Here is a 71060-nt window from a genome sequence, read left to right as displayed (position 1 = left end):
GCAGCCTAAAACAGATCAGTTGAAACCCACTCCCCATTTCTGTAGTTTCAGAGTGTTTGGTAACCTATTTGTCTTCTACGTCCTCCTTTGGGACCTGATAGAAGAGTTTTCAAAGAAATAATTTTCTCTGTTATTGAGCAAGATATAGTAACTGGTATATTTGTAATTTTTGTCTGTAGCGTTATAGCAAAAAATTTTTCTTGTAGAAGATAACAACCTTTAAATAAAACTTACTAATCACTGGAGTTTCTGAGATTAGTTTCTTTGGACTAACGCAGTTGGGGCCACAAACAGGGAGATTGTGAGTGGCACAGGGTGGATTTATGAAGGAAAAGCTTGGGTTCCTGGGGGTTGACATGCACACTGTTAAAGCTTGATGCTGAGGTCAGTTTCTGGCCGATGAGCTCTCAAGTGTCGGAGGTGTGCGACAGCAATGGATGGCAGGGTTTTTGCTAACGCCAGGAGAGGGGCTCCCTCTAGGGTTGGAGTTCAATAGTAGGCCCTGCCACATGCCTGAGAAGTTGAAAACTGTTGCAGGTGGGTAAAACTGCCAGCTGGAATTTTAGTGGACACATCCACAGTTCGCATGTATTTACTGTTAAGTTTTTCCTGTAGTTCCTGAAGTTATGCTACTGGATAATGAAAGGATGTAGAGATAACACAAGAAAATTGGCTTGCTTTTGTAATAAGCTGTTTATTTTATCTCCCTTTCGTGATTTGATTATGAGAATTTAGAGTAGAGCTTGCAAATTACTTTTGGGGAAGAGAAGGGTGTTTTCTGAATCCTGACTTCCTGCTTTACTGGTGGATATGACGTTTTAAACTCATGGTGTAGCTATTTTCAGAAACATTTTTGTCTCCTTCTGAGATGCTGAGCCCTGATTTCACAGGTGTTGAAACAAGTAGTTCAGTTAAATTCTGTGCGTGTTCACTGGCAGCGCCTGGGTGAGTTGGTTGAAATGCGGTTTTCCAGCTTCACCGTTGCTGTGGTCCATTTTGCAGCGTGCTGTTCTCAAGTTTGCTGCTGCCACTGGGGCTACTCCTATTGCTGGACGTTTCACCCCCGGTACCTTCACCAATCAGATCCAAGCAGCTTTCCGTGAGCCACGACTCCTGGTTGTCACGGACCCCCGGGCTGACCATCAGCCCCTGACAGAGGCGTCTTATGTCAACATCCCCACCATCGCGCTGTGCAACACCGACTCCCCGCTGCGCTACGTGGATATTGCTATTCCCTGCAATAACAAGGTAATGGCTTTGTTGTAACATTCCAAGCAGCTTCTTCCATAGCATGCCCTGTGTTTGCAAGATGGATGCTTTCTGCAAGGGAGAGTTGGCTTGTATCTTGTGTGTCTCCCAGGGGAACAAGCTAATAATTGTCTCTCGCAAACTGGCAGGTGGATGGGGAGGAGGAGATAAACTGCACACAGTTGGAGCTTGGAGCTGAGGCTGATTTCTGGCCAAGGAACTCTCAAGTGTAGGACGTGTGCTATAGTAACCTGGCAAGATATTTCACTGATGCCATGAGGGTCTTCGTGGCCCAGTGAGTGGAGTTTGATAGTTTTTCTTGCCACAGATTATGAATATGAATGAAAGATAAAGTGAACTGATGAAGGAACTGCTCTGAAACATTACTTTGTCAGAAATCACCTGAAAGGTAAAGTCTAGGAAAATGAGAAGCTTCTTTAAACTCTATGTAGATGTCAGTCACCAAAATTAATGTAAGCTACATCTGAGCATGTGTGTAAGCTTTGCTTATTTCATCAAGTTTTCAGTTTCTTCATTCTAGCATATGTGATGAGCATAATCCCTGTCTTTTTGACGAGATTCACATGGGATAGTGACCAGCATGAAACTCCATAGCAAGAGATTTACCTTGGGCTATTGTATACAACAGACTCACATGTTGGTGACTGATGTGCACTGGAATTCCTGCTGAGACCTGAAAGTGTCACTGGGAATGTGAAAAGTTGCCCTTTTTTTTGTGTCTAAGTATACAAGTCTGGGTATGGGCAAGTAATGTCTTTCTTTTGCCACACAAGAACCTTGGATTGAGTACAAATAAGTCTTTTGCTCTTTCTTCAAAGGTTTAGCTTTACAGAAACTCTCACCTACTTTCTTCTGTTCCAGGGAGCCCACTCAGTGGGTCTGATGTGGTGGATGCTGGCTCGGGAGGTCCTGCGCATGCGTGGCACCATCTCCCGTGAGCACCCATGGGAAGTCATGCCTGATTTGTACTTCTACAGAGATCCTGAGGAGGTAGGAGCCCCATGGCAGGAAGTGTGTCTCTGAGATGTTTTGCTTGTGCTCCAACCCCATTGTCCCGTGTGCCGGCTGTTGAGGACGGCTTTTGCCAAAATAACTGCACTTCACATTTAAATGTGATGGTTGGTTAATTGTATTGCCTGTTTGTGCCTGCTGTCTGGTGTGTGATAGTAGGTGTGGTGATGTGTTCCTGGGAGACTCAGGCTGGGCTCTTCCATTGCAGATTGAAAAGGAGGAGCAAGCTGCTGCCGAAAAAGCAGTTACGAAGGAGGAGTTCCAGACCGAATGGACGGCCCCAGCACCTGAATTCACTGCTCCTCCTCAGCCTGAGGTTGCAGACTGGTCTGAGGGAGTGCAAGTCCCGTCTGTGCCCATCCAGCAGTTCCCCACAGGTCAGTTTGAGGGGTGTCTGTGGGAAGGGGGGGATGTTTTGTGAGTGGGAAGAGCTGGGGTGCATTTAAGTGGTGTTGTCTTTGTGGTTACAGAGGACTGGAGCGCCCAGCCTGCCACTGAAGATTGGTCAGCAGCTCCCACGGCCCAGGCTACTGAGTGGGTTGGCACTGCCACAGAGTGGTCTTAACTTCAGTCCCACTGTACTGTGAGAGAAATAAAGCCTGGTTTACTATACACTGTGTCTGGTACTGCTTTTGTAAACTTGTTGTCTTGTGATATGTGTGGGTAGTGTGGGGCACAGTCCTCAGCCAAGGGTGGGGTGTCTGTTGCATCCTGTTCAGTGGAGCTGGGGGTTGTGGGTTCTGTCTCTGCCTGCAGCAGTGGGCTGGGCTGCCCCTCCTGCCTGCTTGCCTGACAAAACACAGCACCAGGGCTGGGGCAGGTTTCGCATTTCCCACCTTACCTGGCTCCATGCCCCCAGTGATGAGGCAGCTCCCTATTGACCAGCAGGAGTCCAGCTAGGGTGGCTTTGCATGTGGGACCAGAGGGGAGGTGACAAGGGGTGGAGCTGGTTCTTCCACTGTTCCCTGCACCCCGGGTGGGCGAGGCTGGAATCCACCCAAGCGGAGTGTTTTCATTGTTCTACCTGAGATTTCACAAGTTCGCAGAGCAAAGAAGGTTCTGGTGACTGGGTGTGGGAGGTCTGACTGCACAGTGTGGAGAGGAGAGCCCTTGAGTGGGAGCTGCTCCCTTGCTGAAACCCCAGCTTCTAGCATCAGTATTACGAGTTCCTTCCTCAGAAATACTGCAGTAATCTTCAGGAAAAAACCTCCACATTCTTTTGTCTGCTTTAACTCTTTTTATATTGCTGTGATTAATAGCAGTAGTGGGAGGTAGACCCTTCACCAAGTGAAATGGGGGTTTTTGTTGGAGATCAAATTGGATCCTTTTTTCCATGTTGCTGTGGTCTCGGATTCTCTTTTTTGTACCTTCAGCACTGCCAATTAACCTGTAAAGAATGTTTGCTCTTAGCACATGTGCTCATTTGATTTTACTGTAATAGTGCATAGTAGCAGTAAAAAAACCTAAAGGAAGTTATGTATATTATTGCACAGCACATATCCAAAGGAGGATGATGTTTTTTCCTGTTGTCTTTACCTAGTACATGCAAGATGACTAAATAGTTAATAACAAAAAGCTTTTAGCCAAGAGGCATATAAGCACTTCACCATTTGGCCCTGAAAGGGGCCTGTTCTGTTTGTGCACTATGTTCTTCAGATGTGTGTTTGTGACACATCCTCAGGTACTTCACTTTCCAGCACCCAGCAGTGAGAGGCTCCTTCCTGTCACCTGAGGTCTGTCACCGGTGTGTTGGGGTGGGTTGAGACCTGGTCGCTTTGGGACTCTGGGTGGGCTTTGTACCTGGATTGGGGACAGTCTGTACAGCACCCGCTGATTCTCTCTCCAGATCTCAGATTGCCCCAAATAACTTTTTGCTCTTGACTTTCTTTTCACTCTTCTGCATTAACATTTCAAAACCCAGAGCATAGTCTTACCCCTCTGTACAGTGAATCGCTGCTATTACTGTTTCACCATTGTCCCTTTTCTTTATCTGTTGTAACCTCCTTCATAAGCGTAAATGTTCAAGTTAATGAGTATGTAGCAGTCATCAGACAACTCCTGTGTGGGTGAAGGTGCTGTTTTAAATAATTGAGAGCTGCATCTGAGTACTTGTTACTGTAATATTTCTGGTATGTTACTGAAACGTGGTTGATTTGCTGATGTATCCCCTTGGCTTTTATGATTGTGATTCTTCTTAGAACCAAGGACTGTCAGTGAGGTGGATCTACACATCATGGGAAAAGAGGGTCAGGAGACCTCTGCAGTGGAAGAGCTCATTTGCCTGGAGCTCTGCAGAGGGGATGAATAGCAAGCCTTTTAGAAAAAAAGGCAGCCTTGGCTGCAGCAGCAGAGGGCACATTGCAGGAAGGCTGTGTTCCTCAGCATAGGGGAAGGAGAATTCTCGGCCCAGGAGTGCAGACAGCAGCAGAGATGTAGCAAAAGATCCTACATCTGCCAGAGCTTTCCCTGTGACAAATACCTGGCAGATGTGATCTATTGAGGCAGTGTGGAGGGACAGGAAGAGGAGGTAGGAACAATCCTAGAGATAGTGCCTTGTTTATTATTGCAGGTTTTTTCCAGCGATTGCATTGTTGATTTTGAAAAAGGACAGCAGAGAACTTAAAACTGTTCTGGATTGATCCGATTTGACTCAAAATGGTTTAGGCAGAGGTCTCCATGTAGTGAAAACAATTTTTTTCCCTTGAGGGTCATGCTGGTGTTTCCTTTCTCTGTGACCATCTGTCTGTATTTGATTTGGCTTGTTTGAAGTGGGTTGAGTTGGGCTAGATATACTTCTTAGGATACCCTTTTTTCACATTTGGTCTTGGAGCTGACTAGTGTTGCTGAGCAGTACAGAACCCCCCTGGAGAACTGAGCTATTGGAGAGTCCCTGCCAATAATGCTACTATGTGATCCATGAATCTCTCATACACATCTGCTTTCTAATTCCCTCCCTAATTTATATGCCACCATTCACAGATGTTCCTTTTCCTCTCCGGTCACTTCCTTGCCCAAATAATCATGATATTTTTAGTATCCAAGTATTGTAGGATTACACCAAGGCTTTTCTTTTGCAGGAAGCAAAGGGTGTTATGCACAGTTGAAGAGACTCATCTCTGTTGACTTAAATTCAATCTGCAAGAATGTTCCACTCTTTCCATCTGTAGTCTGTCTTGCTTTATGAAACTGTGAAAATGGCTATAGGATGTTTGATGCTGAATTTTAGGAGTATGATACACTGATATTGTAAGCCTGTTTACTAAAATCAGTGCAGCACATTAGTAAGTATGCAAAGGAAACCAAGGTGTGTGTGATTGATGAATTCACCTCACTGCTTCTCTTAGAGGCTTCTTCCGTGCCCAGGACTACGAGCATGCAGTTGAAGTGGATCTTGTAATTTAGAGTTCTTTTTTTCCCCTTGGATTTATATACATGATGCAGATAGACTCTACATGGAGTAAAGCACATAGTAAATCTGAACTGTCGTGAATGCAGCACTCTCCAAACCTGTGTATCTTGAACCTTCTCTGGACAGATGAAACCTGTCATGAATACGTGTGTCCTGGCAGAGAAAGGAAAAATAAAAACATATCAGATTTACCTCATCATTGCTGTAGGACCAAGGTGTTGCTGGAGCATTTTCCCACTGCCCTGCAGCTTCCAAAGAGATATCGGTCAGCATTTCAGGCCAAGTTTCTTTCCTCTAGCCAATGCTTGGTACTATTAGTTCCCAGCCCTTGCAGCCTAGAGCTTGTGAAAACCACAAAGCCTCTGAGTTTGTAAAAACCTCATCTCCATCAAGTGTGTATAACACGTAAAGGTAGAACTGTGTGTTACAGCTGTATGTAGCAGTGGGAATGAAGAACATTGTTGATTATCAGCCATACAAAGAGGCAGACTGATAACCTTGGGCATGGGCACAGTCTTGCTACGTCACAACAGAGATTTTCTGCATTCCTTGCTTTGTGGGATGCTGATTTCTGAGCCTATTTTTATTTGCTCTTTAAATACTTGTGTTTTTCGGAATGCTCACTGCCATTTTCTACTGTCCAACTGGGAAAGCATGTAATTTTTATTTATACACTCAGCAATCACTGATGAACAAAACTACACAGTGAAGATACTTTTTTGATTGTTATCTCAATAGCTGAAATAACATCTCTTTTCTGGGCTGCTGCTTAAACCTCAGTTTATAAAGTGTTAATAAAGCCTGGGTTTAACTAGTGTGTATCTTCTCATGTGACAGAGTCCTAAATATTTCTGTCAGTGTTTATTTCACTGAGTACTAGATTGTTTTTACTAGTACTGTTCAAGCATGAATAAAATAAATCCTTAAAGGACATGGCATCATTTGAAATGATGGCTCCCTAACCCTGCTTTGAAGGCCAGAGAAACCTGCTTTTGGGGAAAATCTTTGTCTTCATGCTTAAGTGCCACTGCACTACACCCAGAAGGGTGAGTTGAGTCACACAGCTAATTCTCTTCATTTTAGTACAGAGTCTTGATGGTCACTCTGGGGCAGGACAAGGTACCAGAGTGCACCTGTGCCTCTGGCACAGACCACCTTCCAAGGGCATGGTGTGCCCACTACTCTTAGTGTGAGGCTTGGGTTTTTACAGCAGGCAGCTCAGAAGAGGGGAACGGGGCATGCTGTATGGGCCAGAGTTGGGTGTTGAGGACTGAAACAACATTTCAGGTGCTCAAAGGGGCTACACACCTATGCACTGCATATATGAGTTTGGGTTAGGTTTAGGGTTATGCAAAGCAGGAAGCTCGGTGTGAGAAATGTGGCATGTTGCAAAACTCCGAGCTGGTCTGCCACGAGGACAAGTTGTGACAAAGATGGAGAAGATTTTGCCATAACAGGGCATCTCAGCACTGCTCATTCCTATGCTGTGGCTGGAAGTGTCAGGGTGCAGCCGTACAGTCTGGAAAGCTGCTGTGAAGCCCTAGTTCTTACCTGGAATGCTAAATTTGTTAGCATTGTCCAAGAAACTGGTTCCAGAGGCTGTTTGCCCCTCACCTCTGGAGAGCCGGGGGATGCCGAGAGTGAAGGAGATAGTGTGGATATTTGCTTTTTGGGTCTGAGCTAGATCGGGATGACAATACCTGCCTTTTGCCACTCTCATACGTGGGCACGTTAGGGGAAGCGGCTTTCTAGGAGCAGGCAAACAAACGCGCGAGCATCCCTTCCACCTGGCAGATGTCGGGAGGATGATGGTGGTGGGTTGCCCAGCTGCAAAATAGGAGGGTGTGGATCATTTCCCAGTCTCCAATAGGTGGGGCTGTAATTCCTGGTTTGTCCGCGTTTCGGCTGCTGCTGGCACTGACGCAGGAGAACTGGACAGAGCGGGCACCGGGGAAGGGAAAGTACTGACCTGGCTTTTTTACTTCCCTGCAGCAGAATGATGCCCTCTCAGAGGGGCCATAATACATTTTTTTTAATACCCTGCTGTTTTTCTATATGTGTTTGAGTGTTAAACTTGTTGCCTCCGTGCTCAGCTGCAAACCTTGATCCTGTTTTTCATTTCCCTAAGGGAGCAAGTGTGGAATGCTGCTGGCTGCAAGTGCTCCTAGTCGAAGATATGTTGGAAGCTTTCTAGCTCATTTGTCCTTTTTGGCTTATTGCTTCCAGCTTTTTCTAGAGTGACATCTCCCTAGTACTCCCAAAGCTCACAAGTATACACTTTACTACACCTGTTGGCTTTGCTTATATATAAAAAAATCAGGCTGTGTTTTTTTTATTTTGCTGTTAGAGGCTCCTTTAAGCCACATTCCTGCTCCCAGCTGGATAAGGTTTTACCAGCCCCAATTGCCAGGGGCTGAAGTGTCTCCTACCCTTTGCTTGCAAGAACTGCTGTGGGGTAGGAGTGAGCATGCTGTCGGCTTTTCTTCTTGGTTTTGTGAGGCAAATCCGTTTTGTCCAAGTGCTGTAAGCAGCCAGTAGTTCTCCGTCAACTCTTTCAGTAAGGCTGAGAAGTCTAACAACTAGTTTTTCTCATTTCAAGGGTTCAATCCTTTGAAAACTTTTGAGGTAAACTCTAAGTCTTAATTTTGTTTGCCTAAGCATGTCTTGGATTTCTCCTTGATTTGTATGCTGCTCTTGCTCCTGCTCCTTGTTTTAAATTATATTTTCATTCTGTGAAAGGCATGTGTTTGTGTTTATTGTTTCAAAATGAGAACTGGGAGTTCTCAAACCGTACCATGAAACAGGAACTTCATGAAGATGTCAAATCTGAGACTTGTGATTTAAAATGCTGCAAGTTATTAATGCTGTGTGGTGCCCAGGTGGGATGAGCGCTCTTTGGAGCCATTCTGTTGTGGTCTGTGCTGGCTCTGCTCCCCTGGCATCTGAGAGATGGAGGTTGCTCTGTTCAGGTAAGTGTCAAGCCTCTGCATTTATTTAATTTTTATTTTAAATCTTCTACCACTGTGAGAATAGTGGATTGACCTTCCCTTCTTGTGTCCCTTTGGTAGGCACTGTGTTAGAACAGAGCATCTTTTAGCTGGCTGGTCTGAGAAAGGCTGAGTGTGCATGTGTGACCCCATGTTTGTTCTGGGATGTGAGGGCTGCTGAAAGACTCTGCTGTCTTCTGGGACTGTGGCTTTGTAGTTGCTTATTTTTGGGGCTCTTCTGCTGTTAAGGTAATTGCAACACAAAGTACAGAGGGGAGCAATGAGTGTGTGCCATGGGGCAACGTAGGCCAGAAGGGAACAGCATGAGCATCTTTGCTTGCCAAGGCGAGGGTGAGTTTAGCAGTTGTGATAGCTGCTCAGGCAATATTTTGCTGGTACTATAGGGACCCCTGTGGCAAATGTGTGCTTGGTACATATTCCTGGTTAGGTGAGATTTAATGGAGGCTGTCTAGGATGCACTTTGGTGCTGCAGAGCTCCCACATCCTGCCTCTTTGGTGCTGGGTAGCTTTGGGATAAGTGGTTACTGTGGTTACTGCAAATAGTTTTTAACAGATGTTACTTGTGGAGGATTTGCCTTGCATTCTATATTCCTTCCTCTGAACTCGAGGTTTGATTGTGGCAGAAAAGGGGCACCTGCTGTTGGGCATCTTGTGACTGTCAACGCCCACTCCCCTTCACCCAGGAAGATAACAGTCTGAAATGCAATTCGTAAATGAACCTGTGACTAAAGAGCTTGAATCAGCACCAGGCTGAGATGTGCGTGGTTTGGTGGTCGGTGGAAGAGCCGGGGCTGCCCCTCCCTGGGAAGGGGGTGCTGAGGGGGTGGTAGCTGTGGGGTGGGTTGGAAGGAGGAGGGTCAGGTTGTGCTTGTGAAGTCTTGCTGTGTTTCTTATTGGAGTGGCAATGGAGAGATAAGAGCTTTGCCTGCTCGCTGGGCCGAAGTCCAGCCCAAAAACCCTGTTGCCCCTCCCATTATTTTTAGATGGATATTTGTTTTTTCTCCTGGAGTTTGAGTTAGAGGAATACTGTGAGCAATCTGTGTCTGGTTCATCCCTGACAGTGTGATGGTTTTGGTTATTTGGTGGATAACCACTTCAAATACGCTACTTGGCTTCAGTGGCACTGTGGTAATGTTGCATACCCAGGTGGTGACTTGTCCTGTTCCAGCATGACTACATTAGCTCCTCAGAGCCAGCCAAAGTTCTTTAAATTCTACTTACCCTCCATGTTACTGGCATCAGGGAGGACATAAAGTGCTGAAAGGGCATGTACCTGATACTGGACTGTCCCTGGAGATGTGTTACAGCAGATTTCCACCACTTGTGCATGAGAGAACTGGTTTTGTCCATGGGGCAATGCTTCAGGCAACACTAAGACTGAAGTTTCCCCACTACTGGCTCTCTGTTGCTGTGGCACAGCCCCATCCCACGTGGGGATGATGCCAGAGGTGTGGAAAGTTGAGCAGAAGCTGTGGAGTGTTTCCCAGGCAGAGCTGCAGCCACTCGTGAGGGAAAACTTAGCAGTGGTTCATTAGTTATATTTGTGAATGCAGTGTCAAAATGCTTCTGCAGCCTTTTCCTCCATCAACTACTGGGCTTCATGGGGAGCAGAAGCTCAGTTTGCCGGAGCCCTCAGCAAAACTCCTGCAGCCCTGGCCTTGGGGCTGTTTCCACACTGCAGCATCTGCTGATGGAGCTGTGGGATCTGCAAGCTGCAGCAGTGCTGCTGCGGTCACAGTGAAGCTCCACGTCATGTTCAGGCAGTCTTTGTGCTGCTGTGCCCAAGCCACTGTAGATAATGTGCCAAAGTGCTCTGGCTAATGAAGAAGGCATGGTTTTTACTATAGTGATGGAGTTTTTTTCTCTTCACCTGGCCTTGAGCCCTCCAGGTACCTTATATAAATAAATCTGCATATTTTGAAGTTCCTAAACATCTGCCAAATCACTGAATTATTTACTTTGCTGCTATCTAAAATCCCCCCAAAAGTCTCCTGTGTGTGAAATGTTTCTTAATTAGAGGAAGGTTTGGATCTGCAGGCTTTTACAGGAGAAGCCTTGGTTCCCCCAAACAGCTTTGCTTTGACAGAGGGAGAATGGAGAAGGGAGAAGGACACAGCTGCTTGGGATGTTTCTGCAGCTGCTGTTCCCCAGAAAAATGAGTTAGTAACACCATTTAAATAAAGTTCCACCTCCTACTAACCTGATCTGCACGCTTGATCACTGTGATAGTTTGCCCATCCTCAAGCAGTCCAGGTAACAGTGCTATGCCACTATGGTTGTTTTCATTTTATTTTCAACCGAGCTGAAGTTATTTTTTCTCCCTCCCACATTTCCTGGACAGAAATGACATTGGCAGCTTCAGCAAGCATTGCTTGGTTCCCACCAGGGAAGCTCTGCTGCTTTTATATTCTGCAGCTGTTTCCTTGCAAAGCTTTTTCATTGCCTGTATGTAGCAGTGTTGGGTGCAGTGTATCCTTACTCCCATGCCAGCCTTAAGGTGGGTGCAGAGCTGCTGAATTTCTAACCTACCTGCTTGCTACACCTGGGACCAAACCCTCCCAATTTCCCAGATCTGTGAGCTGGGTTAAATGATGCTAAATCCCACTCCGGTTTCCTTAGGCATGAGCCTCCAGGGAGCAGAACTGAGCTCAGCACAGGGGGCTCTCCTGTCCAACCGCTGCTCTCCTGCCTGGGTCTGGTCCCCAGGAGGTGGAGAAGACCCTCTGTGGTTGGCCCTCTCCTGTTGCCACCTTCAGGTGACTTTTGTCCATTGGGTCTTTTCATTGGGGTTGGATGCTGATGCATACAAAGCTTTTGCTGCTGGCAAATAGCATCTGTCCATCCATCCCTGAGTGGCTATCAGCTCACTTCCCTCCACCTGCATGCTTGGAGCGCCAGCCACAGAGAAATCTCTTTTTCTCTCTGCATTCTAGTTTTGCCATCAGTCATGAAGGAGCGATGGAGAAAATATTATCAATTCTGAAACATTTTAAAATTCACTCATCTTTATCTCAGTGCCTGTGTGGATATGTGCATACACAGACTGTCTCCTGATGTGTGGGAGCCTAGTGACCTATGTTTACTGAGCACGTGGAGAAGGTGGATATTCCCTGAGTAGCACCACGTGGTGCCAGTTTAAGATTTAGAGACAATGTTCACAACTGGATTTGGATGTTTATAGATGGCTGAATTGAAGGGGATCCCAGGGAGTTGGGTCCTATGATTGCAGCAAAGCCAAGCCTCCCTATATTAGCTTGACACAGCACAGCATTGTGTTGGTATGGTCCATTTAAAACAATGCTGAATTCTGATTCAGCATTGATGACTATGTTGTGTGAGAAATGGGCCAGGACCTAGTAATCCTTGGTTTTCAGAGTTGCTTTTTTCCCCAGGGGAAAACTGTATCTGAGCATTTGTGAGTGATAAAGCCTTGGCTGCAGATGAAGCCGGGTTGCCACCTGCCAAAGGACAAGCTGCTGCCTCAGGGCTTAGGCAAGCAGCAGGAAAACCATGAGAGAGAGGAAAAAAAAAAATCCCCACAGCTGTCAGGCTGGAGAGCTGATAACATTGCATGCAGAATTAATCAAAATGGGGTGGGGGGGAATCACTCTTTAAAACCTTTTGGCAAAAACTTCTCTTTTTTTCTTTTTTTTTCCCTTTTTTTCTTTTTTTTCCCCTTTTTTTTCTTTTTTTCCCCTTTTTTTCTTTTTTTTTTTTCTTTTTTCTTTCTTTCTTTCTTTCTTCTTTTTTCTTTTTTTTCTTTTTTTCTTTTTTTTTTTGATCAGGACATCACTGCTTTGAAACGATGTGGTTTAGAGAGGCAGTGGGGTCAGGCTTCAGAGGTTCCCATCTGACCTGCTTTGGTGGCAGCAAAAGCACCTGATATATGGTTGTGGAGAGGGGCCTGAACATGCTGGAGTGCAGGAAGGTGGGTGACCTGCTGTACCCATGGCCTGCTCGGGGCAACTCAGGGGCCCACAGGACATTAGAGTCTTAGTGCATCTTCACCAGCATGGAAGCCACTCTGCTGCTCCTGCCACCAGCAGAACCCCTGCCTTGCTGGGCTTCTGCCAGTGCCAGCCTGGGAATGCCCACCTTTTAGTGGGGCAGCTATTTCTAGAAATAACCCACTGAATTTTCTGTATTTGAAAGCAAAATGCAATTATTTAATTTTGAAGGAATTCTGAAGTCTCCTTTTATTTCTGAAATTCTGAAGTCTCTCCCTTGTATCTCCTGGAAGTACTTCTCCAGGGCTGTGGTCTCCTTTAAAAGCACAGACATCAACAAGTGGGCTAAGTCTCTACAAATAAGCACAGCACATTCCTGTGAGGAATCAGATGCTTAAATGCTTTTGTTGGGTTAGATCTTTAAAGCGGAATCCTTTTCCAGTCTTCTTCAGGTCTGACCTAACTGGACCCCTTTGTTCAGTTCCTGGAAGGCAGACATTCCCAGACTGGCACTGGCAGAGCCCCCACCCAGCCAGGCATGCTGAGCAGCATATCTCGTGGGGCAGGATAAGCTACAAAAATACCAGTTTCCATCATCAGGAATTTTCTCTGGGTGTGGTGAAATGGCTTTTTTTTTTTTTTTGCTGTCTTCCTCACCTCGATTCATCAGCATAAGTTTCTCAGGGTAGGTCTCAGCGGATGCTAGAGCCTGTGCAGCTTGTGACCCCTGCCCCTACAGTGGCTCTTGCAGTATATGGAGCTTCTTTGTAGCTAAGAGGTTTCTTTATCTTAGATGTCCACATGACATCCCTGAAAGAAACTAAAAATCCATCCCCAAAGCTCTGGTTTGTTAGCTGGTATGAGGAAACCCTCTCCTCCTACCATGAACAGTGCTGTGCAGTGAAAAACAGTGAAGATTCTGAAGAAGAAAGGAGGTGGATTACTCATGAGACTTCCTTAGCTCAGATTTTCAAGCAAGGTGACAATCCTATGTCCGTGAAGGTTCAGAATGTGTGATAAATGGTTTTGTCACAGTGCAGGGTCGGCTATAGGAGCAGAGGATGAAAGAGGGCTCAAGATGATCTTGACTGCTTGTTTGGAGTGAGGGAGGTTATGCTCTCCATGGTAGTGGCATGCAGTGCTTGTTTCCCTTTCTCTCCTTGGAAAGCTTCATATAAACTACCTGAGAATACAAGCTCAGACGTTTCAAGGTTTTCTTTTGAAAGGAACTTATTCTCCTTCTAGAGCAAAAGCTGATTTTTCTGCTTTGGAGAAGTCAGGGTGCCTTGGTACTGAATACAAAATCAGTGTGTTCTTTGCATTCTTTTCTGGCTTTATGAGAAAACCTGTTTAGTGGTGTCTACTATTTTATGTTCATTGCAAGTACAGAGCAGTTTGTCTCATACTATGGCTGAACACATTATGGTAGAAATGGTTGAATGGCATTTTTTACCCCAAGAGAAGTGTACATGTTGTCTTTCCTTTCACAGCTCATGTTTAACCACATGTGTTTTGTAAAATTGCCCTTTAAAAATTATTTTTTATTTTGTTGAAATTCCTGTTCATCAGTAACACTGAGCAGATGCTCTGTCTGGCCATGCAAACTAAAAACATGCCCACAAGAGCTGCCTGTTTAAAAACAAACCTTTGGTGAGAAGAAAAATAATTAAGCTTAGGTATTTCCTTGGTTTTTACCAAAACCTTTTGAATGCAGCGTTTGATCTAGTGGCAATACAAGATGGTAAAATTTGCAATGCAGAGGGCTTTTCCAGTCATATATAAATGCAAACTTTTCTCTGTGTGAGATGTTACTAGGAGGCTCCCAGTATTCACAACTGAGCTTTTTTCTTTTGTCTTTGCCCTTGAAGTTAGACTGAGCCCTGGAGGAAGCTTGGGATAGATATAGTCTTTCAACAAATGTTGGGAGGTTGGAAATTAATGCTGAGTTCTCAGACAAGAGCTTATTGCTGTTCCTAACAATAGAAAAACAGGGATGAAACCAAACTCTACTGAATATTCCAATGACTTTGTGGAGTTTAACCTTCAGTTGCATGTGAGTAACTGGTAAATGGATTCAAAACTCCAAGAGACAAATAATCTTTTCAGTCAATACAAGGACTGAGGGTTGGAATTTTTACTATTTGCAACTGTTGTACTCTAACAGAGGAGTTAGGGAAGAGTTGCCACTGGTCTGTAGAAATTGTTCAGCTGATACTATCACTCTCCTATCCTGAAGTCTCTGAGCTTGCAAAACACATTGATCAATGCATTATAATTAGAGATAAGCAAACCTTGAAAGATTAATTAGCTAACGGGCAGCTGTGTGCTCCAGAGATGACAAAGTGCTTTGTAATGTTCAATGTTATTGCAGGTCTGAGTCAGGGGCCTGATTCGGAGAGCATCCAAATTCTGTAGTAGTTACTCATCTGGTCTAAGTCTGCCTCTGCTTCTTCAGTTGTCAAAACCTGTCTGAGTTCCTTATGGCTTCTTCATAATGTTTCCTATTGCCCTTATATTCCTACTTTAATTTTCTTCCACATATGCACATATGTATGCACGCACATTTCCAATCTCTTTCTGTTTTCTAGCAGAGGTGAGTGAGATTTGAAGCCACATTCTCCCCTTTCCGAATGATTTTTCAGTGTGATCTGAGAAGCGCAGAGAAGGCAAGTCCTACTCCTTGTTATGCAACCATTCCCAGATACTAGAGTGTTCAGGGCAGACCAGCTGGGCTGAAATAAGGGCACTGTGTTGTTTCTGTGACATCCTTCTGGATTAGCAGGCTGGCAGCACCTTCCCCCAGCACTTTCTGACCAATATGGACACCTGCAAAGAAGGATGGGGGGCCACAGCTTCTGTCTCCTGAAAAAGGTCTTCTCTTGTCTGACTTTTTCCAGCAGAGTGACTGGGCATCTCTGCGGACAGAGATGGCAAGAGAGGTCACCACAGCTGTGTTGCATCAGCAACTCTCACAGCAAAGAGGCAAGACAAGACCTTATCTATGAGACCCAGCTCAGAGAAATGTCCTTCCAAGGCTAGGAAATAAATCTGCTGAGCAGTTTTTCTTGTGGAGGCCCTGGGAGAACAACCAGTCCTGACCACAGCAGTGTGCCTGGGAACAGCCAAACCAACTTTGAGATGTGCACCAGGAACAGCTAATTCTTGAAGTAAGACATTGACTCCTCTGTATTTGAAAGCACAATGCAATGATTTATTTTTTGAAGAATTTCTCAATTTTCCTTTTATTTACCCCTTGCTTGTATTTTCTGGAAGTACTTCTCCAGGGCTCTGGTCTCTTTTATAAAGCACAGACATCAACAAACAAGCTAGATCTCTATCAACAGATAAGCACAGCACAATATTGAATCCCATAATTCCTATGAGAAATCAGATGCCTAAATACTTTTGTTGTTTTGGACCTGAAAAACTGAATATTTGTTTCAGCCTGCCTTATATCTGACTTAACTGGACCCTTTTGCCCAGCTCCTTGAAGATGGATGTTCCCAGGCTGAAGGTCAAATGCTCTGTGCTCTGTCAGGCTATAGAGGAAAAATAGTTTACTGAGTTTGCTGTCCTGACCATAGCATATATGACAAGATTTGTGGCGTTTAGTGGAAAAATTCAAAGTGAGAACATTTAAATCCAAATATTCCTGCTTTAGTGGAATTTTTACTAGCTATGGCTGTGGATTTGGTTTTACTGAAGGAGTTCATTTTTTATAGCAATTTTAAGAAGAACAACAGATGTTGATCTAAGTTGCCTTAGATCAAGGAGGGTTTGTGTAAACAACAAGAAGAAACTGTAGGTGTAAAAGAGCGGGTCAGCCCAGAGAAGCTCTGCCACAGGTTTTGGGAAGTCCTGTGGATATAGAAGATACTGTTCTGAAATTGCACCAGGAATTTCTAACTGGTTATAATCAGAAACTAGGCCAAAACACTGTTAGTCTCTCAGTTGCGCTGGGTGGTGTTGCTAGACTAGGAATCCTATCCAGGGATTGAAATAGTGGTACAGGCTGCTGTCAACAGACTATGAAAAGAGGAACCCAGAGAAAGTGGTGGTGAGATTGAAACAAAAATATGAAAGTTTGGAGCAGGTAGACTGGAGAAAAGCTATCACAAATGCAGCTGACAAAACGTCCTGCTCTGTTGGTTTAATAGGGGTCCTCTACTCCTAGTAGCAGCTGTCTTGCAGCTGGACTGGGACACTCACTTTTTTTGAAGAATACTTAATTCCTCGAGTAGAAGGACAGCAAAAAAACCTCCAAACCACCTCTATTGAAACGACAGGTAAACTCACACCACTTTTATTAATTAAAGAAGCCTTTGGAAGGACTGACAGGCAGTTGTTCCACACAGCGAGCCCACCACTGTTAGTGCTGCTGTTAGTGGCCGCAGGGCTGCGTCCTGTGTGTAACAGTGTAGCAGGGCCACAGCTGATTTTCATTCTGGCTGCCTCCCGTTTCCTTTGCGATCAAAATCAGCGCAGCCTTTGGAGGTTACAAATCCAAAGTACTACTAAGTGTCTAAACAAATCTCTATTAGGTAGTGTTGGATAGATAAGAGACCATCACGAGTGGATGTGCAACATGCAATAATAATTTCCTCCTAAAACTACAGTAGTTCATGCAGCACCTCTATTTTAATGTCAGATGGGAGAAGCATTGCTGAGCTTATTAAGCAGCCTGTAAGTAGCGTGGCTGCCCTCTCCCTCTTCCAGGGACTAGTCCCAGTGGGTGCCCCCGTGGCCTGGGCTGGCCAGGATACGGTGCCCAGACACCTGGTGTCAGTGGCTGTGTCACAAACACGTGTGATGGTGGGGTGAATGCTGCTCCTCTCCCACCAGTCATGGGGCTGCCATCCGGGACTGCTCCTCTGCCTGGTTTCCTGACAGGGCTGGTTCTATCAGGAGACTCCATTTTCTTTTCTAGAGCAAAGATTATGAATGTTATTTTCTTGAGAGCAAACACTGCCTTTTGTCCTCTCCCCAGTGGCTGCTCTTTCTTCTGTGTGCAATAACCAGAGTGTCTGGGGATTTGTGTTTGGGCATCTGAGAGAAGAAACCACAAGTAAGACCATTCAGCCCCAGCCAACAGCCAGTACATGTCTCTTCTGCCCAAGCCATTTTTGCAGGTTCTTACTGATGCATTTCTAAGACATGATAATCCTACCAGCCATGCTGGTACACTTCGAGTCATGGGGTGGTCATGGCTAACTGCTGATTTTAGTCTTTAGTTTCAGTGCACCTGAAACACTGCCAGCACTATTTCAATCTAAATGATTGCCCTGGGTCTGCTCTGAGGGGAGTCTGTGTTGGGTTACTCTAAACTTTCCAGCTCATCTCAGCCCATTTAATGCAAGCACTAGTGGTGCTAATGCCACTAATGGTGGCACTAGTCTGCTTTCCTCATCTTTATCAAGATAGAATTAAAATCTTTCACATGTTTCTTACAAATGAGAGCAGGAGGTCTGCCAGTCAGGAAGTGACTGGTTGAGACTGAGCCTGGAGGATCCATTTTCCTCGAAAGTGCCCAGATCCCGATGCCTCCTCCTGCATTTTTGGACCCCCACAGCAGAGTTTACAGCATGCATTTATTTGCCCTAAGACCAATGCACTTCTGTGAAAAGCTTCTGTCTCATTCATGATGAATTTTCCAATGAAAACCTCAACTCAGAAAAAAGTCTGTGCCTGACTCAACTCATCAGCCCAGAAAAAACACTGGAGTTTAAGCATTGTTCCCAGAATAAATTGCTGGTTTCATGACCAGCATGGTTAATAGCTGAGATGTGAATTATAACTTTGGATTATGATTTCTACACTGTGATAAGCCTGTGTAAGACACAATCTAACAAGTCCCCTTACTGGGTGTCTATTCACAGGTGGACTTCTGTGAATGAAAAAATCTATGCTAGTTATGCTCATCTAATAGCTTGCAAATGTGTATCCCTCCAGTTTCTCAATCCTACCCCATCATTTTGTTGCTACATGAGCCTTTTCAGAAGTATTAAAGGGGCACTGTGTTTTACCTTCTTGGTTGGGGTGACTTTCAGTCTTAGTACTCTGTGTAAGTAAATCCTCCAGATCTTGCAGCATGGGGTTGGTGGTGGCTTTGTTGTTTCTTTTGTTTTTCTCCTCTTCGCGTTGCTGCATCAATAAGAAACATTGGAGTTGGTTTAAAAGTGCAGATGTAATCTGTGAAATGGTGACCTGGTGCCATGGTTGGCCTGGCTAAGTGTTTGTTGGTACGAATGCAAACTCTTTGCGAAGTTCAAGGGGCTGAATCTTTGTCCAGTGACCAAGTGTTTTTGGGAAAGGAAGCATGTCCCAGGTAGGGGGATGAGAGCCTGGGAAGGAATGGCTCTGCTCCTGTTAGGACAAAGCACTTCCTCATAACATGGCTTAGGTCTACCAGACTGTGCATGTTTCTGCAACTTCCAATCTATCCTCTCTGTCGTTTTGGTTTATTTGAAATGTGGAGCTCTTGTGAGAGAGAGTGTCAGGGATAAACGCCAAAGGAAGAGGAGGAGGGTATGGCAGCACGGGGATGGGCTATAGAGCTGTCTTTGGTTTCACTTGTATGTATTTATGTCTTCAGAAGATTTTCTTCTGGATGGTAGAAGGAAGAAAATAACCTGTTTCTGCTCAGAACAAGCATGCTGGAAAGGGAAGGGAGAGGCTGCCCTCTCTTATGCAGTGAGAAACTTTGGATGGACTCCACTCCAGCTCCATCTCTCGCCCCAAAAGAGGTATTTGCCAATGGAAGTTTTTGTGTACTGGAGCCATGGAATGCAGGGCAACTCATGGCCTTGCTACAGCTGAGTGGTCCCAACCCACAGAGCAACCTTCATCCACTTGGCAAACCTGGCAGACTTTGGGGACAGCCACGACAGGTCTCTCTGAGCTCAGCAGGTCTTCACATGGGGGTCTCTGGTGGGCTCCAACTGCTAACTATCCCTGCCATGAACAGGCAGCTCTCATTCCTCTCTCCCTAAGCAGCAGGGCTGTGCCAATACCCTTCCTTTCCCCTGCTCTGCTGTGTACCTCTCCTCTTGCCTGGCTTGGCTGTCTCAGCAAACCTACAGGTGCCTGTGGGACAAGGATATGTAAAGGCAGGTCTTTGTCTTGAGGTGTTTCTGTTCCTTTGGGTAGCACATGGGCCTTGTTTTGTGGTCCCTTAAACCCTGATCACAGACCAAGTGCCCTTAAGTCCGAGTGTGCTGCAGCACGTGTTCAACTCTTGCAATATTTGAGGATGCCCTTTGCACCAAGGCACTTATTTTAAACCGTATGCACGAGTGATCAATTTTGGATTTGAGCATTTGAATGTAATTTTCGGAGTCTCATTTCTCAGTGCTCACATCCTCACTTTTAATGTTGCACCAGTCTCTGCTTTATGCAATGTTTTGCTTTATGTGGCACTGCTTCTTTGGTTTGCAGCCTGCCCTGTGCTGGTAAAATGGCTGATAACATTTGATGACATCACATCCTCTCCTGATGCAAGGCTTGGTAGTTTGGGCACATCTATGTCATACCAAACAGCATCAGGAAAGCTCTGGAGGAAACTGCCAGACCAGTACAAACCCTGGTACCAGAACACCTTTGCTGTTTCTCACTGAGAATTGTTCTCTGAGCAAAGTTGTGCTTTTGCAGGTGTTCTGCTGCCAGACCTTGTTCATATTAGTTCAGGATTCTCTGTGTTATAGTCCTCTACATATTGCAACCTCTCACAGTTCTGGATACCATGAGGTCCAAATCCTACCCTGCTAATTCAAGTCACTGCATTTGTCTGTACCTTGCTTTTCCTATTCACACAGCAGAGACAGATGCCAGCCTCCTGTGTAAGGTGTTTTGAGAATTACTGGTAAAAAATATTGTTATTGCCATGTTGTTATTTATGGCTCATTGCTTTTCAACTTGTACAAAATCTGGCTGTAGTTTTGATAGGCTTATCATTGTCCCTGGGAAATCTCAGGCACCAAAGCATTGCTCAAATTTCGAAGTAACTTATTTTTGTAGGTGAAATGAACTGTAGTTTTGATGTATGAAATAGCAGCCTATTATGGGATGTGACCATTCTTTGCAGTTAGCCATTAAATGCCATCAGAGGGGACTGAACAAGCATAAAATATGTCTTTTTCTTCTGTCACCAATGTATTCAGAAGTGAAGAGTAATTTAAAAGTATATGTTACACATCAGAATTGAAAGATGTATTTTAAGGATGACTTTGCCAGATCAATACTTACCATTTGCATTTTCTTCTTCAGCTCTGCATTGGCTCGCTGATACGCTTCAGACACAGAATTTAGGTAGTAGATGGCAAGGCTAGAAAAAGAAACATGTTGCTGTAGTGACAGGATCAGGAGAGAGAGAAAGTTTCACCAGGAGGGAACATTTAATTTTTTGCTTACCTTCTAATACCTAGTTTTCCCACCAGCTATCTCCAAACTGCTTTTAGAGGCTCAAGGCTTAGGAAAAATTCAGGCTGCCTTGGGGCATGGTCAACTGAGATGCGCTGAGCCCATCCAGTAGCTCAGTTCTGCTCAAACAGAAGAAAAATGACAACCCTACCCTCCTGCCTCCACCTTGGATAACCACGGTCTCCCTTCACTTCCTTTCCAGCAGTCCTGGTGAAACCAGGCACCAGCCTTGAAATTGAACAGGCACCAGGTAACACAGAGAGAGACCTTAGGAAAAAAACAGGAAACTCAGGAAATAGCAGCAGAACAGGGCCTGAAGCCTCTCCTGAAAAGCAGTGCTCAAGGAACAGTCCTCCTTCCCCCTTTGCCAGAATCAGTTGCATCCTGTATCCCCAGAAGGGACCCTTGAGAGTGAGCAAAGACAAGAATTGAGGGCAAGCAAAAGCCAGGTTGGAGCAGAGCCACTGGCTTTTGTTTCAATCCCTTCTTCTCCAAAAAGGACATGCCAAAACCAGGGGAAAACCAAGCCAAGCTGGAGGGAGCTGAAAGGCAAGCGGGGGTGGGAGAGCGCATGCTGGCTGCCAGTCTTTGGCATGCAGGGAGGCTTGTGTTTTAAAACATGCCTAAGTGTCTGTGTCTGTCTCACCACCTCTGACACCAGCAAGTAATATTTTGGTAGTAAAAAATGTCTCCATGATTTTTTTTTAGAGTGCTTTTATTTTTCTAAAGTATAAAAATCATGTGCTCAGTGGCTCAAGCCATTCCCAGGAAAAGTACCAGCTGTTCAGTTCACCACTGTAGCTGGTATTTTTTTTAAATAAAGTAGAAAATTCTTATATAAAAGGGGGAAAAAAAAAGATAGGGAAAAAAAGGTTTTCTGACAATTCATAACCTGATTGTGTGGCTTCAGCCCAGATTCAGCATCCTCAAACCAGACTCCAGGATTTCATCAACAGAGTGCATGTCTCTAAGCCCAGCAAGACATCATGTACTGGCATATTAGTTTCCAGGTGGGAGATCAGGAAGGGGTACTTAGGATGACCTTTCTTGAGTCTTTTTACAGGGGTCTGTCTAGAGGAAACACATTTGCTTCCTTTTACCTAGCATTACCTCAAAACTCAGTCCTGGTGAACTGGGCTCTCTGTCCTCTTGAAAATTGTTTTTTTTTGTTCTTCTGTAAAGATGTGGTAGTTTTATTTCTTCTGTGTTATTAAGCTCATTGCCTAGAAAATATTACTTTTTAATCAGGGCTTTGCAACTGCCCTGCCATTTTTTTTGTGACTAGCCAGGATGTAAGCACCTGGAGCACCCTTGTTTTCATAAAGATAACTAGAGCTGGCTGTTCAAAGCCATCTGGGATGCCATGTACTGTGTTTCTGAGCTGGTTTCTCAGGTTCACTGAGTAACTGAGAAAATCCATTTCCAGTCCCTTTCCAGCCCTTTCTCACCCTTTGCATTAGTGTCCAGTATTGCCTCCAACCACCAGGGCTTTTTCCCCTGAAGACTCCTGCATTGATGGGAAGGGCATGAGCTCACCAGGTCCCTCTCCCAAACCACTGTGAGATATAAGCCCACTGTGCCTCCAGGCTAAGCCTGAGTTTCCTCTGTCCTTGGTTTACTGCAGGTTTATTGCTTAAGGGAGGTTGTGCTTGTTCAGGATTGAACTGACCTGAAGGGATCTTGAAAGGGAGAGGGGAAAGGGACAGTGTCACAGAAAGGTGATTTGATGGACATGCCTTTGGTGCAGTCCAAATCTGCAGGAGTCAGGCATGTTTGGATTGGGTTGTCCAAGCAATGATGAGGCAGTCTGTGTGATCCTCCAAGGTGCACACCAATATCCCGGACAGGTCCTACAGGTGTGCTGGATTTATTGCTGAATTTCTGATTTGCACTGCTAGTGCTGGCTCCCAAAAAAGGCAGAGCAAAGCCAGATCTTGGTCTGACTGTAAGCTGCAACATGAGCAGCTGTAAACTTTGCTGAGGAATGGAGTAAGCATTAGCAAATGGAGTTTATCCACTTTCAATGGGGTTCTTTAGGTCTACTTCCCTCTAAAATGGGCCTGCAGATGCACCCTCATGTTTGAGCTGCTAACTCTATCAGCTGGGTGAGAGTTAATTAATTTCTTACAGTGATGTGTTTTGGATTTAGAATGAGAACGGTGTTGATAACACACTGATGTTTTGGGTTTTACTGAGTCATGTTTATCCTAAGTCAAGGAGTTTGGTTTTTTTGTTGTTGTTGTTTCTTTTTAGTTTGGTTTTTTTTGTTGTTGTTTGGGTGTTTTGTTTCATTTTGGTTTTTTTGTTGTTGTTTTTCTTAATTCTCATGCTCTACCAGTGAGAAGGTATGCAAAAGAAACTGATAGGGAGCATAGCCAGGTGACCCAAACTGGCCAAGGGGGTATTGCACACCAGAGAACACCATGCCTAGTACATACACTGAGGGTAGTTACCCAGAATGGGGGTCTGGCATCAGTCAGCAGGTGGTGAGCAATTGTATTGTGCATTACTTGTTTTTTTCCTTTTTATTATCATTATAATTTACCATTATTACTATATTTTACTTTGTTTTCACTAAGTTCTTATCTCAACTTACAAGTTTTACTTTGATTCCTCTCCCCATTTACTTTGATTCCTCTCCACTGGGGGGGGGAGAGAGAGGGGATTGAGCAAGTGGCTGTGTGGTGCTTAATTTCCATATGGGCTTAAACTATGACACCCTGACTCCTCTCTTCTCTGATTTACTGCTTCCCCAGATCGGGGGAGAGTGTGGGTCACTGTCCTTTTCTAGTCTGCACAGGAATTTTAATTTTCCCCTCTTCTTGATGCAGTAAGGTGCTTTTAGCTTCTGCCAGGAAGCTCTGCAGGCCACAGTTTGAAATCCTGCTTTCAACCTGAGTGGAATTAGGCTATATGCCTGTGTGTACGATATCTCTGCTTCTTATTTCTCTTTATTTCCTATTTCCCTTGTCCTTAGGCAGTTAGAAGCACGACAGTAAGTTTGACACCCATGTTATTCACTGGACCCCATCATTGTTTGAGACCAGGAGCTAAGAACAGAAATAGATAGAAGATGCATTTTGGATTGGACTTGGAAAAAAGAGAAGGGGTTATCATGACTAGAGAAAATTACTTAATTCAGTCCACAGAAGTGGAAAAGATGTTTTTTCAGTGTCTGCAATCCAAATCCACAGACCGTCCATTTACGATCCACATGTCACTATTGTAGAGGCTATTTTTACTTAGGCTGGATTGTAGGTTGCCTTGCCTGCTGCTTTGAGAGTGGTTCTCTGCCCATTGGGACTAAATGAAGCTTTTGCATTTCCCTGGTTTCAATCCTTTGGGAAGCTAGATGGGGAAGCGTAAGGACAAGCTCCAGCCTGGCCCTGTCTACCTGTCAGCAGCACAGCAGAAGCAGAGGGGAAGTTGAAGATTTTCAGAGACAAGGCAGGAAACTGGGGACTTGACTGAAAAGGAGAACAGAAAAGGACTGAAGCCTTAGGAAACAATCTTATATGGTAGCTATGATTTCATCTGGGATTATCCCAGAAAAAATGTGCATGCAGATAAAAAGCAGTACTTCTGCAAAACACCCAATGGTCTTGGGGCATGTGAGAGCTACTGCCAAGGGGCTGTAGGTCTGACTTGCCCAGGCACCATGGGGGAAACCACTTTTTTTAGAGCTGTGACCCTCTTCAGAGCTGAATGGCTGGAAATCAAAAATACATAATATCCTCAAAGGTCACACAGGCAGTTTATCTGGGTGGGAAAGGAGAATGTTTTAGGTAATGTGGACATAAAGTATCCCTCAGTTTTCAGAGAGGAATCAGGGCAGAGACAAAATGGTGTCTCAAGGAGAAATGGACTAATGGTAAGGCTGTGGTGTGGGAATAGCCAAGAATGGGAAGGGGTGATAAAAAGTGTCTCATCAACAAATAAACTGGATTTGTGCTGTTCCTTGTCCCAGCTGTCAGTGGGGGAAAGGGCAGGAGATTGTAACTGAAAAAAAAACATTATTTTCAAAGGTATTACTGCTCTCCCATCAGTTTTTTTGAGGGCTGCATCAAAGCCTCAGAAATCTGGCCTATAGCCCTTTTGTAAAGGTGGTCCATTTGGGAAGTGTTAGTTCTGCAGTCTTCATCTCATGTTTGCAATAGCATCTGCCAGTGCTACTGTAAAGCCCACAGGAATAGAGTTTATAACTCAATAATATGCTTGGTCGTAATAGGGATGTGATGTGAGACTTCTTGTCTCCTGCACGTATCTGATCTGATTCTTCTAAGTGTAGGATCTGTCTGCACAGTATACGATCATCCTTTTTAGGTTAAAATGAGTAAGTAGCTTGAGTCAGGTAGAGGGGATGACATGTCGTTTTAAGTTTAATTGGGATTTTTCTCGGGTTGTTTCTGTAAGAAACTTTGTAACGATGGGAACTTGTATTTGATTTAATTTAATGGCATTACCTTCGGCCTAACTATTCAGAATGAAGCATCTCCGTGCCCAAGTTGTACTGGATAAGTCCAGAGGCCCACCTCCAATGTGTGTGGATGACCCAGGAAGAGTCAAGCAGGCAAGCTCTGTATGTAATAGGCACCCCAGTTCTGTCTCTTTCTCACATTGGTTAGTCTAAAGTCTGCCTATAGAATCTGGCCACAGCTCTCCCACTTACTTTGATAGTTATTGGAAACCTTGATAATAATGGCAAAAATATCTTTAAAACAAAAGAAAGAACTGCCCTGATCCTAGTACTGCTGAAGGTGCTATGGGTTTAAGAGTGATTTCAAAGCTGAAATGATCAAATGGCACTGAAACAAATTCCAGAGGTATTATTTGGAAAATGAAAAATTAAAACTCCCAAAAACCCCAACAAAACTGACAATTTTTCACATTTTGGGACATGTAATTTTTGAATGCCCTGTCATGGCTGTGCTCTAAATACCACCAGCTGTGACAGAAATTGCTTCTCCAGAAAGCACCAGGCTGAGACTGTCCATTTATTTCCTGCTGGCTACAGAAGATTTTTCATATGGAAGCTGTGACAGCTTTGATATCTACAGGGCCTTTGTCAGCAATGTGTTTAATCTACAAAGTTCTGTTTAATTGGGTCAGGTAATTAAATTTGGGGAAATTGGGTTAGGCAAAGGGGAGGGGGGTAGAGAGCATGTGTCTTCCCCAATCTGTACTGTTATCTCAGCAGAAAGTGTATTTAGACCTCACTAATATCCCAGAATTTTTGGTTTTTAACCTTCTTCCCCAACCCAGACATGTAATATTGCAAGGAAAACTTACACCATGAGCAGAATTGCAGGTATGATCAGTCCTGGATTTGCCACATAGCTGAAGATCTTGGCAACAAAAAGTGGGAAATCAAGCTCTATGGTCTCTTGAATGACGTCATACATTCTTTTTTTCCCACTGGAAAGACAAACAACCAGTTAAGGAGTGTAGATATTTCCTGTAGAAAGCCGTTCAGTTTAATGATGCTAAGTAGCATGCTTTATCCCTCTTTCAGTGAGCATCAGCTCAAGCCACCAAGGATTTTAAAATGCCTTATTTTAGATTATCTGTTGGTCCATTCATTCCCTTCCTTCCTCCACTGATTATAAGAACAAACCTTGCTAGGCCAACTTGCTCATTTATTTCCTTTTTGAGTTCTGACTGTTTACCCTCCTGAAATATATAAAAACTACAGACTGCAGTAACTATACATTTCTGATCAATATCTTGTTAAATATGGCCTTTTCATGACTTTCTATATGCAAATTCCTTTCTGAAATAATGAGCCAACTTGAAGAGCTGCTAAGTAATGACAAAAATAGCAAGCTGTGATTATTGCTTAATAGGAAACTCACTGAAAGAGTAATTTCTAACCAGATTGATAAAGCAGATGAGAGTATTCTGTATGAAAGGAGAACAAATCTGTAGAAGGCTGGATTATGCAATCGACCTTCTTCTCTCCCCAGCATCTCTGGGTCTGGGAATTCAACCCTATCAGTACTATTCCTCCTATTTCGGGCTTGTTGCCTCTTGGGAGCTTGCAGGATTCCACAGAGGAGGGTGTTGGACTCTGTTCTGATGATGAGAGTCAATAAAGGCAAACTTGGCTAAACAGTATCCCAACTTCATCAACTGCCAGACGCTCGGGAGAGCTGAGCTTTCAGTCGAGCTGAGTGGTGTGCCAGGGTCTGAATCAGGCTGAGTGGCTTTTGAAGGGTTGATTGGGAATTGAAATAGCTCTTTCACATTGCAGATTAGTCATCTCCAAATGATAGCATGCCTGCAACAAGTTTCTTGTCAGATCTTCTGACATTACTCATTGACACCTGTCCTTGTTATAGAACTAAGGGTATTTTGGTCTCTTGCCTTCTCCCCCAAGTCTTTCAGCTTTCTGTTGTCATTCTCTGTTAGCAAGCAGATAACCTAAAACACTGCCTCTACAAGAACAATTTGTTCCAAGCTGGCTCCTTGCTGAGTCAGATCCAGCAGGCCCAGGAAATGGCATTATTCAATCAAATTAGACTTTATTGGCATGTTAATCCAGTCCACTGGATGCTCTATGCAGTGCTGATTCTGTCCTAATTAAAAAAACCCCAAACCTACAACTATTTTTTTTTTTTAAGCTGCAAATCTTCAGGCCACCCCTATCCTTTTCCTGCTATTTTCCAGCTAAAGTCAACACACAAAATCTCATGCTGTGGGAGTTCTTATCTTTATGAAGGAGTGTTTGGACTCATTTTGCTCCCATAATGTTCCAGAGAGCCTTAGGGATGCTCCTAATTTTTTTTTATTTTTCTGGGGGCTGCACCTTGCTGTCCTCTGGTGCTTTCATTGCTGTGTATTGGGGAAACACCGGGAATCATGTAGCAAAGGAAAATAGCAGACAGGAGGATGTTCAGTGCTCCCAGCTGACTGTTTATACCCCATAGCTGCACATGACCCTTTGCCTCACATTGCTAAGGATTTAAGCTGATGGAGAAAGGAGGCATTTCACCACCTCTGTTGGAGTCCAGGTCTTCTAACTTCACAAAAATGTCCCAGAGCAAAAAATATCCTTTTTGGTGTTTTGCTAATACCTGAATGGTCCACAGTCAAAGGAGGGAGGCAGGGACATGATGGTGTAAGCCACAGGCAGGAGGCTGAGGAATAGGATCAACAGCAACAGTCCCATGTAAAAATTATTAGACTTGGATGCTTTGAAGACTCTTTCGTGAGGGACATTGCTACTCATAACAGCCCAGCACTGAAAATACATGGAGGTTAATAAGCGCAGCACGTTTATACCCACGAGCCCTGGCGCATAAAAGGATCCCATCCTGAAAAGGAAAAGAGAGGGACAGGTGCTGTTTTTTGACAGGCTGGAAGGTTTTCTGTTTTCAAAAGCAGGAAAACAACTGTTCATGTGGTGGCAAGTGTGCCCACAAATGAAGTCTGAGTGGGCTTTATGCTACCCTGTGCTCCAGAGGAGAAACCACCTGCATCCTTATTAGGGTATGGTCCCATACATTGAGGACCAGCGAGGACTTAGTCTCTTAGTGGTTGCGAAGGATTTTCAGTTTGTGACAAAAATGGCTTTGAGACAGCTTGGAAAATGTCAGGTGAATCTAACCTGTACAGGGAGACTCTCTTAAATGTGCAGAGATGTTGTAGTGTTGTAACAGGAAGAAATTATCAGTCCATGGCAAAAGGAACTTTCCTCTCAGAGTAGATGAGGGTGCTCTTTCCTGTTGCCTATTGCCTCTGGTGCTGCCACAATAGGGCAAAGCAGCTCCCATTTGCCCTCCCTTGGGGCAGTTCTGTGACATGCCCCTCCTGCCCAGTTTGATCTAGCTGGCTCTATGCCCACCCTTCCAGTGATGTGTAACCTCGTGATTCCCCCCAAACCCTTTCTAAAGTCTACCCCCAGCACATGGACCTAGTCCTCTTGGATAAGTAAGCTGGCATTTTTAAATTTTCACTTCTATAGTCAAGCACAGAAAGCCAAACAATCAGAAAAACCAGAACCTAAAGGTTTATCTAGTTGGCTTTCTAACTCCACTGACAGGTTTTCTAAATAAGAAAGGAAAAAAAAAAGTATCTTACCAAATCATTCCCTGGTTGAAAACCAAACCCAAAACATTGCCGCTAATGTCAAACTCTGCATAGGACGGCTGTATGGGGAAAGAAAGGAAAGTGTGTTGTAAGAGGTACCTGCTTTTGTTTTCTGCTGGGTATATGATGCTTATTTAAAGCTGGTAAGAAGGGATTCCTGGGAGGGCTCCCGCTGTGTGCATACTGCTTGAATGACCAGCAGCACTGTGGCAAAGGCAGAATTGGAGCTACTGTGCTGTGGGCTGCTGCTTCTCTCTTGGCTTGCTCAAAATTGGAAAGATATATGGAGGTGCTTAGAGCTGCTCTGTGTTTACCTCTCCCTGCTAATATAATGCCAGCTGCAAGCAAAGGAGCCATGGCAGGGGACTAGGTTTAAACTCCAGCTGGTGTGTCTGGTTATGGACTTACAGTTCCACTGTGGTAAAGTACTGAATGTTTAGATGGTGATAATGATGAGCTGGATATATCCATGTTCCCAGCTGGATATATCCAAGCTGCTGAAGAACAGAAATATAGGCAAAGGGACAGAAATATGAGGGAACATATGGCCTGATGGGTATTTGGTGACATTATACTCTGTACTAGGTGCTAGGTTACTCCATATAAAGCAGTATTGTAACTATCTGATGTGGGTGCTAATAGTGGCAGGTCCAGAACAGGTTTTCCAGACCACTCCCAGTAGGACAGCTAGGGAGTGGGTGCACTGATCTACTCGTAATCTTGCAAGGTACTTCCATCTCTCTCTGAATCCATCTGGTTTTGTCTCCTGTTACGTGAAACAACAGACTTCCCTCCACCCCTCCATTATTTTCTTCTGTGTTTTGTGCATCTGCAATACTGGCTGCTTTGGTAATGTAGCCTTTAGGAATACCAAAGAGTTCAATGCTGTTGTGAGTTACACATACATGAGAGGGCAAGGAAATGCTGCTTCCCCCACTGCAGCAGAAGTAACACCAACTTCCAACATCGATCAGAAGATGGTGCTGTGAGTAAAGCAGGTTACTGCCTGCAGGGTGGGCAATGAACAGGAAGTTCTGGGGCTTTGAGAAGAGGTATAGAAGGGCCCAAAGGTTTGGAGTTATAACAACGGAATGAATAACAGATTATTTTTTTTAACTCAGCTTCATGTTTTAAAGTCATTAGGTGAGGATGGAACTGATTGATCCAGAAAAGTGATGCAGATACTATCTACACCAATGAAATTATCAGACAAGACCAGAGGGCCACTGGAAGCATTCAGAACAAATTCTTTTGTAGCATTTGACCAAATGGCCCTAAATTACTTATATCTTCTCAGCTATAAGATACTGACTTACAAATCCAGCCTCTAGGTCCCAGCACCAACAGTAATTCACAAATCTCACAAAGCAAGCTCGGATGAAATCTCCCACCAGAATGGTTATGAAGGTCACCAGGATATCGGACACAGTGAGCCTCACAAACTCCTGAAATTTAAAAGAAGGGAAAAAACCATTTATGTCCTATAATTTCAGTAGTGGATTCAGGACTGTATTTTTTTTATTAGGCCATTTGTCTTTATATGACAGTTACCTTCAGAAAAGCGTAGCACGAGCAAACTCCCTGCCTGTTTTCAAACACTCGGCAGTGCCTAAGCTTTACCTTTGTGCTTGGGAACTATGAGCTCCATTACAGCTGTTAGACCTGATTGCTGCTGCTGGCATTATTGACTGCGCTTGTATGCTGTGGCAGCTCATAAAATTGGAGCAGAATGTTAATGCCAGCAATAATGCTGGTGTAAAATACACATACACCAAGAGTAATTTTGATTGTGCATCGCTCTGGTATGGCTCAGCTCCTTGACCTTCACATGGACTCCTGAGGAAAATGCTCAGCTGTAAACAAGAGCTATGAGTAAGTGTAGACAAGGGAGATGTGCAAGACAAAAAAGGTAAAATTGCAGGTGGAAGTAACACTTGTCAGATGGAGATAACTGGTATCCCAAGGATTCTAAAGGAAAGACACAAGAAAAGGTTTAAAAGTCTGGGGAGGAAAAAACCAGCTCAGTCACTCTGAGGATCAGCCCTTTCTGAGAAGTGATGGTGGTGGGTCTTCTCCCACTCAACTGAAAGCCACTCAGCTAGTGAAGACCCGCCGTGTGTGCACAGGAATGCACAGCCTCGTAGCTTGGCAAGCCCTAACCACGTCAGCCAATAAACAATTGCTTTTACTTTTTAAGCTGTGCATAGTGTGGCTGCTGAACTTCTTGGTGCAAGGTAGATGCAGGGTGGTGAAATTGAGGACTTGAAGGCCACCCTGCATGCCTTTCAAGGGGGTTACTTTTGCCTAATTTTGTTTTCATTCCATGGCCTCACCGCGTGTTATGGGTTGGGACATGTCAGGAGTTCCCTTGAGGCATGTCCTCTGGCTGGGTTTTACTCCTGCACCAAAGCCTCTCTGCAATGTGAAGGAAGTGCAGAAATAGATGGAGAAGAGCAGTTTGCTTCAAAGGCACAATCATGATCTGAACAAGAACATGATGCAGGCATGGCTGCAGACTACCCAGCCTTTTATGCTCCTCCTGGCAAGTGCTGCAGAGCTGTGTCTGCCCTGGTTGCTTCAGCTGAGGATTTCACTACCGAGGCTTGAGAACCATGGCCAAGAACTTGCATTGCCTTGGTGCTGCTATATGAGAGTAGGCAAAAGATGTGTCATTTGTGAGGAAAACTTCAAGCCTGGAAATGCTAAAGACATCAACAAGAAAAACAAAAAAATGAATCACCCCAAACCAACCCAGAGACTTGCTACATAACAAATTTCTTACGATGCCAACAGTTGTCTCCCAGCAGGGTCCCCTGGGCACATCTGCAGGGTCAAGGGGAGGTGGTGTAGCAGTGCTGTCGTTCCCCACAGACAAGTTGTGGTGGCCAAGCAGTGTCCAGTACGTGATGTTCTTTACCACGTCCTCTTCCGCCAGCTGCAACAAAGAGACCCCCATGGCTAAAACCATCACAAAATAGAGGTCTCAGTTTGGATATGTTTGGAGAAATCCAAGGCATTGGGTTCCCCCTTACCAGTTACCACCCATCATATAAGGCACTGCTTACAACAGATTTTATAATCTGGCTATAGCACAGAAACTGCTTCCCTTGGCCAGGAGCAGGGGAGCAGCAGCCCTTCTAGACCGAGAGCAGGTTGAGACTCCACGAGTTTTGGGGAGCAAGCAACCTGCTCCCCACAAATGGAGGAGTCAGACCTCTTTCAAAACTACTGTGTGCAGAGGGAGCCTCTATCCAGTCCTCCTTCCTCACATTCCTCATAATTTTTCAGGGCAGAGCAAAACACCTCAAATTCCTCTAATTCTTCTCAGCTTGAAATAGGGTAATTTTTTCTGTGGATCAGTTAGACGTTTATCCTTTCCTGCAGTTATCTGCCCACAACACACTACCAGGATAATGTTAAAGAGGGGAGGCAGGGAAAGAGGATTATAAACTATATCCTTGGGGTCTGCGTTAATAGAAATTGCACACAGTGTCTGATGGAGAAAAAAATCGAATTACCCTAACATGCTGTGATTATAGGAGACAATAACCATGCTTTTTTCAGGGCTGTAAAGAGAAGCTGGAGACTCTGCTTGGTGAGTCTCCCCGGGGCACTGCAGACGATGCTCACGAGGACTGGGGACAGAGGAAGCACCTGCTGCAAAGGGGGCGATTGTGCCTGCAGGCTGTGGGGACAAGGCGCGCTCACCCTCGACTCCGGAAAATGCTAGTGGACATGGCTTTTTGGCTCAGTTCTTACTTTTTCGTTGACATCATCCATCAAGGCCAACAAAAACGTGTAGAGGTTCCCAAGGAAGAGCGCAAAGATCCTCCCCAGCTGCCATTTCAGCCCAATGCGGGGATGGTAATTTTCTAGTGCAGCGATGGTTTCAAACAGTGGAGGGCAAAACATGCCCAGCAAGGACATCACAATTTCAACCTGACACATGAGGAAAACGAGATAACTGCTAGTAGTAACAACAGTGACTATCTTACTTCGACCAGAGCGGGGGTTGCCGGCAACTGGTTGGATATTTTTGAAGGATTTATGAAGGGGAGGGGAATCAAAGCAAACTCAGTTTCTGGCTTTGCTTAGTGTGCAGGCAGCACAGCATCAGACTTCAGGGCTGGGTTGCACAACTTGCTCTTGCAGGAGCACTTTTGCTGTTATCTCAAAGCTCTGAAGGATTTGTTCCCTGTCAGTCCAGACTCATGAATATTTAGGTTCCTCAAGTACCTTGTAGTACTGCTTGCATCAGCTCCGAGGTTCTTATTTTAGTTTTGGAGGAAGCGCAAGACTGGCCCGTGTGCCTAAAGATAATTAGTTGATGCTAATGTTTATTTTCCACGTTCAGCACCTTTGCTTTTGCAATAGGTATTTACAGATTTGAATGGAAGCACATCAAGGACTCAGTTTTGCAGCTCGGGAAAACATGTCCTAGTGGCATCTTTTTTCCTCTTTATCATGCGAGATAATAAGTTGTACTGTGGTCAGTGATGTCATTGACCAGTCAGGGTTAGCTCAGGTGTGACTTACAGGCTCTGTGTTTTTTTACAGCCCTAGGGTGTCCATTGGCCTGTAGAGGACTTTGTTGGTACAGGTGCAGTCAGTCTCTGACGCACAGGTCTCTTCTTTGTGCTTTTCTTTTCAGGACAAGAAATAGTACCCAGAACACTATTTTTTTAGATCTCAGGTTGTCACTAGAAAGTTATCAGGTTATCACCAGAAAAGTTCACCGTAATAAATCAAAGCATTTTGAGAGCAGGTGCTGTCTTGCTAAAGTTTTCCATGGGAATTGTGAAAATGCACGGCTTTGGATTTAATTTGGCTTTGATATATAAATACATGATAATGTAGTATATGTTGAAATTAGAGCTTTCCATAGGTTGACATTTTTGTGTGTGTGTGAAGAGCTTGAACGTTTGAACTTTTCATTCCAAAATCAGACACAGAAAAATTTTGACTACTGCAATTTTTATTCAGATTCTAAAATCTTATTCCCATAATTCAAGGTGGATGATAAGGATTAGAGTTATGTCTGATTATGGACATTGCTAACACCCAGAGAGCTTTCTAGTACAACACTTTGTAAGCGTTAACATGCAATTTGATTCTTAAGATGGTGGTCAGTGTTGTAAGTGCCAAAGAGCCATTGATTCTTATTGTGATTTACTGTAAGACTATTTTCCCCTCTGCAGGAGGTGTTAATTTGCCCTAGACTTTCAGTGAGACCAATGTGCTTCCCAGCTACAACAAGTGCAAAGGTACTGAAGGGAACTAGTGAACTCTGGTAGCGAATCTCTCTGCCTTGGATGCTGACCTCAAGCTGTTGCAACAATTATGCTGATGTCCAAGGCAAATTATCTAAGCAGAAAACTGGAAGCAAAGTTTCCTTACCTCATTTCTTTCATACCATCCCGCGTTTTGCATTTTGGAAAATGTCTGGGAGCGTTTCACCACAAAATAAATGAGGTAGCCACTCCCACACAAGCAGCAGATGATGAGGACATTGGCCAAAACCCGCAGGAACCTTCTGAGGTGGATATTCTCATCCTTGTTGCTTTCTTGTTCATCTACAATAGACTCCTGAAAAAACAGGGGTGCTCAAAGAATTGGAATGAATATCTTGCAGCACCAAGCATAAGGCGACATCAGATGTTTTCTCACCCTATGAAATGCAATCCCATGCTATTCTGGCTATATTCATCTTGGTAGTTTGTGTTCAATTCAAGCTAAGCTTCATACAGGCATCCTGGTTGGACTGAAAGATATCAAATGGCAAATAGCCTGACATGTCCCAAGGGAACATGGTGGGGGAACTGCACTCTAAAGTAACACAATTTTTTTTAAAATCCTGAAGAAGAGAGTTGGGGGACAAGGGCACAGAAGCTGGAGCTGCCATGGATCAGCACCATAACCTGTTCATACGGAGAGATGCTGTGCAGGTACCCAGATTTCCCCTTAAACCTCTGCCATGGCAGGCACTGGGAGCATCCCAGAAGCAGATGAGGAAATGCTGATTAGGTTTACCTTGAAACTGGTGGTGATGGATGCAAACTTGTTGTCTGCTGTCTCTGCATTGCCAATGAGATAGTCCCAGCTGGTGAACATTTTCCAGCTGAAAACGAAGTTGTCATCATCCCCATCTGCTGTACTTTCATTGGCATTGCGTGCCATCCTGCATAAGGATGTGTGCAGTGACAAGGTCAGACAGTGTTTCACAGAGCCACTATGTCTCCTTCAGCTTTGCAGAACAGCACCAGTGGATTACTGGTGGATAAGATGGAGTGAGATGACCATTCTTGGGGTTTTGGAGTGACTAATATGTGCCATGAGACTTCAGGTTTAAAGTGAACTCAACTGTCAAACGGTGTCTTCAGGGCTACGCAGGTCTTGTATTAAAAACGTAATATGGAAAAAAACTAGTATGGGTGATTAAAGAGGTTAAGGATTGCTTCCACCAGCTAGTATCTGAAGAAAGTCTATTTATGGTGTTTCCAGGTCTTAGGATACAGTATATGATTATGGCTACCTTTAGTTAGCTAAATTTAGTCAAACCCCCTTGGTGCTGTACAATACACCCACTGCAGCACAAAGTTTTAGTGAGACTTCACTTGCTGCACAGTGCTGGAGCCAAAGAGCCTGCAGCAAGTAATGCAGGGAGAGAAAAAGGATTATTCTTGTTAATCAGCGTAGGAGCAGATATGGCTTCTGCTGTTTCCTCTCTATTATTTGATCCCTGAAATCCTTCTGTAAGTCCCACTAGAGTTCCTAGCACCAGTCCCTCAAGGAAGGCGAGACAACAGATGCTGCAATTTCATGGCAAATGTACAGAAAATCCCCATGTCCCACTCAAGCCAAAGGCTCAAGAGGCTCTTTCTGCTGCACAGCAATAGGGCATGTTTCAGCAGTGATACAAATCCATGGACTTATTCTTTCTTCCAAAGAAAGGAGGACCTTTGCATGGCGTGTCATTCAGGCAGAGATAGGAGGTTTTATTTTTTTTTATTTTGGACTTTGCAGAGATCATCTCAGCAGTGACAAGTGCCTCAGCTGCATCCTCAGTGCCCTGAGGATGCTGCGGGAGCCTCACTGGTGCTTGGGGACAGTGCACAAGGGGCACAGAGATTGTGGCCACTTTTAAGCTCCACTGATTGTTTTAGGGACACATTAAAACAATCTGGTAGCATTTGGCTCTTTTCCGCAGTCCTTGCACCATCTGTGTGGACCCACACTGGCTTTCAGGAATGTTTATTTTGCAATGAAAGAATGGAAAATGAACCTTGGAAATTTACTGCAAGTAACATCTTCCTTCATGTACAAAATCTACCTAATTTGATGGCCCTGTAGTAATGTCGAAAGAAGGATTAAAGAGGTACAGAGATGAGGAGAAGGAAGAAGATGGCTGGAGTAGGAGATGAGAGGGTTCAAAATAGTGCACATGAGTACATGGATGAGGCAGAAGAGTGCCCAGGTCTGCCCAGCCCACCATAGCCAGGGTAGTGGATGGGGAGGCTGAGTGCATGAAAACAGCAGGCACACAGCCCCCTTTCCACCCATCCAGTAAGGCTGGACCAAGTCATGAGCTGTGCCCATGGAGGAGGACCCAGCTGCAAGACACATCTGGGTGGGTTTTGCAGAGAGGACAATGTCAGCTTACTTACGATCTGATAACAACCATCAGGCTGTAGCCGAATACACTGATCCCAACCATGAAATACGCCATTGGCAGCCTGTATTTTAACCAGCCAATTGTCCTCTGGTTGTTGTAGTAGCCATAAAAGAGTGCTGAGTATTTGATGTAGCCCTGGAGGAAAAGCAAAAGCAATCCTCTGTAAGCTGTGAAGCTTTTCTTCTGCAGGAAAGAGATTTCTAGTGAAAACTGAAGATTCAAACAAGGAAAAAAAACTTGGAAAATTTTTATTGTCTCGTTCTTGTCTGTTTGGTGCCCTGTCACCTTTGAGAGCCATCTTCCTAAGAGGTTATCTTCCTAAGAGAGTAAAGATGAGGGAGAGCATGTAAGAGGGTAGTGGCTCAAAACTAAAACGTATTTTTGATCCGTCATTGCTTTATCCCTCCCAGAAAAACATCCTCACTGCTCTTTGTGACTGTGGCCCACCTGCTTCTCTAAGCCAATATCAAACACTTGGATCTTATAGAAATGCTGTAGCAGAGGGCTTTCCCACCATGATAGGAATTTTTTCCTTTCAGGTAGGAGGCAACTGACACTTAGTACTTTGCAGATTTAGTTCCTTTTACTGGCTGCCACCTGCAGAGCAAATATAACTACAGAGTAAAATCAAAGCATTACTTTCCTGTGGAAAGCAGAGCTCAGGCAAAATATCAACCATGTTGTCTCAAGACCTATTTTTTGCTGTACAAACTGCTAGGTACTCAACGAGTGTGCAGACCTCCTAACCGGCATTAGCAATCTCTCCCTATTTTTCTGTTGTATCTCATCCAAGTTGATGTGTATCATTATGTATTGAACTTCTCTATTTTTTGCTTGTTGTCTTTTAGCTTATTAGTTAAGTGTACTTAGTCAGTCTGGCCATGATAGTTGAGCAATCTCCCCTCTCATCAAGCCTTTGGAAAGACCAAAATTGAGACATAACTTGAAGCTCATATCAGAGGCTGTGTAATGGATCTTGTTTAGAGACATTGAACGGTTTACATGGGAAGGGACCTCTGGAGGCCATCTAGTCAATCCCCCTGCTCAAAGCAGAGACAATCGCAAAACTAAGTGTTGTTGCTCAGGGCTGTGTGCAGCTGAGCTTTGAAAATCTCCAAGGATGGAGATCCCACAACCTTTCTATGCCTCTCTTCCAGTATTTGGCCACCTTCACTTAATTGAATTAAGCTCCCCCAAAGTGCTAGGTTTTTCTTTCCTAATGTAATAAAAATCTTTGGTACCCCTGGGTGCCGCGTTAGCTACATGTTTGCATTGCACAAAGTGCAGTGCCACAGATACAGGACCACTCTGCATGTTTTCCTGTCAGTGCTTCTGGGCCACTAGGGGAAGCACAGGAGGCCCATGGCCGGCACACCACCGAACATCTGCTTGGGGCTTGTAGCCTGTCATATATAATGTCTGCTAGGGAGGTGTGGTGAAAAAAGCCGGGTAAAATATAATGCCCCTGGAAGGCGCTAGTGAAGTTTGTTTCTCAGCTTCTAATTTCCAATCCTTTGTCTTTTTGATTCATCACATGCTGGGGACTGAAAAATTAGTTTCTCCGCTTACATCATCCAGTATGTTCTTTAAACTCCATTTGTGAGACATGGTGTCCAAGTGAGATTTATTTCTTTATACTCCTCTAAAAATCCATGGTGTGACCTCCTTGCTGCCAAAGCATCCATTTCCTGAGCTCCTCTTTCTTGAAAGGTATTTTTCAGGATCACAGTATTGACTCTTCATTTTATGCCTGCTCTGAGATATATTTCCCCATCGCACCTCTCCTGTGGAGCATGCTGGAATAAGCATCTATTAATTTTCAAAGGGAAAGCCTCTGTGAAGGGCTTCATTTGACATCTCCTGGCTGCAGAGGGTATCAGTGCACATTGTTGCCCCATAGCTGGAGATGGCCTCTCAAGTTTGCATGGTTGCTCCCTTAGGTCAGGCAGCAAGGGAATGGGTACTGGATGGAGACCTGTATGGCAGAGGGGTTCAGAGGATCAAGACCTCAGCAAGGCAAGAGACTGGCAGGTCATAGGAGCCAGCCTTTCATGCAAGGATACAGACTTGTCCAGAGGCAATTTTCCTTACTGATATATCTACAGCTTATGGTCTCACAGACAGAATCAGCAGCTGCAGTTCAGCAGCACTCTTTCAGATTTGTTTGTTTGTTTGTTTGGGGGTGTTATTTTGCCTGGGCTTTTTTTTCTGGATTAATGAGTTTAAATGCTGCCTCTTGTATTTTTACAGTGCACTACTCAAACGAGCTTTTCATTCAGTGCAATGCTATCAAAAATGTCCATTATTCACCCCTGAATTTTGGATTGTGGTAAGTAGGTGAAAGGGCTGGGAGAGGAAGAGCTAAAAGGATCCTCAGCAGAAAATGGGGAGTGAATGAAAGCCTGGCCCTGATAGGTTCCTGGACACCAATATTTGAAGCCTTTTTAATAAACTATTTTAAATAATATGGCTTATAACAAAGTAGGGTTTGGAGTGTTGTTTTGAGGGGGGGTTGTGGTTTTTTTGGGTTTTTTTTTTTTTTTTGGTTGGTTGATTTGGTTTGGGTTCTTTTGGGTAAGGAAATTTTGATGGGGTTTATTACAGAAGGACTGGATCCCGTGCTTGTAACAGATGGGCCAGTGCCAACAAGCATTAAAAAAATATTTCCAGAAATAGCAACTTTGAAAGTCAGGTCCCAAAGTATTAGTCACAGCAGAATCTCTTCACTCCCTGCACACATCTTTTTTTTGGGCTACTCGGTAAAAACACTTAATCTGTTTGGCCTAATTCTTCAAAGGAACTAGGGTGGGAGGTGAGTTGTTGTTGCAGCCAAGCACTAAACAGATGGCTGAAAACCTGGGTTTTCCCTTTGGGTGCAAGTCATAAATTTTGGTTCTTGCTTCAGGCTCATATAAATACATCGGGGAACAGGGAGGGCACCTACGTGGGGCGCAATCCTCTTTCTGAGGCTATGAGCAAGTTCAGTGGTCTGGCAAGGTGCTCCCTGCCCATGAAGGGGGTTCACAACTTGAAGTCACCTTCTAGCTGCCTGGTTTGGAGCAGCTCCAGCTCCAGCTCCAGCTCCAGCCTTTCACCTTTGGCTGCCTTTTGAATTGGAAGCAAAATGGCTTTTGTGTATACATACACATGTGTGATGTATGCCAACCAGCACTTTTGTATATGGAAGTTGTTCAAATCCATATACAAGTGTCTGCATGTGTACATGCTGGTTTGGCCAGAAATCTCTGGGCATCCACAAAGATTTTGTTGCAACAAAAGACAGGTGTCTCCAACTTCTGGAAAAAATAGGTGCTGGTGTATCTTAGAACAAATTTATCCTTGTAGCACTACTAACTTCTGAAGGGTTTCAGGAGGTATTCAACTGATCTTTTATGATTAACAATCATATGCTTACCTCAAAATCCCAAAGTACTGAAAAATCCATAGCTGTTGCTTGTTCAGCCCGGGGTACAGTTTTCCTTGGCATGCTCCCATACGGCATTCCCATCAGGACCTGGAGAACATTAATAACGGATTTTACAGGGTTTTTTCTTAATGAGTCTCTTTTGATTTGCTTTTGGCTGATTTCCTTTTTTGTTTTTGTTGTTGATTTTAATATATATTTTATTTCTTTATACTAAAGCAGCAGTTTAAAATATTTAGAATTAATTTCATCCAAATAACCAGAGGATTTCCCTTTCCCTGGCCACATCCATTGCACAGGAAATATTTTGCTGAGGAGGAACCGTATCCTTCAATTCAAGCTTCAGTTGAAATGTCCTTAGTTTAGCAAGAAGTTCTTTGATTGATCTTCATGGGTCTAAGGCAATAAAGGGATTAATTTCATCTATTTATGCAGGGTTCCTCCTCTGAGAGGAGTCAAAAGCACTGGATTGAGCTTGCAGTATATTTTGTATTATTGAATTGAAAAATGTTCTCAAGGTGAGGTAGAAGGCAATTAGGTTTGAGCAAAAAGCATATGACAAAAAGATGCAAAGAACAGTTTCAATGGCACTGCCTGTCCTGATTGCACCATACAAAGCAGGTCTTGCAGCTGGTCCAGCAGCTGTTGAAGTCTAGACAGAGAATGGCAAGGGCTATGGAAAGTTAATATATTTACAAGCAAACTCTGACTGGTGCTTATACCAAAATATCTCATTAGCATTCATGACTTAGAAAGGTCCTAGCATATAACTATCACTTATTTTTTAGGGCTATCTAATTACATTCAAAATAGTTTATGATTAAATGTTTATTGCCCAGCTATTCTCCATATCGTAACAGCTCAGTAGGCAATGAGTAACAGTATGCATCCTTTAGAGGCGAAGGCTTCTACCATATGCAGAGTTCCTAACAAAACACATTTATATTGTTCAGTGCTAATGGTTATGTCTCTTCATCCTGGGAGGAAACTGAGCTTTCCCTTTTGATAGCGTGAGCAAGCACATTAAGGAGAACAAAAGCATGGTCCTCAGGAGAGACTCTGCTCTGCAGTTTTGCTTCATAAAATTCTGCATTGAACAGAACAGATGCCACTGTCTGTGGATTGCACAGCCTTTAAATACTGCACTGAGTAATTTAGCCAGAGCTGTAATGGCTACATTAAAAAAATCTTCAATAAATGATCATATCAATTTGGCTATGAGATCCTTTTTCTTCTCCAAGAAAAGCAAGAAATAGAAAAACTAAAAATAAAACTATTGCTTGTGAATCATCTGAATTGGAAGGCTGTTTCCCAAGCAAATGTTACTTGGCAAAGTGCTGGGAAATTTTTTGTCTATTCCCTCAAGAACTCCTCCTGCAGGACTGTGCCATGGCTGCTGTTCCATGGACATGCCCCTCAGAGGGCCCAAAACAGGATTTCTTAATTACTTTCTGAGCACAATCCATTTCTTATGGCTCTTGCAAACCAGATCTTGTGTCTAGGATTGATATGTCATGTTTCTCACTTTAGCCAAAATGTAAAACTGGTCTTAAATTAGGTTTTTGAGCTCCTGTTTCAGCTGCTGGATGGGCAGGATCTTTGATAGTGTTTTAGGTCTCCTGATATCAATCCATCTTTTGCTTCTGTGTCAGTAACAGTCTTTGTAATCAGTCTTTTGTCCTCATATGTTTCATTTTTCTAAAACCTGTTATAAGATATTTGTTTGTGTTATCCATCTCATGTTTGTGTCAAGTGCTGGGCAAGATATTACTGAAAGGAGAATTAAACACTTACCTCTGGAATTATAACCAGTCCAAATATTAACCCAAAAAGGACAAGATTTACTCCATACATCCACCGTAGGAATATGAAGTAGGAAGCGACTGAGGAGCCAAAGTGACCTTAAACCAGAAGACGTTTCATGGTTAGGAGCTTGGGAGGGTTAAACTGTGCTCAGCAACACCTGGACCCCTTTACCCTCAGGTCTCCCCAACATGTTGTCCATGACCCTCCCAACAGTCCCCACAACTGATGGAGGCAGTGATGCCTGGAGCTGCCTGGGGTGCGTACTCCTTGTTTGGTGCTGATGCCCAGGGTGAGTGATGATCAGGGACCAGAGAATTGGAACATTGTTAGGACGAAGGCAAAGCTGTCTTGCAAAATGTCCCACTGCCACCACAGAGCAACTTCCACTTACTCTCCACTTCCTTTATCTTCATCTCCCAGGGTATGCACTGGGTTTTAAAATTTTCAAAGTCTCTCTTAAATTTCACCCATTTCTGAAACAAGACAACATCACAGTGAGCACAGTGGTGTGAAGGGAGAGGCTGCTTTCTCTGCAGGGCTTTCTAATGTCAGGGTTTGGTAGCATGGCTGGGAGTGGGTGTAAAGGCCAAAGCAAGAACTGTGGTCTGAGTCTGTTCTTTTGGACTATTTTAGAAACACCCTTCAATCTGAAATCCCCCCAACCGCAACCGTTCACATTCATTATCTGAGTTTTAACCATTCCAGGCTTTTGGAAAGCTGCAGCTGAGCTATGAGCTTACCATACTACATGGGGGTAGAAAATTCAGACCTAGCTCTAGGTTGAAAGAGTTGGTTCAGAACCAACTCTATTTAAAACAAAATCTAATATGATAAAATGCGGAACTTGAATCCTTCCTCGTCAGACTAGCAGCTAAACTCCCATTGATTTCATCGTCTCAAGCCTGTCTCTGTTTTGCATTTCTCAATATAATCTCCATGACAACATGCAGCTTCAGTCTTAAAACACAGCCATCGTTCTCCCTATTATCTCCTCATCATTGGGGAAGATGAAATTTTATGGGAGTACATGGGGTATTGCAAGAGTTTGACATGGCCTCTCTCCCCGTTAGGGGTACCTTGTCTCACAGATCAAGGTTTTGGAGGTTGCAACCAGAAAGCCATGGTTTTCCCTGCTCCTGCAAACCATCCCTTGCTTCAGGGAAGGTCACAATGGGTGACCTTCAGGTTGGGGTAAATTTCCCCCTGTTCTTTCTGCAATAGATTTGAAGTCAGCTAATATTGTTTTGAATGAGGACAGGAATTTTTATTCAGACTTCCTGGTGCCTCTTTTGCTAAACAGAGGTTAATAAACCCACAAACGTACTGAATGCCTGACTGAGTATCAAGCCTTTCCTTGACATCATTGCAGCACTTACCTTTGCCATCATCATCTTATATGCATACAACTTTTTGCCCTTCCCTTTTCCCAGAGCTCCTTCAAACTTCTCTACAAAAGCTTGTGCCTCCCTGATTGAAAAATAAACAGGCAGGTTATTAAAACAGCAAAGGGGTCTTTAGCTTTTCACATCTGCCTCCAGCAGTGGGATAACAGCTATGCTTGTGTGAAGGTGGGGGCTTGATTTCTCTCCACACCACGTTGTGCATATGGGGTTCTGGCTGCTACCTGCTGCAGGTGTTGCTATGTCATGTAGAGCTCTCATGCCCATCTGGGACTAGGTAGGAGGTCCCCAAAGCACTTATGTTCATGTAGAGATGTGCCCCAAATATTGTTCCACACTTCTCCCTGGGTGTAAACCAAAAGTCCACCTGTTTCTCTTCCTACAGAGCTCTCCCACCCTGCAGGCCTGTTATAACTTCTCTCTCCTGATGCATAGGTCAAGAAGGAAATAACATTGCCTAGCAAAAGAAACCCCAAGAGGATTCAGAATTTCCCTCCATGAAGACCTCCCTGGATAAATATCAACAATGTGCAGTTGGCCCAATCGTATAATCTCAGCACCAGAGGAATGAGTGTACGCTAGTCAGGAGTAAAATCAAGCTGCAAAATGAAATTAGTTTTAGAATAGGATTTCTAAGGGAAATACAGAGAAAATAATCCAAGTAGATGCTGTTAGGGTATGCTGAATTTGTGAATAAAATTATATCATAAATTGGTGTCGCTAATACATCATGAGAAGAGATTAAATTTTAGGAGTTGGGAGGTTGTTTGCAATCCTAAACCTATGAGAAAGATGGACTTCCACTTGGTAGAAATAGTTGGCTAGTTCAGCCTTTAACCCTGTGAAAGCCACCTGCGGCCTCATTTGCAAACCTAAAGTGAGATTTCTAAGTCTTAAACATATTGTTTCACTCTCTTTGTGTTTTACATTCCTCGTCTGTGCAATGGGGCTAATAATTTCTTGTCTCAGGGTTGAGTTTATGCATCCAAAATAATTAATGAATGTACAGCATGCTGAGAGCCTTTCTGGAGACCCCTGCATAAGCAATGCAACAGTATTGTTTAGGTTTGTTAGTAGGCAGTAATGATTGCCGTAGTTCAGGAATAAGATGAAAGGATGGAGGTATGTTGTCAAATATGATCCTAGGTACAATTTTAGCCAGGATCCTACACCAAAGGGAAAAGTGCCATGAATAACTCTGCTTTGCTCTTTTTTTCTTTTCTTTCCTTTCAGAACTTTGGAATTTTAGGGACATGAGAATTTATTTGTAATGAGCTCAGGCTCGTAGCATGCCTGTGAGAGAGAAAAGCTGCTTTAATGCAGTTTCTCTGTATAGATCTTTACCTAGATTTTCAGAATTAATTGTCAGAGTTCACGGCTCATGATTTTATTGGAAGATGGAACAGGTCATCGCCTTTAGAGTGTAAAAGGGAGAAGCAGAGACACGTGGTGACTGCCAGCCTTCACAGCCCGGTCACTGCAGCTCTGAGCAACTGCTCGGCAAACACGGAGCAAGGGCATCACCACACCCCATGGGGCTGTGCGTGCTTTGCAATGCTATTGTGAAATCTCTCCTGTCAGAAAGGGGTTTCAGAGGATTCTTAACCAATAAAGCTGGGATTTGAATCATTGCCTCAATATGGGAATGGTTTGATATGAGCCATTCCCTGTTGACGTGTGGGTTTTGATTTTCCTGGTTTGCCCTTCCCAGCCACCTCCCATTTCTCTGCACTACCGGGTCTCTGCTGTTGCCTGAGTTGTTCCCACATTCAGCAGGGTCTGCATGGCAGTATTAGCTTTTTTCCATAAACCTCTGCAAACAACGTAGCATTTTTTCCAAGCAGACCCATCTCAGGCCTGTGCAGTAACGTGGCACTTTGCTGCTCTGATTTGTCTGACAACAGACATGAATAAGCAAACCAGGGTATGGAGCTGGCTTTAACAAGTAGCCTGTCAGTAGTGAGTCATTTGGTTTTAAATACAAGGGTAGAATGACCTGGCCATGGGTATCAGTTGAACAGATTTGCACTTTGTCTGTTCTTTGGTTACGGAGGCTGAAAATCAGATTGCACATTTTAACTGCTCATTTAAACCCAGACAGGCTGGCCAGGCTCTGCCCATCACTTTTTCTGAGACTGTGGTGTTACAGCAGCAGCAGCAAATATACAATTTCAGGGAAAGGCAAAGTGCATCTGACTACAGTCAGCAAAGACGCCAGGGATGGGGGTTTCCAGTTTGAGGGGTACCTGAGCACCGATAGCTTCTTCACCATCCTCCAGGGCTTGTTTCTCATCATGGAAATCAGTTTTTTCTTTTGCTCCACCTGCTCCATCAGCATCGCAAGCTCTTCCTCTGACAATGACTCCTCATCAGATGAGTTGGAAGAAGCAGAAGTAGTGCTGAATGACACACAAAATAAAGGACACAGAATAGAAAAACTCACAGGAGTCAGAGGGAAGGTCTTGCTCGGGGTAAGCACAGTGCCACTGGCCCAGGAATCCCACTCTGATGTGGGCACAGTGCCTCGCCATCCCCTGGCTCAGTGCAGTGCCAGTGCCCTTCACACTTGGAGCAAGGCTGTTTCCAGCCAGAATCATGAGGAGGCAATTGCGTCCCACCATAATTCACTCAACATCATGCTTTGGACTGTAGTTCAGCTATATAGAAGCATTGCTGAGGGCTACAGCTGGCTCTGGAGAAATGCTTTTCATGCCTTCAGAACAAAATGGGAGATATGGGGAGAAGCAGAAGGTTCGGACAGGTGATATTTGGAAGAGGAAGAGACTTGAAAACATGAGGGATCCATTTTAACCTTGAACGTTTCCACAAACCAACCAAAAAAATGTGTGCAGATCCGAAGCGCTCAAGCTGTCTACCCTGTGCTGTAGGCATTAGGACTCCACTACATGCACAGATCTGATCCTGGATAAGAAATGATAGTGACCTGGAAACAGTTTGGTTGTGTGGCATTTTACACTGTGTTCCTCTGTTGTGTCTCTTTTAGGAGAACATAAACTTATTTGCACTCTATTGGTTTTGCCACTCTGATCCATATGCCACTACATGTCAGTATCACTGCCAGTCTGACACAAGGCACCATAGTCAGGCATTGTTTAATTACCTGTTTTTCCTGTCTTCCTTCTGTTTGTTCTTCCCCTCATTTCCTTCCTTGGTTGTTTTCTTTTCTTTGTTTTCTGATTCCTTTTGATCTTTGGTAGGAGCCTTTTTACCTCTCTCTCTCTGTTGGCTTCCTTCCACTCCTGCCTTTTTTCCATCTCTGTTTTTCCTTTGGTAGTTTTTTCTCCTGGAAGCTCCATTTTGTTGGCAACCATTGTCTTCCTCGTTGCTGTCATCTTCTTCTTTGTCTTTCTCTTTCCCTTTACTTTGAAGTCTGCTTGCTCTGCCAGTTTCCCTGAGGCGTTGTTTGTTAGTTTTCTTGTCCTTTACTTCATCTTCTGTAAGTGATAAAAACCAATTACTTTGGGATCCATGCTGGCCAAATAAGGATTCATCAGAAAAGTGTGGGCAGCCAGGATACCTGATGCAAACCCTGGTGAAGTCAAAGAGCAGGTGCCTGTTGACCTCGGTGGGCTTTGTGTTATACCCCTTCCAAGAAGTACATCTAACTCTGGTTATGCAACTCCCATTTAAGATAGTACGGTTCATTTAGCACATCAGTGACTTTTATGTGACCATAAGAAAATAAGAAATTAGTTACAAATGCAAAAGCCCATCCATCAGAGAGCACAGGCAGATATCTTCCTGACATGTAAACACACCAGAACAAAGGAAACAGAAATTGCAGTCTGGTATACAATGTGTAGTTTGTTTGTTGATGTGATGTCCTTGAAAGATGTTTACTTTTCAAGGCTGGGAAGGAGTTCTTCTATTTATACAGAAAAAAGGTGCAGCTCAGGCAATATCCGGTTTTGTTTCTCTGAGTTTTCTTTTGTATTGGAGAAGGAGAAAAAGCCCGGATAGTCTCTGAGGCATATTTCATTCTTACTGGCATTGCAAGCTAAACCCCTCTTTTTTTCCAGAAGTCAGAAGTGCTTCTAGCTTCAAGGATTGAAATGGAGCATGATTTAATTACAGAATGTTATGGAAAGGAGAAAAAAAAAATACAGGTCCCCATCTCTTTTACAACGAAGTGCATTAAAATCATTAGTACATTTTCTAATTTTCCAGCATTTCTGGCTGATGAAAGTAAAGTGTTCAAACAAATAAAGCATTTGTAATTTTGTCTTTTTTTTTTTTTTTTTTTTTTTTTTTGCTAGAGTTAGAGATATTGTAATGGACGAAGGAAACTGTGCTGGAATGGGATCCAGAGTGTTAAATGAGGAGCCTAAAAGGTGAGATAAATAGAAGCGGAAAGAATTTGAGGATTTGCCTTTTTGTTTTGGTGAAAAGTTAGAAATTGATAACAAGGCAATAGTTTCTGCTCGTTAGTGGTAAAAAAGTAGTAGATGGTGGCTGTCACACTTGACACTGGGAATGAGAAGGAGCTTTTAACTAATTTCTCAGGAGCCATTCGGCAGGTTTCAGTTACTATGTAATTGTCCATCTCAGCTGAATTTCAGTTGTTGATCTAGGTCAAAGGACCACCTATCCTCTTTGGGAAAATGTTCATTTGTGGCAATCAACTGTCACAGTTTTCATTTCAACCCATCAAATATTAGGTTAAATGTGAAGAATTCATTTTTTACTTTTATCTTATTACCTTTTTTGCCTATATGGAAAAGGCGGATATGATTTAAAAAAAAAAAAAGAAAAAAATCGCAGTAGTTTGCTAATTACTTTCTCATATTTTATGGATAATACAGACACATTTGTGAACCATTTTTTGCAGTGGCAATTCCATTTATATCACCTATCCAGTGCTGTTACGATCTTACCTCTTAGCTATCTCTCTTTATTTATACTCTACATGCAGGGTTAAAGATGTTTTTAATTCTGCTATGGGCTTTTCCTGATTTCCCTCACAGCCATCAGTCTGCCTCCAATCCATTTTCATTTTTGTTATCTTGTAGACATGATTAATCAAGATCCCAGTGTATTATGGTCTAAGAAAGCATTACAGGAAGGGCAAACAGACCTTAGTACAATGCAAAGCATTCCCAGCCCTGCACAGGGTGATGCCTTTACTGCAGGGCTTGATTTACTAGGGTTTCACTCCCAAGCAATGTGGGCTCTGACAGCCTCCTGCTCTGGGAGCATGGATGAAAGGGGACAGCCTACTTAAGAACAGTGGTTTACATATCACTATTATAAGTCAAACCTCAAGGGAAAAATCTGTTTGCTTGCAAGTAGCTCATGAAATAGTTCATGTTGTAGAGCAAGTCACAAGCCAGAGAGAAAAAGAAAAGGTATTACCTCTTGTATTTCAAACAAGATCACATTTGTTAATCTCTACATTACCTTCACTCTCTGTGTCACTTTCGACTTCTCCATCAACTTCTATTCCGGCTGCAAGACAAAGAACAAAGAGCAATTACATTTGTTGCTGGAATTTATACACGTGATGCTTTACACAGCTAGCCTTTAATTCCAGCTGAGCTTGCCAGAATGTCCCTTATTGATTATACATTATATTCTTTTCCTACAGCAATGATCTTAATATTTACTTTAGTCTGGCAGATTGACAAAATTTCCCTGCACAAGCAAGCTGAAATTGTATGATATTTGAGACACTCAAAATGGTGTGCTAGGAAAGTCCCAAGACGTTTAGTCAAGTATTCGGCAGCATCCGAACCGAAATGTTCTCACAGTGATACCAACCATCTTCCATGATGACCTGTAAAGCACTTTTCTTTTTCTTCCCCATGGCAGCCTCCCGTCTTTTGCACAGACACCGTAGCTGCTATGCTGTGCACGCACACCCCAATCATACACACATTACTCTCTCTTCCAGTGCCCATGTGCTTGTCTCCTGGGCATTGCAGACAGAAGGGCACGTCCGGCTGTAGGTGACCTCTTTCTCATGAGCCATGTGGACAGGGAGGGGTGGGAGAGGCAGGAAAAAACCAGGCTCTGCCTCAGCCCACCCAAATGCTTTCACTTCTTCTCCCTTCTCCTGGTGAAAAAAGCACCTGTTGGCATTACATTGCATTTCATTATTTAAACATGAAGGAAAGCCCTTTGGTGGGTACTTGGTGGTGTCGTATGAAACACAGACACAAGTCACGTCTGGTTTGGACATAGGCACGTGGCTGGAAGCTCTGAAAGGATCAATTTTCTTAATGCCATATTCTTTATTGACCTGTGTCAATCTGTGTAACCCTGTTACTCATTCTTCTGCACCTTATTAAACTTCTCAGTCAGTGCCCCTTGGGGAGTGGCTGTAGGTCACCTTTTGTCCTCCATGCATGTCCCTTGTAGGGGACTCATGAGCTAATAGATGCAGCAAGGAGTCAGGAGTCAGGATACCAGGATCTCTCTTTCCTTTGCTCCTCTATTCTGTGTGACCTTTGCATACTCATTGAGCTTGCTGGTAAAATAGGATAGATTTTCCTTCTAGGTGCTCTGAGGCTTAATTAATTAATGTGAGACCCTCATTTGGAAGGTCCTTTAGTACCACAAAGTATTGTGTTGCATGCTGCAGCTTGCAGTCTTTCAGTGGGCCAAGAATAGGTTTGTCTGAGCACCATCTGCCTCAGCTGTATCTTCCTTAGAAACCATCCGAGGGCACATTCCCAGGGCAGGGTTTCTCTTGCAGTCATGCAGATAGTGCAAGAAGGTTTCCCAAAAGGAGAGCTTACCCTCACACCATCTAGGAAACATGTTTCAGGCTTGCACAGGTGTCCCTTGGGGGACCTGGCATGGTGACAGTATGCAAAGACTTTTTTCCAAGGGTTGGCAGGGACAGTGTTAATTATCTCCTTCCCTCCCAAAAGAGAAATATTATGGAGATCAATTTGAGGCTACTGCCACCATTGACTTGTGCAGATGGCTCCTGCTCTGGGTCAGGTGCAGTGACTGAGGATGTGCCAGCCTGAACCTTCCTCTGCTCCTTTTTGCTCACTGAATTTTGATCTAAGAGCAACTTTCAAGTACTTTAAGTCCAATCCCATGGATTGGTTGATCTACCTTTGACTTTAGCTGAGCTCTTCTGAGCTTAATGCATAATGTATGGTAAATGCCCATACATTATTAACAGCTCTAACCCTACAAGTTCATTGCACAGGGCATTTTCACTATGTGTTCCCCACACCAGTGGGTCTGACTAGGTCTGAAGACAGTGATAGCATTTTCAGAAGGTCTTCCCAGTGAGTGAGTTTCACCTAGAACTCTGAATGTTGATGCGGTTTCAAATGTGATCACTAGGTCACTGAATTAATACTGCTCCAGGCAAAAATGAGAAATTCACAGTTGGTGGAGGCTACTGGAACAGATTTTCTGCAGGCTACTTCAGTTGCCTCAACCCCAAGCATCTCTTCCACAAACAGAGGATCTAGGGACCTAACTTTGCTGGTTAAATGAAGATTAGGGTTCTCGAGAATCCTGTGATGGGAGGCAAAAGGGATGGGGATGCTCATCCCCCCCAGTACTGTACTCAGTGATAGCACTTCTTCTGCCTCATAGAGTCACAGAATGTTTTGGGTAGGAAATGACCTATAAAGGTCATCTAGTCCAACTCTGCTGCAATCAGCAAGGACATCTTCAACTAGATTAGGTTGATCAGAGCCCTGTCCCACCTGACCTTGAATGTTTCCAGGAGTGGAGCATCTACTACCTGTCTGGGCAACCTGTTCCAGTGCTTTACCACCCTCATTGTAAAAAATCTTCTTCCTTATACCTGATCTAAATTGACCCTCTTTTAGTTTAAACCCATTATGCCTTGTCCTTTCATGGCACCCTTCTTTTCCACCAAGGCATACTCAGACACTTGTGGCATGCTTAAGCGAGGATCTCATTGTCAGAGTTGAGTGCCCCATTTTCTACCCCAGCACACAGTCAGTGATGCACCCATAATCTGCACTGGAGCTGGGGCAGCTGCAGGCTCCAAACGTGCTTGTGTATCTTGCTATACCCATAGGTATCAAGTACATGATTTTGAAAAATGATAGGGACTGCAAATTCATTTTACTACCAAAATGTGCAGCCAGGCAATACCTCTGTCTCCTGCTCTGAGTTGAAAATGCCTATTCTTTGATTTTATAACCTGTTCACAGTGGTGGTGGCAGGGTGTGATGTTTCCATGGCAGTCACCGAGGCCCTAGGCACCCCTTGCCACATGGGGGGATGAGATCACCCTGCACCTCTCTCACAGTGGGGATGAGAGCTGAGGGGTGCCAGCATGTAGAACAGAGCAGGAACAGTAGCTCTTTTACACAGTGCTCATGAATCAACACATCAGTACGGCTGAACATATTTGCAATAAGCTCTGTATGGATGTTGCTTTGCTCCCCTGTATCTGTACTTTCAAAGGTAATGAGATTGACCATAGTAAAACTGTAGTCTTACAGGCTGGGTGGCAGCATTTCACTCTTACATAGGTAGGGATCTTTATCTTTCATGCTTCCTACTCCATTGGACTCCATCCCATGGAGAGGAGGGAGTTGCATAATGCATGGCAATTATTTCCTGATGAAGAGTGTTATCAAAGTGGCTGCCCAAGGGCTTACCCTTAAGGAGAAAATCCCTACATTACCTTTCCAACTCAGTGTATGGTGCAACAGACCCTCTGCATATGATATGCTGCTCCCTTTGCTTTAGAGTCTCAAGCTGATGCTATCTTACTCTTCCAGAAGTGATGGTCCACCTGAGGCTGATGTGCAGCCACACAAGAGTGATGAGAAACCTTGGGGTCTTTGTCCCTTGTGGTCCATGTCCTCAGGGAGGCATGTGGCAGACTTGCAGAGTTACTGTCAGAGTGGCTAGAGGTGACGCAGAGGGCTGGACAGCGGAGCCTGGGGAGGAGTGGGGTCCAATGCAACTAAGTGGTGTAATGCAAGCTGAGACCAAGAAAAAGTGCAAAATTATTTGGCCAAACCACAGACATGCCAGTCTTGTTTGCCTTGCTTTTTGGTAGATCTTAGAGGTCTGTAATTTCTCCCCAGAATCAGGGTGGTTGAGATCTCACCGTATCTCTGTGCTGGTTTTGTCTTGTAGTTCGTAGGCACTGAATAGTGTTGATCAAAAAAAGAAAGTTTAAAAAGAAAAAGATATTATTGTTTATATGCAATATGGAATTATTCATGGGGATCATGAAGGTGTGATAGTCTACAAAATGTTATATTTGAAATAAGTAAAGTGTACTTCATTTCATATCCTTTTGACACCTGTCTTTGATGGTAGAAGGTGCTCCATTAAAGGAGAAATGAACACAAAAATGTTACAACAAGACTCAAGCATGGTAGGCTTGGAAGAGCAATAAGACATCTCATGAGCTATGAGGGAGTGGACATGTGGACTTTCCATGCCTCTGTGCATGCATTAAACAGATGACAGACCTGCGCAGGACTGACCAGAGCTTGCATAGCCATACCATGGGGAAATGCTGCCATTCTTCAGCACCAGACACACTGCTGTCCTCAGCTTATGAGCCTGATTTTCCCTAAGATGATAAAGTGTCTTGCAGTGCTTAGGATTTCTTAGGATTGTAGACTGAGGAGAGAAAATTAATGGATGAGTCTTTTACCTCTGAGTTATTCCACACAAGGTGTGAATAAGTAATGCACAGCTACGAATCCAGCTATTACTTACATAAATGTCAGACTTTGTATGCAGAGTGTAAGCAATTTATGGAGTTGTAGTGCTAATATTTTGTCCTATACTATTTAGCATTTTCTCCTCACATTGGTGATGACTAGCACTATATAATTTGACAGTTTTGAATTTTAACATACAAGGACATTGGGTATCTCACACACATCCAAGTGTTAAATAAAAAGCAGTTGTGTTATGGAGAGAGGGTAACTGAATCCTGGAAGCACATATAACATACTTGTAAATGCTTAATGAGCTAGTGTTTCTCCCTTTCTTGCTTTCTGATTAACATAGGGCTTTAGCTAATTAATCCATGGATTACATTTATTCAATATTCATCTCATCTATAAGTAATCTTTACTTGAGAGGATTTTCAAGCAATAATAATAATACCTGGCCTGTGTAAGGATATTTTGATAAGGGCCTAAAACTTGCAAATTGCCAGAGCCAACTTTAATGATATATCTGAGAGAGACATTTAGAAGTTAGAGATCTCTTCCAAACACTGACTTTGTTCTGTTAGACTGACTGTTGAAGAAAACTAAATTACTAAAAAAAATCCCAACCATAACAACATTTTCCAGGGTCTCTCAGGCATGCTTCATAAAACTGGATTCTGCTCAGCTGTGATCCAGCTGGACTTCTGTTTGTATCTGTGTTTAACTTTGCAAAAACAAATTTTTTACTAAGCCATGGAAATCCAGCATGGGCTACTTGTTAACCTGAGCATATATCTACGTAGAGGTCATCCTTCCCCTCATATAATCTCTTCAATGCTGTAGTTTTTCTCTGTACTTTGGTACAAGGGTCTGGAGCGACCTCTGACAGAGCAGCATGGAAATGCTCAGAAAGTAAGGACTCGCCAGCAGCATTGACTACAAACAGGTTGAAAGAGAGTCTCATTACCTTAACATAATCTGAAAAAGAAATTTCTCAGCTCTTTGCAGACTCTGAAAGTCTTTGGCTTCCATACAGAATGATAGGTCTGGACTACGGCTGAAGGCAGTAAAACGGTGCCAAATACATGTCCTATGCTGTTTGTGCAGGGTGGGCATTAGCTACTTGTAAGGATGACGCAGTCACACTGGAAGAAATTGTGCATGTTGGGGATGCTCAACTCAGTGCCTTACTAGCTTGTGCTTTACCCATGGAAATAACCATTATCTGTGTAATCCCAACCCAGGGTGGGGAGCACAGGTCCTCAGAGCAGAGATATTGCTTTTTTATTACTTTCTTGTTGTTATTTCATAACCTCAAGGCACAGCTGGGAATTTCCCATAAAGGAGTATAACAAACTCTGTGCATGCCATTGTTCTGTGTTTTAGCTGAAGAACAATTACTGCCACAGAGCTGCTAATTCAGGTGCCCTGTCAGGAAGAATTAAACCAAGACAGTGGGAGGATATGCACTGGCAGATCTTGGAGCTGTGCCAGCTTGGAGAGATATCTCGGAACATCAGATCAATCACAGGACTCAGCCCCTTAGTTTTCCAGTTTTCCACTGATTCTTATTGTGTAGGAGCCAGGAAGGATTATTTTATTGGTTTTTAAAGGTGCCAATATTGCCCAGCTGTGTAAGAATAGGGTAACCCATTAACAGCAGCCTTGTGGGAAACACTGCTCTTATTAGGACCCCAGACTAACGCAAAACACAAGCCAAATATCTGCCAGCTCATAGCCATCTTCACCAACTCCATGTCTCAGGCTAAGCACATGGTTGGAGTCATCCTGGATCCACATGAGCTTGTCAGTGTTCTCCAAACACAACATATAGGTGTTTAGCAGTGGTGCTGGTCAGATGGTGTGTGTTGCTCCTGTATCATCCCTCCTCATCATTGACCTTGTTAGGGACAGTCTTTGAAGGGAGTAGGCTCCTGTTCATTGGAAAAATGGTGTACATCATGGTTCTGTGGTCCTGGCACTTCACGACTAACTAAGCAGCATTGGAAAAACCATTTTGATATCTAACCAGATATAGACACCCCTACCCATCTCCCACACTCCTTTCAGGGAATGGAGGCTGCACATTTTTGCCAACCCATTACTCCATTTTTGCAGAGTAAATAAAGTCCAAAAATAAAGCTCTCATGAAGTTTCCAAGGACAAGAAGAGAAAATTATTAAAATAACAAACTTCTGGAGTGATTTAAAGCATGAAACTAGTCAACACACTCATGCAGGACTTAAATGGAAAATGATTTTGTCATAAAGTATATGAGGAAACTTCTGGTTTAGAGAATGTATCTGGAAAACCAAGAAGAGGGCATATTTTTGCACAGATTCTGAAGTAGGAGGTTTCTTGGGAAGGAACATTTTTGCTGGGCTCCTTTCCTACCTTATGCACCTGCTCAGCCCTGTTCTGGAGGAAAATATCAGCATGGTCCCCTCAGCTTTGTAGGTGGTGCCTGAAAGAACAGAAATGAAGGACAGAGGATAAGAAGATCAGGAGAAGAACATCCTGTATGGGAGTTGAGCCTTTTTTACTGACTCCTGTCCAGCCCTCCAGACACAGAGGGGATCCTGCTGCTGGATTTCCCCTTCTTTCATTCTGCGTCTGAGAGGATTTCTGTAGAAAAAAATCTTTCACTTTTTTTTCTAGAATCTCCTTGCCTGAAAAGCAAGTTGTTTCTTTTTCTTTTATTTAGAAGCCAGAGAGAAAGCTGCCTGACAATCCATTCATGGCTGGAGGTTGTTGCATGCTTTAACCTCTTCCTGAAAGCTCCCTGAGAAGCTCTTCTTGCATCTGAACAGGCCAGATTCTCTGCTGCTACAAGCTCTTAAAGTTTTAGTGACTTCCATGAGGCTCTGACAAGTCACACCAAGCTTCTGCTGGATCATAGGCTCAGCGATGCACAGGATTTTGAGGGGACTCCCCATAATGCTCTTGCAGAGTTTGAAGGTCCCTGTGAAGGTTTCAGTTTGTGTCAGAAGAGAACATGTAATAGGGTTGACTGGAAGTCAGATATAGTATCTCTGTTTAAAATTATCTCAAGGCCCTAAATCATGGTTGATTTATACTGGATAAAAAAAATGAAACCCCACGTGCTCTTGTGCCATTGTTGGAAATGTAAAGCCATATTAATGAAACACTTTGGATTATTTTTATTAGGTTTCCCAGGTAAGTTTTAAAAAACAATGAAAGGCAGCATCATGGTAGTAGACAGAACTCACGTAACATGAGAACAAGCTAAGAAGAGGACCAGTTTGTTTGGGGAAGAAAACTACAATGATCTGGCATCCTAACGGACTCTTCTAGTACATTTATGTCACACCATGGTAATGTGCTTCCTCCTTTGGCTCAGTGTCACTGTAATGAACACAAGAGATGAACAGATATTACTCACAGGAATTGTATACCCCTTCTGCCCCCATGAAAGCAGGATTGTTTGTGTATAACATGCTCCCACTGTATCCTAGCTAGCTGAGATCCGGCCCAGTTCAAGACTGATGTGCAATCAAAATTACTTTCATCCTGTGGATGGTTTTTGCACAGGCAGGGAGAGGTGAGGGGAAGTGAGAGCATTTCAGGGGGATGGTGTCCGTCTTGTGAAAGACGAGCTTGAGAAACACCAGGGAAAGAGAAACGGTGGCTAGCAGGCTTTCATGGGAGGGGAATGGAACGGGTGAGGGATGCTCCATGCAGCTGAGGTGAGCGAGCCCAGTTGCAGCGCAATGGGACCTCCCTCTTGTGGCAGCCCCTTTGCACAGCAAATTGCTCCATTTCAGCAGATTTACCATCTATTTGGGCGGAGGCAGCACAGTGGATAAAGGAATGGGGGCTTGCCCTGTGTAAAACTCATATGAGTTTTTTTTTTTCCAGCATGCTAACCAGCCAATGACCAAAGGATTTCCCGCATCAACCTCATTGCTATTAAAACCTGAAATTGCTATCTTCTGCTCTCCTAGGCAGAACTGGAGCTATGGCCTTGAAAAGCAGAACAGAAGTGAAGAAAGTGAGAGAGATCTGTGGGCTTAAACTTTCACCATGTCTTAAAATACTGACATGCCATGGCATTTATAATATTAATTTCATATTGTATAAGTTCTTAATAGAAGACTTTTTATATTTTGTCTCCTTTTCTAAATCACTGTTATTCAATATCTGTTGAAGAATGTTTTCATTCTTTCTTTCTTCTTTTCTTTTCTTTTCTTTTCTTTTCTTTTCTTTTCTTTTCTTTTTTTTTTTTTTAAATTTATGTTTCATGTGCTTAACAGAGTAGAGACGGGACTGGAATTCCCACTTTGGTAGCAAAAGCAGATCAGAAAAATCTCTTAGGAATATTAGCCTGAAAAATTTTAAAATCATTTATCACAAATATCTTTAGGAAGAACCCCAAACTACTGGAGCGGGGGCTGGAAGAAAATAAACTCATTATTTCCCAACAGGGTGGGTTGATGAGGCATCCATCACAGCTGAGCTCAATAAGTCAGCCGGTGTGCACAGGAGGGCTGAGCCTGCAATCTGAGGTCAGTAATTCAACAAAACAATAGAAAGTATTTACATATGGGGGTAAGGTTATGCAAGTGTGTAGGGATTTATTTTCAAGCAGCTAAGTAATTCAACTGACTTCAGCCATACCACATAAATACTTTACATCAGGCATGGTTTCAGAAACTTGGTGAATCTGAGTCTCTGGTGGCACACAAGGTAAGAAATGATACCCTGTTGATTTCTGATGTAACTCTACTGATGGCAGAAAAATCTGTTTTAGAGGTACCTTGAGCCCTTGTTGAAGAAAAAATTCTGGACTGTTTCTCAGAATTATTTCAATTTGTTTTTATGATGTATCTTTCCTGAATGTACTACCAATGCACTGTGGTATCAAATCTTAAAACAACAGGCCAGCATGTCTTGAGAAAAACATTGTTAGATTCTCATTCATAGCAAAATATTCCCTAAGTTTAGTGAAAACTTCTGTTGTTTTGTCTCATGAACCTATAAGTACCAAAAGAAGAAAATCCCCAACAAATTATGTGCTTTTAAATTTTTTTTTTAATTTAATTTAAATATTATTTCCATGCTTATTATTAAAAATGACTGTGTATTATTAAATAGTGACTGAGAAAAATGTAATGATAAAGGCCTGTCCTTTACCAGCCCAGAGTGTGTTGCTGATATACTTGGCTTATGAAAAGTTATTGCTTTTATCTGGGTTTTATTTAAAGTTGCTGAACACCTCCAGGTGCATTTATTCCCTTTAGAGAGTTTGTGAGAAAGCTCCCCTTGTTTAGAGATGTAAGAGGGAGGTAATTTGTTACTATTACTCCTAATATGTGTGTATACGTATATAGACCTATATATTTGTGACCATATATGTATGTGTGTATATGCATATGTAGATATATCTTCTTTTTTTTCAAAACATTGTGAACTCAGTAGGTTCTGGGAGGGTTGGGTGCTCTGAAACTTCATGTCCAGCATTAAGTGTATAATGTAAAACATATCTGCACACCTCTTCTACTGTATGGCCAGAAATATATATGGCATATGTTCATATTATTTTGGGGCTTACAAATATCTACACTGACTTCATCTTCATCCTCCTTCTGGAGGATTCAGTTTTTGAGTTGGGTAAATCCAGCATTAAAACTAAAACTGAACTGGTATGGATGAGGTTTTCAGTATATAATGAAACTGGATTTTTGGTGAAACTTTGAAATAAATATCAAATGCAGGTGTGTGCAAGCAGTCTTTTCCATCATCTTGGTCTGAGTTACTGCCTGGGACAATTCATGGTCTCCCAAAAGTTGAAGCAGGCTAGCTTTAGGCTGGCAAATACCAAAGAAATATTGTGATGTTCACTGAGCAGATTAGCCTTAATGTTATTGCTGAGTCACTGCTGTTAATCTTGCCTCACATGGTAGTATAACAAGGTAAAATTTAGCCTGATGCTGTAAATTTTATCAAGTACAGAGTCAGTTCTTTGGGTGCTTCTCTGATTGCCAACTATTACTACAGGATTTGTTGAATCGTCCTTGAGTGAGTTTGAGATCAGGTGAGGTACATTGCCATGAAATGCAAAAGATTGCTTATTTAAAGAAGAAAAACCTCTGTTGATTAACATATTAACCTTCTGTGTGGAGTGCAGAATGGATTTTGGGGTTTATTTTTGCTTTTGTTTAAACTGCATTAACTTGTTCTTGAGGTAATTTGTTAGCAAGTGCTCATTTAGACTGTCACTACACTCTCATGCTTTTGGCTTAACAACCTGCCTTTAGATTTTTAGTTGCTTGCTATGACTGCAGGACTCTTGTCAATATCAGTATTAACTTGCTTTAGCCATTGGAGAGAGAGAAAGAATGAACTGTTTGTATTTAAGATCAAATGGACAAAGTCCTAAGAAGCCTAATTTGAGCTCATCTTGGATCCCTTTTTGAGCAGGGAGTTGGACTAGAGACGTTCCGAGGTGTCCTTTCAGCCTGAACAATATTAAAACATCATGCACTTGTGGGCTAATGTTCTCTAGGGCATGAAGGAGGGGTTGCTAATCCAGACTATATAATCTAAACCTTTAGTTTGGGCCAGAGTTCTTAATCTCTCCTTCTCATTGCAAAAAGGATGTTAATGTTCTCTCTGTTTAACAGAGAGCAATGCTGACTGCACCTGCTGTTTCCAACCTGAACCCTATCCCTGTCTCCCCAGAGTACTGGACTGTTTGTTTTCTTTGCCTTTATAGAAATTTGAAGAGTTTTCTCTAGACCTCATGCCTTTATCCATATGAAAGGGATGTGAAAGGCCTTCTTTTTGACCTGCTAAACTTGGAATCCTTCTGGGGTTTGCTTAAGAATCAAGTTTTTATCTTGTTACGTTCTGCTAAAATAATTTTCAATGTGTGGCCTTTTAAGTTACTTCTCATATATTTTGTATATCTGTACAGAAATAAAATTTTCCCCAGGAGAAATCTAGCTTTATTCTTGTTTTACTACAGGGAAGCTGAGTCTAAAGGGTGTTAAACCAGGAGCTCAAGAAGGTCAATGAAGGTCTTCAACTTTGATCTTCTAATTCTCAGATTTGTGCTTTACCTGTATTTATTTGCAGGTTTTGCCTCCCACCTTTGGTTTCATGAACATGTGTTCCTCCTGCTAGAGATTTCTAAGTAGGACCAAATTCCTGTTTTTATTAAATTGCAATTCCTAACACCATTATTAAGACATTTCCCTGATGAATAGGTCAGGGTGAGAATGCAAACTTGGTGGAGCAAAACATTTCTTTTGGAAACAGAAATATTATCAGTCTCTGACCAAGGCCAGAGAGGTATGGGGAGAAGTGAATGAAAGCATCATCTCATGCCAGGTCCAGGAGCACCACTGTCTCCCAGCACCTTCTTGAGGGTCAGCATCTTCAGTGACAACAGTGCTGACCAGAAGTAGATTGAGTGGTAGAGTGAGCTAAAAATGCAGATGCCTTGGGCATGTTGTTGCTCTTGACTGTATCCTGAGTGGGTTGAGTGTAGTGAGAGATGAGTAACAGCTGCCAGATACCTCACTGTCTTTGGGCAGGTGAGGTATCTGAAGATTCTGCAGTTCAAACAGTGATGCAGGAGGGCAAGCCACTGCCTTCTCAACCAAGACTGACCAAGATGAAACAAAAATTAATTCTATGTGCTTATTTGAGCCAATTTATTCTGCTCTAATTAACATGAGATTGACTAGGATGTATGGATCTGAGAAATATTTATCATAGATCCTTTAATATTTAACACTGCACCGTTTCAGTAGGCTTTCCCTTTTGACCCCTGCCTCCCCTGGTTGCTGCAAATTGGTGCTGTCTCAAGAATTTATATGTGATTTCTTGACATCATGTGGGATTTGTTACACTGGGAGGTAAAAGAAGGATTCTTGCTGCTTCCCAGAGAAATAGTGTTGAGCTGTATTACTGCATTCACTGACAACAACTTGGTAATTTGCTGGGAATGAAATGTCACTATTATAATAAAATATATAAATTATAGAAATTAGATTGCTCTGTCAAGAAATTCAGAGATTCAAGGGCCTATTTGAATATATATATGCAGACCTAATGGATGCAAAGCTATAAATGCAAAGGAGAGGGAATGATTACAGCAGTAGATTTGTGTAGTAATCAATCTATAAAAGTCAAATAGCCAAGGCATTTTTAAAGGAAAATTAGGATATCATTAACAGAAGAGTAAGTTTTCAGACAAGATAAATAGAAGATAAACTGTGATATTTGCCAGATAAAAGCAGAATGTTTGTGTTCAAGTCTCCAGACCCCTCCAAAGTTGCTTGAATAGATTTACATCTTTAAAAACCTCTCTGTCTGTCTGTCAGAGGGGCCCTCCCAGGTCCCTACAGATAAATTCCAGCCTCTTTATCACATAGCAAACTTCATTGCTGGGCTTATCACCAGCATCACGTGTCGGGATGGAGTTCAGACTGCTCTTCACTCCCTTGAGTTTCTTACGAGTTTCACTTGCAGGATCCATTTTTTTTTATTATTATTACTTCCCTCAATTTTGAGGCACACAAACAAAGACAACTATTCTGGAAAACATTAAAATATTCTTCTTTTTGGTATTTTTGTTTGTGCATGGGTTTAGCAGAGTGATTTCACAAATAAAAATTTCAAGAGTAAAAACTGGTAGCAGAGGTAGCAGAGGTTGAAAGCACAGTTAAGATCCTGTGGGAAATCAGAAAAAACTCTCCTGGATAATCTGTAAAAGGAAATTTTGAAAAGAATCTATTTAAATGTCAGCTTCATGAAAGATACAGGACAGGATGAAGAGAAGATTGCCTTGAGGAGACTGGACACTTAAGAATCTGTAAGCCATCATATTTTAATAAAAAGGTAGTTGGCATATGTATATAGTCTTATATTGACTAATACAAACCAGAGTTTTAATGTATATAAGACTGAAGCAGAAAAAGGCCAATATATGCTAAGTCATGAGAAAATGAATTGAAGAACTACCCCCTGGCAGTCAATGACACTTTTTGATCACAAACAGCTCTGTGAGTAACCAATCACAGTTTACAATCCCCATGCCAAAAAGTAATGTGTGCCACAAAAGCCCACACATCATATTGCTGTACTGGAGTGCAGGCAGGAGTATGCTGGGGCACCTATTGGCTTTTCATATAATTTGGATTAAATAGGCATATTATAAACTACTGTATTTTGTTAATTTGCTCTCAAAAAAATGTTATACTAGAGTGAAAAGGGTCACAGGAAGTCACACCATCGTGAGAAGTGCTGTAGTTAACTTCACAGTGAGCATGAAGCACTCCGCAATTCACAGTGTAAAGCATGACCATGATGTCCTGTGAGCTGGCCAGAAAGCTCTTGGCATTTTAAATTTTGGGTTTCATAGTGGTGGGACATGCTGTCCTTTTATCTGTACTTATTTCTTCCTGCGTTTATCACAAGTTCTGGTACGTGTCCAAGCAACTTGTTATGATGTAAAATGCTTTGGAAATTCTTCTCAAGAATCAGAGAAATGCTTAACGGAAAAGTTATTCTTCTGAGTTCTTGAAGATTTCTTGCTCTGTGAAAATATATGTGTGTGAGTATATCTCTATCTCTTGCATATGAAAATAATGTTGTGACTTGTATGTAAGTGTGAGGACCCAAATGATGCCTCAAGGTTCAAGGAGTGTAAATTAGCTTGCCAGGTTGAACAGCAGAAGACCATTGCCATTCTTATTCAGTGTTAGAAACCTGACCAGAACTGTATCCAAAGATATCCACTGCCTCCCTTTGTAAACTGTGCATTTCCCCAGACAACTGTAGTTGAGAAATGCTTTCCCAAGCAGGGTTGAAGTAAATGCTGGTTTGAGTACACAGTAACATCACTGTTTTTGAGAGATATCATTAATAATTCTCTCTCATCAATTAAAGTCCATAATTCAGCTAGGCCATTTCATTAACATTACGGAAAACTATGGTAAAGTTCCCAGCCTGGATTTAAATATGGGGTGACACAAAAAGAATTAGCTTTGGATATGGTCCTGAAAGTTGAGGGTATTAATTCTCTCTTTAAGCATTATAATACTACTGCAATATTTTCACACTTACAAGTATCAATAAATTAACTTCCCAGCACCATATGAAGCAGGGAAGTCCTTTATTCCCCAGAACAAAGGTAAACTGATTATGTATTTGCTGTTTTAATGGCACTGGGCTACAGGACAGGGTGTGGGCTTGCTAGGCCAGGGCAGTGAGGATTTGGGATTCTGCAAGCTGGCTGGGCAGGATTCACTCTGGGTCCTTGCTGTCACCTCTGATGTGGCCTCTGTCTGCCTTCTGTCTTCTTTCAAGACAGTTAGCAGAAATGCACACAGCCTTTTTTCCCTGGCTGCAATTTTTCTGGCTGACGTGTTGAATTTTAAACAAGCTATCTGGCTCTTCCTCTAGTTTACTGTGGAGAGAGTATTTGCTGCTTGACTATTGATGTTTTTTTCTTGAAATGGAATAGCTATAATTACAGTATCCAATATTTCAAAATACATGCTGTCTAGCATGGCCTGTGAGGCACTTTTTTATTCTTAATAGAGAAAAAACAAACCTCTGATCGTAGCTGAGTGCATTTAATGCAGACACATCTCTTTCTCAAGAGATGTTTCTATGTGGCACTTGAAGGTTAGAGGAAGAAAAGAGGAAATTAGTGGAAAGACTCCAGTTTAATCATGGTTTTCCTTCTTTCCCTCCCCAAAGGTTTGAAAACAATTTATAAGATGCACAAATTATTTCCTTTTGTGTGTTGGCTCTTTCGTAATAGGTCACATGAAGATAACGTATCGCATACATGTACCCATGATCATGTCTGTGCATGGTGCTTTAAAAAAAAAAAAAACACAAATGGTGAAGTATGGACCTTAATACACAGACTTTTGACACTTTGTAATGTTACTAGTATTACCAATGCTTTTCTACTGTAATAGTACTGAGAAACCAAGCTGGTTGGAACTGTGCTGCACTAGGAGCAGAATAAAAAGTCTCTGTCCCAAAAAGATTCTAGTCATCTTCTATTGTGTCATGCTTGCTGAAAAAAATCCAGCTAGGGTTTTCCAGGTTTTGTCTGGAAGATATTATCGCTCTCAGGATGTAGGGTTGCTGGTAAAGTGGAGGATAGGGTTAGCCTGGAAGGCTGCTTTTGATGCAAAAGGTAAGACTGAGTTGTCACACTCAATGTGCTGGGAGAGGAGGAGATGGTTTGGGACCTGCAGGGAAGGTGACAGTAATCTCACAAGAGCCAAGGCATGTGAAGATTAACATCATGGTTAATGGTTGGGCCCAATGATCTTTAGTTAGAGAGACTGGTCAAAATAAAAGGCAAGATTTTCAGGGAAAAAACCTAAGTCAAAACTTCTTTCAGCCCCCAACTGTTTTTCTGTACTGTATATCTTAGTCCATCATTACGCCTTGGAAAGATTAGATTTCTTAAAAATCCCAAAAAAATCCCTTTTTATCCCAGCCATAGAGACACTATAGTCTGATCTAAACTGCTTTATGAGCCCTCCATTGCTGCCAATGTTGCACTAGGGCAGGATCTGCCCCGTATCTTCAGGGACATAGAAAGAAGACTGCAGGCTGCTCTTCTGCAGTACACAGATTTCCCACAGGCCCTAACTGTATCCTGGCCTTTGTTTGGATGCTGAACTCAGGGCTAAGCTCCAGACTGCTTGTGATAAAACGTTCAAGGTCATGCACAGCAAAAGCAAGCAGAGCAGATTTTGAAATGCAATGTTCTCAATCATGCATGAGAACAAAATCGCCAAAGAAAGCAATAGAGTGAATTAAATGTTAACTCCTGATGGTCACAGGAGAGTGATGGTCTGCGGGGAGTTCACCCAGCTCGAGGGGCTGTGTGCATGATGCTGCTGGCATGGGACTGGGGGATTTTCCCAGAGGGAAGGAGGCAGCACAGAAGTCCCTCTGTGTTTTTTTTATTTCCAATTAGGTGGCTACAGACCCATCTCCTCTGGTTCTGCCTGCATTTAAGCAGATTAGATCCAGAATTATTCTCTTGCTTATTGCATAAATACTTACGGAGTGGCAATATCCCCCATGTTTAGAGCAGTATTGGCAGTGCCTGCAACTGGTTGGCTGAGTGGAATATAAACAACATTGGCATCAGGTGGAAGTGGATGGAAACTGAAAATTGGAAAAAGAAAGGCTGTGAAAGTCTGGAAACACATTTGAGAAGCGCTGGTGTGTTTGACATTACAAGGCAGTATGCACAGGCCACATCAGCACACAGCACTTGCTTGTGGTAGCTTGTCTTTCATGGGGTTTTTCATAGTCCCATAAAGGACACAGGCTTCTTGTTAGCTAACAAAACATGCTGGGTAGTTTAATTAGCTCCCTGGGAAGGGAAAATCCCTGTGGATTTAAATTATGAGAAGACTTGTGGAATTAAAGAAATTCTGAAAACACAAACCACATTTTTGGCTGGTCTCCCAACTTCCAGTTTCACAGGATTGTTTTTATCCCTTTATCAGCACTGTGTTGCTTCCCTGTGTTTTATAATGTAAAGGAAACAATGCTTTTACCTATAGTATCTTTTTATATTGTTGTTGTTTGAGAGGTTGTTTTTAATATTTTTAAATCAGCATTCTTGACTGCGGTTAGCAGAAGCCCCCACCTTTCTGCCCCACTGCCTTCAATTTCTGTGTCCCAGGAGGAGGCTGCTACCCTGATGACTGGCACATCACTCATGAAGCTGTGTCCTAATCTTCCTCCATGGGAACCCTTTCCTGAGGATCCCACTCAATTCTTAAACATCTGGCATCAGATTATGGTTAACTGCTTTTTCAGCAGTTAAATCTAAAGTTGCCTGCCCCAGGAGACTCAAAAAAAGCAGAGAGCATCTGTTAATTTGTCTTGGACTGTGTTTCTGCACCTTTATGGCAATCTGTTTCTTAATTATGAAATGCAGTATCAAATATCCACACACACAGTGTAGGGACCACAGAGCCCAGAGAGGTGTGTTCATTCCTATTGTCCTCTTCCATTTGCAATTTGTGACAGAAACCATTCCTTAGCCTTGGATTTTGTATATTGCTCCTTGTAATCTGACCTCTGCTTCAGAGAAAGCATCAGAAGGTGTCTTATTCTCTGATCAATTCTTAAAAGTTGGTTTCTTGGGGCATTCATTAGTACACACACCTGGCTTCAGTTTCACAGCATTTCTCTTTGAAATAGTTGATATCTATTAACCAGTTAGTATCTGGTTGCACACTTCAAAAAGAAGACTTATGTATAGACCACTGGAAAAAAAAAAGAATATTTTTGTAGAAACCTTCATAAAGATAGCATAGGATAAATTTTAGAAATAGTCTTTGTGGGAATGGCAGAAGTCCTGATTTTGTGCAGTTTCCAGATCATCAAGAGACAAGAGGTTTTCCCAATTTGTATCTGTGAGCAGGGAGGTGCTAAACAAGCAAACCTCATTTTAGAGCTCTTTTCAGGGGGCTTTTTACTGCAGAGTAAGACAGAGGCTGAGGCCCTACCAGCCCTGAAGAACAACTTGCAGAGGTCCTAATCCTGACCCTCAGAGAGACCCTCAGTCTAGTTAAATGCTGGGCAAATCATTATGATCCTTGAATCTGGCTTTCCTTGTCACATAGGTAATGTAATTTCATTTTGCGTATTTATGAATGCCTAATTTTTTTTAGCTGGATTCAAGTATTTCTTTCCTGAAAAACTAAGGACTGTGTGCAGCTAAGATCCAGCACACTCAAGCTTCCCTATTTGATCAACCAGTATAGAAAGAAACTTTCTCCTACCTTTTAGCCTTTATTTGGCATCAATCTTGCTATCATGAGTATAATTTTTTCAACTCTACCTGATAGTTCGTGTTCACCTATAAATATATGTGTGTTTTTCTTTATAAGTCTAGGAGGATTCTTATCAAATTAGGTATAGATAAACTTCTGGGTAGAGTTTGTAGATTGAACTACATTTGTCTAAAGTTTTAAGGTAGATTTGCTAGGTCACAAATTATAATCTATGAACTTTTGCCAATTAACAAAAATTGTTTGAAACATGTGCGGAAGCAGTAAACATCCTGTTTCGCAGTCTTCTTCATTGTTGTGCAATAGAAATGTTTGCAGCTTATTTTGGCTTGGGGTGCTCTTTGTCACCTGTCCCAGATATGCCTTTGCCATCTTTATTAGTGCATTATTTCCCACCTTCTTCACAGCTTTGCTGGCCCCTTCCAGTCGGGTGCTTTGTGATGGCAAAGGGTGTGGGACTCTTCACCTGTACAAAGTGGAGTGCAGGGAAGCAAGAGGGTTCCTGTGGCCTGGGCAGCCTGAGCTTACCTTTGAGGCAGTGGAACAGCCTGGGGAAGGTACAACATAAGTGCATGTAATGACTGCATGGTTTAGCCCCAAGTTTGCTTTCCAACATAAGCTCTGTGGTTTTGCTAATTGTGACCTGGTTTAAGTGGGTACCACCAAATGACCAAACTATCCGCCATATGAATCATGTAACATCCTCACAGGACAGTGAATCTTTGGGCCAAATTCTGCTGTTAAACAGTGGAGCCTTGGAGAAAATCAAAACTTGCAAATTTTAACCCCCTGCAAGCCTCATGTCCTTTCTCATGTTTTGTTCTCATTCTCTGACTTAATACAGGTGATAATCATGTTCTTTTTGAGCTTGTGCTATGGAAAAAGCAGTCAAGTTTTCTGTCCTCATGACATGTGAAAGAAGCACCCTGCTGTCACAGGAGGAAAGAGACAAACACTGCTGTCATGTCCTCCATGCCGCCTCACCAAGGCAAACTCCATCCTCTAATCTAGGACTAAGTGGTAAATTGAAACAGAGGGCCATGAAACAAGCTCACAAATTAGTCTACTTAAAAGGTCTACTTTACATATTTGAAGATAATTGAACGATCGTGACTAATTCATGGAATTATGCTATGTTGACAGGAAAAAGTTATCCATCCTCCTAAGATTAAATAGCTGGAAAGTCTAATTTTCCCCCCCTTCTTTCTATCTTAATGGATTTGATCATGAAACATGGATTTTTTTTTTTTTTTTTTTTACATAAAAGGATCTTTCTCAATTCTGCACTATAAAGGCACGGATAAGGTAATGGACATCAAGGAGAGTCTTATTGTTGTTTATATGGCTTTGTATGAGATGCCAAGGACATTGTTTGTATTGTAGCCCAGCCTTGTTCAGCAATGAAGTAAAAAAAACCCTCGTGCCACATTGGTTTTTTTTACTGTGAACAGTGCAGCAATCATATTTGCAGGAAGAAACCTTTTGTTATTTATACACTGGCTGCATCAAATTGATGACAACTCTCTTGTAGATGGATATCTGTTTTGCATAGCTCTCTTTGCAGTAGGCAACAGAAAACTGTGCTGCAATGAGAATAATAAGGTAGCCTTTCCTTGATGCCCACAGTTATTTCCAGAGAATTTCTTTCAGATTCCTAATTATTAGCCCTTCTGCACAGATGCAAAAGGGAATACTGAAAAAATTTTGATTATTCCTATGAAAGAATCCTGCTGTAAAAAAAAAACCCAAAAACCAAAAAACTAGAAAATTACTTTCTCATCCCTCTTTAATGCCTCTCTATAGGCTGATCCTTAGACGTGATACAGAGTCTTCAACACCACAAAAATCAGTGGAAAATTGGAAAGAGGAAAGGAAGCAAAATAGCAAGAACCTGAAGTTTCTATGCCTTGGGCGTAAACAAGCGTTTTTGCTAGTAATCACTAGTATTAGATGAGCAGTGAAAGACATAAGATACCACTGACTTTCCTATTTTTTAATCATTCTATCATGTCCTAGAAGGACTGTGTGTTCAGCTATATGAACTGACTGAAATGCAAGTTAACAGCGGCAAATCAGTTTTGTCTTTGTTTGCTGAATTATTGGGCTGATAGGCTACAAGTCCTACCCTCTGTCACTCCTTGGTTTATGTCACACTTGCCAACACTCTTGTACCAGTTGTATCTCTGAAATAGATGTTCCCTTGTATTGAGTGGGAATTTACAGACCCAGGCACTAGCACGTGAAGGCAAAAAAGCCAAAAAGCTCCTCACATCATCTTTTCCCATATCCCGCATCTCTCAGGGACTTTTATTTTCCTTTTTTTAATTTTTTTAAAGTCCATTAAGGTCTCTTCAATTTTTGTTGCATCTCTCCAGACTCTGTGCTGTAATATGTCTGATGTTCTCATATCTTCTCCCTTCCAGCTATTCCAATTGATCTGTTTCCTCCTGCTGTTACTTTTTAATATTTATTCTTCCCCTCAGTCTAGCCACTGTTTTTTCAGCTTTAACACCTTTACTTCTTCCGAGCCAAGGCTTGTCTGATCTCCCTCACTGTGATTCTCTCCACGATTTTCTCTATCATCTTCCAAAACACATATCTTCACCTCCTTCCTCTATGCCTGCTTTGAGGTCACCCTGTTCAGGCTCCTGCCCCTCTTGCAGTGCTACCACACTGCCTGTAGAACAGATGAGTGGTTGGGCTTGTGCACACAATGCTTCTCTTTGATCTCTAAAGCCACCAAGAGGTCTGGCTACAAATCCCTTGGGTACCACAACCTGGAAATACAGCTAGATCCTGCATCCTGCTTGCATAGGCCCAGGCAACTGCACTTGAGATGCACAAGGCTGTGGTTAAGGAACCTGGAGCTGTGTGAGAAAAGAGCTTGGGAATACCCTATATCTCATAAAATTTTATCAGGAGATGAAAATTGATCTGAAAGATCCTGATCACAAGTGAATAATTTCTGGCTCTGTATGTGTGTTTTCCTCCTGTGTGCAGTCAGAAGCAAAGCGAGCAGCCCCTACAGCCCAGCCACATCTTTTCTCATCCCTGTCAAACCAATCCCAACTTACTCTCTTTCAGTGGATAATTTTTAGAAGGCAGGTCTTGCATCTGGACTAGATTTTGCTTTTGACTTTCCACACAAACCAGTGTCGGTGCTGTTTCTCATATTTCTTGTTCTAGCCCAAGTGTTTTCCCCAGTGGCTGTATGGGGCTGCAGCCCAGCCATGGTGCTCACAGGCACATGTGGCACCTCTTTTCTCCCATTTACCAGCATGGAGTGGGCCATGTAATGAAAATAAAGCTTTATTGTGAGCCAGGGAGTAGCCTATGACAGGAGTTGTGGTGTGCCCTGATCTCCCCGAGCGCTGCCCTGCTGATCACCCCAAGAGGACTTGATGTCTCCCCTTTTTCTGAGCAGTGTTTTCCTTATGTCAAGTGGAGCCTGCTCATCAGCCTGTGCAATTTGACTGCTATTAAAACTGCAGGTAGCTGTGCTGATTTACACTTCCCAAGGAGCCAGCCTGTCCTGCTGGTGTATTATTTAAGTGATGAAAGCATCAAAAGCAGTTGACTTTTCCTACTCAAAACTGCCATAATTTTCTGTAGTGATGTGATATTCCTTTTAATTTATTTATTTATTTATTTACTTATTTTATTTTGTTGAAGAAATACTGTGAATACTAAGGGTGACATTTCTTCCCACCACATTCAATGCCAGGTTCAACGTGACACAACTAAGAAAAAGTAGGGGGCACCTCTGTGTTTGTGTGGTGTTGATGCAAAAGAAGTGGGGTTTCCCTGGGGACCCAGTCAGAGCATGATGGGGTGCTCCCTTACATGGTTCACTGGGATGTCCTTTGGAGCAGCATTAGCCCCAGCAGCACTGGGTGGTCCATCCCCCATACTGCAACCCCGTGGAAACTGCAGGATGTGGGAAAAGCTTGGAATGTGGTTTCAAGCAGACAGACACCAGGTGGTTCATCAGTTATGTGAGGGTGAAATGAAAGGAAATCAGTCTCTGAGGGGCAGCTGTGTGAACATACATACTACTTTAAATAAAGAGCTTATGTTATGAGAGCAAGTGATGCCATAGGTAGGGAGTGATGGGCTTGTTGCCATGGGAACTGCTCTTTCTACTTGA

The 71060-nt window shown here is 43.0% G+C and overlaps 2 protein-coding genes and 2 non-coding genes across 4 annotated transcripts in view; 3 read left to right on the top strand and 1 right to left on the bottom strand.

The window, feature by feature from the left end:
- The window catches only part of RPSA (ribosomal protein SA), a 4357-nt gene extending 1465 nt beyond the window's left edge, over positions 1-2892 (top strand). Inside the window, exons 3-6 of the mRNA XM_029961955.1 lie at positions 1003-1248; positions 2131-2259; positions 2489-2657; positions 2751-2892. Coding sequence (XP_029817815.1) covers positions 1003-1248; positions 2131-2259; positions 2489-2657; positions 2751-2845 — 639 coding nt within the window. The 3' untranslated portion in view covers positions 2846-2892. The remainder of the gene's footprint in view (positions 1-1002; positions 1249-2130; positions 2260-2488; positions 2658-2750) is intronic.
- Positions 356-513, top strand: LOC112841167. Its single transcript, XR_003212794.1, has one exon. It is a non-coding gene; the product is annotated as a small nucleolar RNA SNORA62/SNORA6 family (small nucleolar RNA).
- LOC112841166 lies at positions 1420-1578 on the top strand. Its single transcript, XR_003212793.1, has one exon. It is a non-coding gene; the product is annotated as a small nucleolar RNA SNORA62/SNORA6 family (small nucleolar RNA).
- A 14424-nt stretch (positions 2893-17316) lies between the features above and the next one.
- Positions 17317-49273, bottom strand: TMC2 (transmembrane channel like 2). Its single transcript, XM_018075120.2, has 20 exons — positions 49228-49273; positions 48868-48915; positions 46571-46904; positions 45696-45848; positions 43426-43516; positions 42441-42522; positions 42038-42144; positions 40235-40333; positions 36812-36954; positions 35178-35325; positions 34545-34733; positions 32907-33086; positions 31930-32082; positions 30464-30592; positions 29139-29206; positions 28133-28372; positions 26349-26474; positions 20886-20964; positions 18668-18785; positions 17317-17567 (listed from the first exon to the last, which is right to left on the bottom strand). The coding sequence occupies exons 1-20, from the start codon at positions 49271-49273 to the stop codon at positions 17317-17319; spliced, it is 2784 nt and encodes a 927-aa protein (XP_017930609.2).
- Positions 49274-71060: the final 21787 nt, after the last annotated feature.

Source organism: Manacus vitellinus, unplaced genomic scaffold (genome assembly GCF_001715985.3).
Source record: "Manacus vitellinus isolate BGI_N305 unplaced genomic scaffold, ASM171598v3 scaffold_3_pilon, whole genome shotgun sequence".
Classification (NCBI taxonomy): Eukaryota; Metazoa; Chordata; class Aves; order Passeriformes; family Pipridae; genus Manacus; species Manacus vitellinus.
The sequence above is the reverse complement of the archived record's forward strand: the minus strand, read 5'-3'. Positions and strand labels throughout refer to the sequence as shown.

Excerpts from the sequence above, each read along its gene's own strand:
- TMC2 (XM_018075120.2), bottom strand. The coding sequence starts at position 49,273 with ATGGGGAAGAAAAAGAAAAGTGCTTTACAGGTCATCATGGAAGATG. Across the intron at positions 40,334-42,037 it reads GACTGGTTATAATTCCAGAG|GTCCTGATGGGAATGCCGTA; the intron begins GTAAGTGTTTAA and ends AATGTTCTCCAG. Across the intron at positions 30,593-31,929 it reads GGGAGACAACTGTTGGCATC|GAGTTTGTGAGGCTCACTGT; the intron begins GTAAGAAATTTG and ends TTTAAATTTCAG.